A 72,089-nucleotide genomic window follows, 5' to 3' on the forward strand; every position below is an offset into this window, starting at 1 on the left:
TTGTTTAATCATCAATACATGTATTATTTTAATTCTACAGCAGGGATACTGTTATCAGGGCTGATAGAGCAATGTTCTTTAACACACTTCTCAGTAGGTTTGGTATACGGGGGAGAGAGGATGTGCCCCAGCCCTCCCAGCGTTGCTATGCGTTTAATGGCACAGATGCTACAATTATCAGTAGGGACACATGGTACATGAGCAGCTTTTCCCATCAGGACTGCTGTATCTTTAACAGACCAGGAGCAGATCTGAGCACTAGAGCGGCCCCACCATTACGAGCACAATAACTGCAGTATAGAACGGGTTACGAAATAAAGCCAGGACTGGAGAGGCCACATCGTTCAGTGCTAAGCCTGCCTTTTAACAACCAAGTGCATTCTGGGAGTTGTAGTCCTGGTTCATTTCAACTGTAGCCGAATGACCCCTAAAAGCCAAAGGAAAGGACAGGGAGTCGCTGCTAACATGGTGTCATCTGGTACGCATAGCGTGCAAGGCAGAATTTATATACGTTTAAATGTACAGCAGTATTTGTGTATGGAAGAAGGGCCTTTAATTAATCTCAATATTACTTCATATATCTGTTGAAGAAGGGAAATTACCCAGAAACACGTGTGCAGCAAAAACTGTCTGTGCAAACACCTATGATAAAACACATCCACAGGACTGCATCTACCATAATGCTCTGGAGTATCTGGTGGTGACCTGCTGGCAGCGTGCCCCACTTCCTTTGGCCAATTGGACCAATACATCCGAAAACAATGAGGGGTAAAAGGGTGGCCAGGAGTGGGACCCGGAGGGGCTGGTGAGGTGATGGCATCCAGGACAGAAGGCAATGCTTCTGGCAGCAGATCTCGTATACATGTAAATGCACAGCTGCCGAGATGGATGTAGGGGGGCCCTCGCCGCATTTCAGGGGGGTCCGGTGTTCGTTAAAGGGGCGCCTCGGCAGCCCCTCTGAATAGGACTTCTCCCGGCAGAGAAACAGCGGACTCCCACAGGATTATCCGGCAGGCTCCGCGCCACGCCCCCATGCTTCGGGAGCCAGTTCCTCTTTAAGGCCTGCCCCCTCCCTGCAGCGCGGGGCTTGCAGGGCTCCCGGCTGACTGAGACAGGGGCCATCCGAGGCAGGGACGGCCAGGACAGCAGCAGGTAACGATAGAGCGCCGAGCACACCGCCCGAGGGAGGGGAGGCTCTCCCTTTATGCGTAACAAGCTCCCCGACCTTCCTCCAGTGCTTAGCAAAGCCCCCGATCCGCTGCTTAACAAGGTCCCCGACAGCTGCTGGCTGAGGCTCCCCGGACTGCGCCCCCCACCGGGGGAAGAGGGGAGGGTTTTGGGCCAGTGTCCCTCCCTCTTTAACAAGCTTCCCGACCTGCCTCGAGTGCTTAACAGGTGCAGCCTCTGAGACCACAGTACACTGATAGTTACTGGCCCTGCCCCGGACTGTGCCCCGACAGACGCCGGAGTGGCCCCGGCGACGACCCCAGCGGGCCAAACTCACTGAAAAGGGTAATGTATGGAGATTCACTAGCAGCGTAGACTGAGCGACGTGTCTGCAGAGGTTAGATGAGGCCAAGGGTGGCAGTGAAGGGTTGAGAGGAATTGGGTTCGTGCAGAGCCCCTGTGGCGGTGGGTGGGGGTTACCCATCGTCCCTGATATTATTAGCCAGGCACGAGGTACATTTGAGAACTTTGAACCACTGTTTTTTCAAATAACAGTTCTGTAACTCCAGGCGCGTCAAAACTTGGCAGCGAAGTCCTAATTACGCCAAGGAAGCTCCATTTAACGGTAAGCGTAAAAGATGGCTCTAGCTCGGTTTTCTTGCACCGGGGGCATTGCTCGCGGATCTTTCACTCACCTCCCCACGCCCCCTGCACCGACTGCCTCGTGCAGCGGTGTTAGTGCTGGGAGAGGGACCGGCCACTTGCACCAGCCCCCCCCCCCCCCCCCCCCCCCCCCCGCCGCTGCAGAAGCAGTGCATTTATTATTATATTTCACTCACACACAACTGGAGACGCCGAATAACTGGACTCGGAAGTTTTTTTCAAATATTTTAATGCTGCCCCCCCCTCCATTAGTGAAGGAAAAAAAATATCGGGCCACCTTCCCGATTATTCTATTAATGGGCAATGTTTAAATTCGTCTAGACTTATTTGAACACTGCAGTTAATTTCTAACGCTATTTTAAAAATGAAAACCCAAGTGTTTGTATATGTAAACAAGCATTTGCAATGCAGTGGGTCTCACATTTGCTCGAGTTAGAGCTATTAGCGTTGTAAACTCCTAACCTGACTTTTCTTGCCACATAAACTGAAAATTAAAAGTAAAACAGTTTCACACAAGCGAGCCGATTCACAGCGCTGGGGCCGCCATGAGCATCAGCGTGGAGACACACAAAAGGAAAAAGAAGTTCGCATGCAGTCAAACTTATCGGCAAAAGTGCGATTAGCCAAAACGGTAACAAAACCTCCCCAAGGAGGGACAAACGTAAACCATTTACCAATGTCATCAAAGGATTTTTGAAAGGCAAACCCACAAACGAGTGGTAGTGATGGGTGTGAGGTGGGTGTTGTTAAAAGCCCAGATACATACCAACACGCCGGAAAAGCAGCGTTTGCGCGCTCCCATGCTCGACCTGAAAATGCTGTCAAATACATGATGCCAAACATGGTATTCTGGTCAGGTAGGCCTTACTAGTGTGTAAAAGTATCCACACTGTGATTACTAAAAAGCGAGGGGTGGTTGAAGAGTATTTATTTAGAGTCCCTTTCCTTTGGACACCTGCTCCCCGCTTGGATATAAATGACATTACATATTAGTGATATCCCATCGCAGGGAGGTTTGCTGCTGCTCATTTTATTCACCTTAAAACAAAGCCGTGTTATCAGCATAATGCTTGCTTTGGCCAGAGTCTGGCATCACCTCCTCCCCCCCCCCCCCCCCCACCCTGGGGTCACTTGAGGCCCCCATAGTGGGGCCCCACCCTCAGTTTGAACACCCCTGCCTTAAACGGTCGCAACCTAAATTCAGGGTACTACTGAAATTATGCATCAGCAGAAGGACCAAATTATTGTTATAGAGTTGTTGATTATTAGGTTAGTGTTGTGCTCTAAAGAAATGGAAGAATTTGCTCCATTTTCAAGTGGTGATCTATTAAGTTAACAGGAGTTGGGTGTAATTATCAGAGTGAGTTAATTTAAGTGTGAAAAGAGGGGTGAAGCAATAGGGTGGAACGCAAGGAGAGATTAAACAGAACGAGACATTATGATTTCAGGTTAGAAAGGTTTTGGTATTGCATGAATGGTTACTGTTAGACCTGGCATCCTTGGTGGGGGTATTCTTCCCTAACTTTTGGCCTTCAGGCCACCTGCTTTTGCTGACTTGGTTTTTGCTGGTCCTAGGACTCTGTGCGCTTTACCAATGCTAACCAGTGCTAAAGTGCTTGTGCTTGCTCCTTAAAGCATGTTAGATTTGCTTATACCCAACTGACATATTTCATTTACCTGTAAGTTCCTAGTAAAGTGGAACTGCATGTGCCCTGGGCCTGTAAATTAAATGCTACTAGTGACCCTGCAGCACTGATTAACCCTTTCGCTGCTAGACATTTCCCCCACAGTGCTAACCCTTTTTTTGGCTATTTGGGGAAGTTTGCGCTTAGGCCTCCAGAATGTTTTGTCCACATAAGCTATCCGTGTCCAATTTGCATCCATTTTTTTCAACATCCTTAGGATTCTAAAGGTGCCTAGGGTTTGTGGATTCCCCTCTAGGGGACTGAGAACATAGGCAATATATAGCAACATTTTTTGGGGAGAAAAAGAGGGGAAAAAGTGACCCAGATAGATGCTAAAACCGCCAGCTTTCAGGAACATGCAGAGCTGAATCAAAAAACCCAATTTTGTACCACAGTTTTGGGATTTTTCTAAGAGGTAGCCTATTTTCCCTATTTTTTTTAATGCTCTTAACCTATGTCTGTTTTGTTGTGAAAACCAGTGTGAAACCCATGGATGATCCAAAAAGGCTATAGATTCCTGAAAAGTAGACAACATTCCGAATTCAGCAAGGGATCATATGTGAGGATACTTCAAGGTTTCCCCAAGGAAAATAACTGTTGAAATAAAGAAATGTTGAAAATGAATAGGAAAAAACAGGCATTTGTGACATTTTCATCTGTAACTTTTTGTCACAATGGCTGGTTGACAAAAACAATATACCATTATGTCTGCTAGACCTTTTTGGTTGTGGCAATATACCAGGTTTGTAGGTTCTCTAAGAACCCAAGGTACCCACAGCAAACAACTGAGCTGCAGCGTACAATGGTTTTTCAATTGAGTGCAGGGTATAGACCAACTCTTATAGCGAAACAGGCAGAGTGAAAAATGAGTATCAAGGAAATTTATGTGTTTCTGAAATGAGCACAAGATGTAGAAATAACCACTGCTTCTAAACTATATAGCTCGGAATTTGTGGGTACCCGTACTAGCGTATGATTTGGAGGGCATTTTTAAAAATGTCATCTTTCTTATGCACTGGCCTTTCATTTGAAAGGCACAAATGCAGCAACATCCAGTTGGTAATAATAAATGTTCTAATATCCTACGCTCCTACAAATCTTCTAATAAAAAAGGCACCTCACTTGTATGGGTAGACCTAGTGCTCAGGAAACGTCCCAAAACGCAACATGGACGCAGTGCGTTTTCCCACCGAAAACTGACCCTCCTTTTTACAATGTGGGTAGTTCTAGAGTTTGGACCCTAGCTCAGTTAGCACCTGTAGAAACCTAGTCAGCCTATTTATTTTTGAAAACTCAACACCTAGACAAGTCCAGAATGGCGTGACTTGCATAGATCCCAGTAGGGATTTTTTTTTTTTTTTTTTACCCACAGTGCCCTGCAAACCTCAAACTTTGCCTGACATCATGCATTTCCCTTAATTTCTGTGATGGAAATTTCAGGGATCCACAAAATTCCTACCACCCAGCATCACCCCTCACGTGCCCAAAAAAATACTGCCCCACTTGTGTGGCTGGGCCTTGTGCCGCAACAGGAACGGATCAAACCATGGACAATGGGAGCCCTTGTGTGGAGGTTCCTATTGACCACAGTTAGAGCACAAAGTTCCTCACGCTGGCATTAGGCATAGCCACACAGTGGGGCAGAGGTTTTAGCAGTACAGATGGGGTAATGATGGGTAGTAGTAATTTTGTGGATTCCTGCAGTTTCTGGAAGTTTCCATCACAGAAATGTAGGGAAAATGCGTGACTTCGGGCAAAGCTGTATGTTTGCAGGGCATTGTGGGTAAGAAAATGGTGTATGTAAAGCACACCACCCTGGACTCTCCCCAAATGTCTAGTTTTCACATGTTTCTGAGTCTGGTAGGTTTTTCCAAGTGGGTGCCTACCCAAGCCCAAAAAGTACAGCCGTTCATCATTGTGAGTGGGACGGTATTGTGAGTTAGCCAAGCTCTCCTTGCCCATGGCAGTTCAACACCCTAAAGAGCCAAATGTCCTCTTGCTTGCCACTGGGATGAGATGATTAGTGCGCTTGGGGCAGGAGCTGGCCATGCTGGCCAGCCCCTACCCCTCTTTAACTATTGCCTAGCGTGTAGTGGGCTTTATACCTCCCCGGCGGGGGGGGGGGGGGGAGCAGAAGAACTTTGGCCCATTCTGGCCAGCCCCATCCCTCTCTGTTTATTTTTTAATAAAAATAAATATTCTTTGGTGTCTAGTGGGTTTGGAAGTAATTATCCCGTCTGCCTCCCAAGAGGGCAGAAATACTGTGCTCATTTTTTCGGGGAGTGAGGGCATTGCCATGCCTATTCTGGGCAGCCCCCAACCGTAAACGTTTCTTAAAAAAAAAAAATCCCTGGTTTCAGTGGGGCAGGATGGGGGCAGAAGACTAGTCACAATTTATTTGGGATGGGGGCATGGCGATGCATTGTGGGCAGCCCCTACCCCTCTTTAGGCCCCTCCTGGAGGGGGGCAGATCATGGGTTATAACCCCATCTGCCCCCTGTGGGGTCACAGACCGACTATGCCCATGGTTGGTGGATGTTGGGACCTTGCCGTGCCCACTTTGGGCAGCCCTTGTTGCCTTTTTAAAAAAAAAACAAAGTCCCTGGTGCCTAGTAGGCTTTCAGCCCAACTCTTAGGGTAGATTAGAGGCTATTGCCCCAATCTGTCCCCCTGGGGGGCAGAAAAACTGAATTAATTAAAAAAATATACAGGAGGAGCAAATGCCCTTGCTTAACGGGCCGCTAGCCCCTCTCACCTCCACCCCCTCCCCCCAGTGTCTATTGGTGGATCCCTGCTTGGGGATCACCCTCCTGCAGGGATCCACTAGGAAGGTGCCATTGGAAAGGGGAGATTCTTCCCTTTCCAACAATACCTTGCCCATTGAAATCAGTGCTCAGGGGGCTGAGATAGCCCCCAAGCACTGATGGAAATGAAAGTAAATGAGCCAATAGCTTGTTATATTTTTAAATTTTCCCTGTAATTACATCAGCATGCACGGCGCGCCAATCGTCATTTCAGGGAGGGGATATTTTCTGCCTTGGTTGCTGGGGAAACTCTTCCCCAGCAACCAAGGCTGAAAATATGCAAAATAAATCCCTCTGGTGCTGCAGAGGATGAAAGGTAGCCGTCCTCGGCACATAAGCTCCGTGTCTGAGGGCGGCTCTGTTTTGTCCCCATGTAGCCCTTTAAACATGACTCAGGCCTGCCATTGCAGAGCTTGTGTGTGGGGACTTTGAAACTCCCATTTCGACAGTGGCAGCCGGTAATTTTAAGAGGGAGTGGGGGCAGGGTAGGGGGTACTGTAGGAAAGTGCCACTGTTGGCATGGTTACCCCTACCCACTCCCCCACCACTTTTTGCCTAGTGTTGATGCCAACTTTGATTGAAAGTGTGCTGGGACCCTGCTAATGAGGCCCCAGCACCAGTGTTCTTTCCCTAAAACTGTACCTTTCCTTCCACACTTGGCACAGCCCGGGCACACACTTAAGTCCAGTTTTGTGAAAGTTACCCATCCCCACTTCAGATGCACAACTGGTTATAAATACTAGACCTCAGACACCAACATTTCAGTACACTTCTGGACCTGTGAATGCTCTGCCAGGAAGAAGGCCTGCTGACCTGCTTAAAGAACTGCCACTTTGCTGGACTGCTGCTCTGAAGGACTGCTGACCTGCTTTCCTCTTACCTGGGTGAGAAGGAATAGACCTGCATCTCTAGAACCCAGAGTGACTCCAAAGAATAGTTGGCTGGCCTCCTGATCTGAAGCTTCAGGGACACAACAGACCTCCAACAATCTTGCATCTGCACATGGACTGTGCCTTGTATAAGTGTACCCTGCCAAGTGGTGCCACCCTAGTTCTAGATTCTTGGAATTCGGCTTAAGGTGCCCTGCCAGCCTCTGTGGATCCAGTGGAACTGACATGTCTCCTACATGGCACAACCCTGAGCAGAACTAATGCATTGTCACTGCTGATTAGAATGGACCCATCGCAAAGACCTGCATCGCCTCTGCAGCCTCATCAGAACCACTACTGTGCAACATATCCTCGATGCAGGTCCTTACATCCCTTGTTGACTGCATCTTCTATGACGACACCGGCATCGCAGCCCTGCAGCTCCTCAAAACTGATGCTTCGCCCCGACTGCATGCCTCGTCTTTGATGCCAGACTTTGCGTCAGTGGGATCCTGGATGATGACACAATCTCGCATTGCAGCCTTGCTTCGTCTTGGAACTTGACGCATCACTGCAGCTGCGTGGCTCATCTTGGACGTGAATCCTTGCAATGCTCTGCAAACCAGGATTCAAGGCACTCTTTTCAGCAGGCCTAACTTGGGTCTCTGTAGCAGGCTTCCGCACCATCTCCGATGGGCTGAACTTGTGACTTTGTCCTCGTCTGTTGTGGCTAGTTTTCCACAGTTGGCCCTTTGTGCTTTTTGGCACTATTGTCACTAACAACTTTAAAACAGCATATCTCCAGTTCTACTGATTGGATTTTTGTTGTATTGGTCTTCTTTTATTTCGGAAAGAAAGTTCTGTTGTTTGAACTTGGTGTGGAATTCTTTTTGTGTGCTGTTTCAATTTATTACCATTTGAAGTGTTGCACAAATAATTTACTCATTGCCTATGTGGTAATCCTGACTGCTCTCAGCAAAATTATCAGAGGGCTGAGCACAGGTTAATTTAGGTTTGGCTTGTGACTCACCCTGACAAGGATTGTGGTTGCCGCTTGACCTGGGCTCACACCTCAGTCATCAAAAATCCATATTCTTACAGTTACTCAGAAGGAGAGTTTATGATTTCTAGGGAGGGCTATGGTTAGTTTACTGTAGCATAGTAAAGAGTAAGGTTGCAGGCACGTTAAAGTGTAGGATAAACTGAGAGACACCAAGGCAGGCAGAGGAGAGAGTGCAAGGGGAGTTCAAGTAGGAAGTAGAGAGAATAATGTCTTGCTATTAATTTCCATGCAGGGTTATAGAAAGCTAAGGTATGATGCAGTATAAAAAGGGCTGAAAGTTGATTACATGTGAGCATTTGAAATAAGTTGTTCTGTCTTAGGTTGTTCTGTTTAGCTATTGATGGTGTTGATACGGTCTATTCTTTTTACACAGTGAACAGTTTTGGAATTGCTTGAATTCGTACTTTAAAAAAAAAAATGAGGTACATAGTTTATCAGGATAGTGGTTCAATAAGTGTGTCTGAGATTTTGAAGAGTGGACCTATAATTGGGTTTGTGTTGACCATACCGTTGTGTGTGTTTGAGAAAGATGCATGGTATTGAGTTTCAAGGTGGGCGTGGATCTCTTCATTACTATGGGCAGTTTAAGGGATTCTGCTGATTTTTAGCACTTTCTTGATTTTAGTCGATCCTGGGGGTATCTGTCTATAGGCAGGAAACAAGAATGTGTGGATTCTTTGTTGGATCACATTGCGAATAACCTGGTCTTCAGAAAATTAAAATACCCCCATTTGAACCATGTATCTAATCACATCAAGCACATGGGTGAGCAAACCTGAACCCTGCTTGGATTACCCTGCATTCTTTCATCCATCTATCCATCCTTCTTTTTACTTTTCTGTCTAGTCATCCATCATTCCCTTCACATTTCTACCCACCCCTCCTTTCCTGTTTACATCCATGCTTAATGAGTCCACCTGTCAGTATATTCATGTATCTATCCATCCTTTCTCTCCTTCCCACTTGTCCATTCTTCATCCGTACATTCATTTACCTGTTAACCTATCAATCCTTTCATCTATCTATCCTAACCCCTTCCATCCATTGTCTTTCACCTCTTTATCTTACCTGTTGCCTTTTCTCCCTTATTTCCTTCCTACATCCTGTTCTTTCTTTCCTTTTTCTGTCTACGCATCTTTTGTCTCATCATTATTTTTCTTTCTTACCTATTTCAATCATGCTAATTTTTTGGTCAAAGCCTACCAGACCATGCATCTGTCTGGTTTGCTAATGACTTCTTGTGGGCATTCTGAAAGCTTCCCTGGGAACACATTTTACCCATTGCTTACCATTGGCTTTCTAGTTCACATTTGCTTGCTTCATTTGTTTTAGGCCGTCCTGCGTGTCTTTGTTCCTCCTGTGGAGCATTGCCTGTTTACCACCTCTCAGACTAGCTCATTGTATTAATCCATGAGTGCTCACTTTCTGAAAATTAGTTTTTTTTCTTTTTCGTGAGGCACTCCATAAGAATTCATATGTTTTCCGTTATCTCCATTGTATGCTAGTTCAGGAAGAAGTAAACGTGCTGTATTTCTTTGAAAAGGTTTTCTACCTCCTATCTTTCTGCTTGGCTGATTCTACTTATATTTGCCAGTAAATCAGTTGTGCATGCCTTTGAGAAACAAACATCTGTCTATGAGCTTGTTTATTTTGGTCAGTGTTGTTTAGTAATAGCATAACTAAAAATCTATTCTCCTCAATTTCAAGCTCATGCCCTAAGCACTGGAAGTAAGATAGTAGAGAGGGCTGAAACATCCCCAAAATAACCATGCTTGATTTCAGAAATGAATGAGCAATAAATAGACCTTTAAACTTTGTTTTTTTTCTGCCACGTTTGCTGTGCATTCAAAGACGGAGGTCACATGTTAGGCTCTGTCTTCCAGGAAGCTTGGTGTTTACTTTATTTCTCTAACTGCAAAGTGAAAAGATTTATGTGACAATCTTGCTGGGTTTCTGAATGTAAAAAGCTTGTATGATGTTATTATAAAATGTAAATGCCTGTAAAGGAACTGTACAAATATATCAGAATTAAGGAAATCACAAATGAAACACATTTTTCATGTAAATCTGAAGTATGGTGGAAACAAATATTTTAATAGTATCAAAACAATTCAATACACTAGGTGATGCTGATTTCGATACATTATCATTTGTGTGCTGTTTTAGTTTTATCAGTAAAACTATGTTTGTGCAAATGTAATGATCATTTCAGTTGAAAATGTATTCTCTGTAATGGCAGTGCACTACGACACCATGCATACTCCACTCTGATACTGTATGACACTCTACTCTGCCACTCATCTCCATTCTACATCACGCCACTCTGCCACTCCTCCACTCCAATCTACGCCACTCTGTCCCACTTTACTGTATGCTTCCCCCCTACTTTGCCACTCAACACTACCACAGTCTACTTGACCCCATAATGCCCTAGTCCACTGTACGCCACCCCATTCTAGGACACTTGACTCGACTCCATGACACTACTCTACATCACTCTATGAAACCCTACTCACTTTGCCACCCCACGCCATTCTGTGACACTTTATTCCAATATATATCACTCTACTCCACTATATACCACTCTGCGCCTATCCACTGCACGACACTTTACTCCTCCTTATGCCACTCCACTGTTAAGACGCTCTGCTCCATTTTACTCCACTCTACAGCACTCTATTCCACTTTATGGCACTCCACTCTAGGTCACTCTATTCTAATCCTCTCTACAACACTGAGCCAACCACGGCACCAAGACCGCCTTGATCGCTGACACGGATGACATCCGCACCCCACTTGACCTTGAGTTTTGTTCTTTGTGGCCTTCTGGTAGCTGAAAGTATACTGCTGTGGTATATTCAGTGTGTATAATCAAATTTTGAGAGGCTGAGTGATGTTGTTGTTTGTACCTTTTTGAGAAAAGCCAAGATGTGGAAAATGTGTTTAGGTGTCTTCATTATGTAGAACGGTGGTTCCCAACCTTTTGACTTCTGTGGACCCCCACTTTATCATTACTGGGACCCAGGGAACCCCCACTGGATCATTATTAGAATTCGGGGACATCCCCCCACCCCCCCATTGTCATCACTGAAAACTGGGGACCTAATCTATTAATATTATTATTTTTTTAAGCAGTCGCGGACCCCCCAGGGGTTCCCGGACCACAGGTTGGGAACCACTGGTGTAGAAGGTTGATAGGGACATCCTGTCAAATGAATATTCATAGAAATTGTAGCATGAAAGAAACTTCCTAGATCTATCACAACAGTGGCCATTTCTGGCTCTGGGGTCCCAGTTTATCTGTCCAGAAATATATAGGTCCATAGTTTATCCAATCATTGCAGATCGGTGTTTCAGTTTATGAAGCATTGAGCTTAAGGTGAATCCACGTCACCGGTTGTTCTATACCTATTAGGCAGTTATTAGATTTTCCTTTTCCTAGGTCCTTAGAGTTTTCCCTTTTTGAGAAGTATCTGTTATCTGCATAGTTGTAGCAAGTGAGTTTGAAACTGCTGATAAGACTTAGTAGTGCTTTCATGTGATACATGTAATTCCATGTGGAACTTGTATTACGCAGTAAGCATTTGAAGAGAAAGGTGATGTGTGAATCTGGTATGATCTGCTCTTTAGGGAGGAGGAAATCCAGTAGAGGGTGATGCCGTCTGCACAATCTTCAGTCTAAGAAGTAATGTGTTATGGTGTACTGTGTCAGACGTAGCACAAAGAACCAGCAGTATTAATGCAGCTCTGCTATTTTTGTCAACTGTGTTTGTGAGGGTGTCCTAGATTGCAGTTAGGGCAGATTAGTACTACATTATTTGGTCAGGCAAAATGTTCACCCCGTTAGTACCAGTTTAGCACCCAAATACAATAATAAGACACTGAAAGATGACCAATCGACCTCCGTGAAGGGCCTTCCATTACACAGGACATGTTACGTTTTTAGTGACTTTTGATGCATTTGACCTAGAAACAATTTTTTTGTTAAATTATGCAGCAGATGATGGAGTATGTGGCAAGTACATAATTATTGGGCAACAAAGCCCTGCTGCACAATCACATAATTCCAGAGGCCGTGCCTGTATTTGAATATTTACATCTTGGAACAGGGGGAACCCCTTGAGTAAAACGCACCTGTCTTCAAACAGCCAACTGGTGTCTGCCTGTACCCAGTGCCATAAGCCAGGCAAAGACTAGGGAGCAAGTTAAAGACGAGCACTGGCCAGATAAAAAGTCCAGGATTTATGCATTGCCCTTAAGAAAATAACTGGAGAGACCACTCTCTTCTTTGCAAAGCTGCCTCCATTAATAACCTCCCCCGAACCTTCCAAAGCCCCAGAGGTGGAGCCACCCAAGTGTAGACTTTGCGGGGTAGGAGAGAAGGGAAAACAAGGAGAGTGATAAGAGTATTGTATGAAGTGAAATAAAGGATTAAGTGAAGATATAACACATTTCCCTTACTTAACAAAGAAAGGGAGAACATCTCAAACCACCCAAAAATATACAAAATTAGTTCCCTCCACTTTAAACTAAAAGGAACTCGGCTAACGTACACATTTGAACAAAGAAGGAGGCATAAACCAACTTATTTTCTAATAACCAACTAGAAGATTAAGAATTGATTGGTTTAAAACATTCATAACATCATGGTACTCTTCTCTCTTGAAGATCTACAGGCACTGATCCCCCTCTGTTGGATCAGCCGCTTTATCCTGTGTGACTACCCTGCGTCATATCCTCCTAGGTGGCATCCACCCAGCCCATGCTAAATGTCCGCCTGTTCTCAAGACTTACCACAGGACACCACACCTACACGATCTTCATAGCAGCAGAAACTGTTGGATGAATCATTATATGGTGCCCCAGGTCTCCTGATCTGTACTTGGTTCACAAACTTCCCAACATCTGCTCGTCACCTTTTAAGGTTAACATGGAGATTGCAGTATTTGATATGATGGTATTTTATGCTGACCATGATCCATTTTCTGTCACTCAACCTACCGGTTGAATCCTAACTTTGAGGTTGCAAGTTTTGTACAAGGTTGCCTCTCTTTCCAGCAGGCAAATAGGGATGAATATGCTAGTTAGAGTATGAGGCGTGGTGTGGTTAGGTCACAGTGTGTTTTGAAGTGTCACTTTGCCTAGAGTTTTGCTAACCCATGCTGGTTGGAGACATTCTTTTACCACACAATTGATTCTGTCAAACAAACTTATCTCCAAGTCAGTATAAGGCTATCTTTTGGTAACCGGTATCTAAGTTACTTAAGGATTTCTTCATTTGATCAGATCTGAACTGCACACCATTATCAGTCAAACCTCCCGTTGCTAACCTTTCAATTCTAACCTTTGGTGGTCTGACCTGGTCACCATCCTGCTTATCGGGCAAGTTGATGCAAACATGTGCAAAGGATTTCCTTTGGAAGAGGTAGATAACGCCCTCTCTGTTTGGAAATAGGTGTGACTGGCTTGGGAGGGGTAGCCTCTCCAAGCCACTGGTTTGCTTCGAAGTGCACATTTGGTGCCCTCTGTGCCTGTGCATAAACCAGTCAACACCGGTTCAGGGACAATACCCCCCCAACCCCCGTCCCTGCTCTGGCACTAAACTGGACAATGGAAAGGGAAGTGACCACATCCCCTGTCTATCACCACCACAGGGGTGGTGCTCAGAGCTCCTCTAGAGGATCCCTCGTTTCTGCCATCTTGATTCTAAGGTTGGCAGGGAACTCTGGGAGCATCTGAGTGGCCAGGCAGGTGATGTCAGAGCTCCCTCCTGGTTGGTACTTACCTGGTTAGGTGACCAGTCCCCCTTTCAGGGCTATTTAGGGTCTCTCTCTTGGGTGGGTCCTCAGATTCAGCTTGCAAGATTCCAGCAGGACTCCTCTGCAACCTTTACTTTGACTAAGTCGCAGCTCAGTTGTTGATGAGCTTACAGTTTCAGTCCATACACAGACTTGATGTGCCAAATGGCACAGTTGAGTTGGGAAACTCTTAGATCTTCAGCAGGCCTTGGCACATATAAACTGGGAGCTGGTATGGACACTCACTTGCCTTCATGCACAGTTCAACACCCTTAGCCTGGAGAACCATGATAGTGAGTATGGAGGCTGGCATGACCTCCTACAGATCATTACCAACAGGTGGGATGAACGATGTTGGGGCTGTGGATACAAAGGCACTGGCCCTCACACATAAGTGGATACTGTCAGCAAATGCAGGTCTTCATTGGACCAGGCACTGAACTTGTGGTCTCAAAGATCCCCTCCCCCCCCCGCCCCACACACACACTCACACTCACACTCTGACACGGCATATTGCATATGGTTGCAGTGATAACTGGGTTGCTCAACAGTTCCAGACCTACAGTGTTCACTGCCTTTGATAAAGGAAACCCCTAACGGCAGCACTTTTGATAGCTAGGCTTATATTTTGGACTCAATAAGGCAGGTTCTATCACGTTCTTCTGTTCAGGTAGCAGCAGGAGGAAAGTGCTGTGTCCTTAGTCTTGAGGCATACTTCCTGCATCTTTGGGTGAGACTGCCTCTGATAACAGCCTTTATCTGCAAAATTACAGAACTGCTCCATTTGAAAAGGTGAACTTTGAATAACCCTAAGTGGTCTGTTTTATATTCGGACACCAATGGTAGTTAGTCCCAGGCCAACTGGTCACCTAAATTCCTGCTTCTCCTGCCACAGAACAGGAATCATGATGTGGGAGCAATGGGCAGGCAACCCTTCTCTTCCATATGCCCTTGGTCCCAGTCCTTTGTTCAGGCGTGATATTGCTCCTACCACAGGGTGACCTACTGGAATTGCCTCTGCGATGAGAACTCAAACACAAATTCTCTGGTTTGCACTGGCTTTTGCAGGAACGGGGAAGAGGAGAGCAGGGGGAATAGGCAGGTAAGGGGAAGACATCAGCTAGGACTACTTATAAACTCTATATTCTTAGGGCCTACATACATTATAAGGGGGACCTGAAAATGGGTACCTTTTACCTCTCTCACTCAGCAAACTTGGGGGCAATCATGTTGAGACTACATGATTCACACAGTGAAGCTGCTATGGAGTCTACCCAATGGGGTGCAGTAAAGAGGCTTTGAACCTATGAATATCAATCAGCTGCTACCAGCCGTTAGTTGTGTAATAGTCTGGTTATGGACAGTTTTAGATGAATTGGTGTTGCCCAACAGAGTCTAGCAATCTATTGATGAGGAACACCGAAAACAAGTAAAGCGAGCACCTGTATGAGACTTGAGAGCAGTCTTCTGCACAAGAAAACCTATTGAACCATCAGAATGAAAAAGTAAAGAGTAGAAAAGCACACGGCTCCTTTGACTCTGCAGCTTGATTTCCCGGCATATGTGATTGCGTGTGGTATGTATATAGCAGAAACCTAGCCGAAAGGCAGTAGAATACTGCGCAGGCACTGGGTAGCTGGTTTGTGGACTGGTACTGCATCATTATGTGACGCTCTGTAAAAAGGTGAGTCTTTCAATCAATCCTCAATTACAGCAGGTTTGGGGCAGTCATATGGATAAAGGGACGATATTCCAGATCCTAGGTGCATAAATGGAGAAGGCCTGTTGCCATGTTTATTTTTAGGTTAAGCGTTCAACTCGTGTATCCTTTTGGTATACTTTTTATGGCTTAAATTGATTTCATTTGTTGGTTGCAGTGTTCTTTAAACTTCTTGCTTTCCAGTGGTCAGTTCTGCCTTTTTCTCCCTCCTTTTTCTGTTTCAGAGCAGTGACCAACCACTGTATTATTCCACTTTGGTTTCTTTATCTGTTGCTGTGACTGACTATTTTTATTATTTTTTGGTGCTTCCCTTTCACTGTGGGTGTTTTAGGCTGGTAGCTGCCTGCGTTTAATTGCAGCATTCCGCTCCTTCCATTGCCTCCCATGTTTTTGATATTTTGTTTTGGCTTTTTCAGTGCTGTCCTCGTTTACCTTTGGGTCCTAAAATAAGCTTATTTGACAAAATAAACACTGGTTGTGTAGCTCACTGCTCATGAAAGCCACAATATGCCCTTTCTGGTAGAATGTAACTAAACCTAGAAGCATTGATGTGAAACTTGCTTAGCCTCTCATCTCAAGTCCCTCTCTCTCGAGAGCCCACCCTGCAAGCACTCACGACATGACACACAGGGCATTGCTTATCTCCTTTATTGGGTCCATAAAACTTCTCAGACTGCTCTGCTTGTTGAAATGTGAGGCAAGAATGCTTTCAAGACTTTTCATTCAGTTAAAATTAAAATAAAATACTTTTCCAGCCTTATTTTCCAATTTCTGCTCAGATGTTTACACAGCGCAAGGTAGTGCAGTCATCGTGCTTGTGATTTCTGATGTCCGTAATCGCCAGTGACCACCAAAACATGGCAGGAAAAGACAAAATTATGAGACTATCTTGACCAATTTATGTGGCAAGAACAGTCCAGTTCTAAATTTACGATGCCAACAGCTCTAACTCAAGAAAAAGAAAGACCTATTGCATTGCAAATGCTTTTTGGTGTTTCTGTCTACTTCTTCATCTCCAAATTGATGGTGACTTGGCAGCGGTTATGCAGAGAGCCACCAGATGTTGAGCTTATCAGCTGGATAGGTGGGGGATGTTGGTCCTGATGGTTTTGCAAACTATGTAACTCAATGTTTCCCGAACTGTGGGTCACTACCCACTGGAAGGTTGCCAGCTGATTTTTTTTTTTTTTTTTTTGGGGGGGGGGGGGAGGGGGTGGAGGGGTTGCAAAAACTCAAATGTAGTGGTCATTTTAAAGGAAAATTTGTTGTCTGTAAATAAGTGTGCAACCAAATGATGCTTGAGTTACATTAAAATTGGGTTGTGGTTCTAAAAAGTTTGGAAAGCACTGATTTAGGTGGCGCAGTTCATCAAGGGGAGGAGTAGGTGGGGGTAATGTGGTCCTATTTTGTTCAGGTCTGTAATGAGACATGCTGCATCTTGTAACTTGCCTTTACTGGGGGGAGGCATCATTGTGGAGTCTGGGAGACCATAGAGCAGGGCATTGCCATAGTTCAAAGTCACACTTTTTTAATCTCATCTTAGTATCTCCCTGAATCCTACGGTTATCTTGTACCACAACTCACTTGTTCGCTCTATTAGGGTTACGTGTGCGCTATCCAATCTGAAGCCACATCCTTGGACGTTTGATCGGAAACTCCTCTTTGGAGGACGCATTTGTTCACTCGCTGGATAAGGAGGCAACTTTTTGTTTTTTATATATAGCGTAACCTGGGCTCAACCTCCTCCCTTATGGTTTGGGATGCTTTTAAGGCCATTTGTAGGGATCACACCTAGCACACAGTCATCCTTCCGTTGGAAGTAGATTGCTCAATCAGAGGGCAACTTTCATTCTACCCTTACTCACCTACAGCCTCTTATGGTTTACTCTGCAGTTGCCCAAGACTGGTGGGCACTTGCGTCCTTGATGGATCTGTTTGTGTTGGCCCAAGCTTCCTTTCAGAAACATATGCTCGATGGTATTATTAAGAAGCCCCGGGCCAAGCAACTGACTTTTAAACAGCAATGAAATGGGCCCAATACTACTTTCTTTTCAGGTTTGCGACAGAGCGAATGCATCTGTCATTTCTGGGATTAGGAGTTCCTAAAGCAGTACTTGTCACTGATCCAGCCCTTATCCATGACGGGTTTAGTAGTTTCTACCAAAAGCTTAATGATGAGGAAGTAGTATTGCTCAGTTTCTCTGATTATATAATCATCGGACACTTTACTGCACAGCAAACTAGACTGGATGGTCCAATATCTGCTTCTGAAGTAGAAATCACAATTGGCCAGGTGGCACGCGGCAAGGTCTGTGGTCCCAATCGACGTCCATTCGGATTTTATGCTAGATTATTGCACATCTTAGTTCTGGTCCTCTGTGAATTGTTCAGTTCTTTTGAGCTACTGGGGCAGGACCCCTAAGAAAGGGAAAGATCCCTTTCCCTGTGGGACCACTCTAGGGCCACAAGACCTCTTGCTAGCTTCCTGTGGACATTGCAAAGGAATGGTACACACCGAGAAAGGGTGTTTTTAGCCACAAGAAGTGCAAAGAAATAGGGAAAGCCCTGCTCAGGTGCTACATCCAACTATTTTCTACTCCCAGGATATAGATTGCTCTCATGGAAAGTGGATGCTCAGCACTACAATTTGCTCCTTACAGGCAACATCACTCCCAATTTGTTGCCCCCTGGAATTCACATGTAACCTGGCTACTTTGATTTCTTTTCTTGTCAGGATAGAACAACCACCCAGGAAGAATGAGAAAGCTGAATTGCACCCGTTCACCAGTTCAAGGAATTTAGTGCTTTCACTGGGGTCCATTTCTCAAGGTTCTTCGCCTTTTGAGTATTGCACCATGTTCTTTCTTTCTAGTGTCTGTAGTGAACAGTACGTGGCGGTGAGGTAATGGATCAACAAAAAGAGATAATTTTTTGTCTCTCTCTGAATCGGGAGAAAGAGGTTGCCTTTATATTGGGAAATAATAAGCCTTATCTTTGATTTGGGGTGTTTTTAACATTTCTTCTAGTTCAACTAAATGTTATCCTAAAACAGTAGGTTTCCTGGATGTTGGTCGGGGGTAACGAAGGACCATGGGCGAGCCAGTCGCTCTGTTTGCTGGGTGCAAAGGCAAGCTCTTTGGGTAAGATACATGACGGGGACTTGAGTCTGCATGGAAATACCTTGAACCAGAACTGTTTGCGTTTTGGAGGGTGAGGTTTGTAAACAGAAGTACCTGATTGCAGATCAGTATATGCAGAAACATCTCAAGGGTTCCGTGAAGTGTCTACATCCGAAACAATTTTACCTTCCCAAACTGATTACCCTAATTCAAATCTTTGATAAAAAGGAAGGCGTCATTCGAAAATAGTACACATATAAGAATACAAAAGAGCTCTTGAGTATACGCCTCTGTTCTTGATGACATTCAGAATATGTGGGAGCAGCAGCTAGCCTTATGTAGACTACAGAAGGTGCAGAATTATGTAGCTAGTGCAGTTTGATATACCTCAAAGTCTCCACGTGTTGCTAACCCTATGAGCTCTTCCATGTTTGGAGTTTGAGCTCCATGCATCAGTTTCTGGTTGGAATGACTAAGACTAAGTCAGTGAGATGACATGTACCAACCAGACATTTGACAGCTTTAAGGGGCAACTTGGTCGCTGAGAAGTGTGTGTTTTTTTTTTTTTTTAAACATTTGGCAACAATTGAGTGTGAGCTCCATGAACCATTTAGTAGTGTGGATTGGAATACAGGAATGAGCTTCCCCTTGAACCATGTATGATTCCCAGGCTTGCTCAGTTGAAGAACTGTCTAAAGATTCATCAGTTTCAGATGGTATGACGTGGTACAATGCAGTGGCTAGCTCATCAGTACCACAAGCTTTTGACACTTCAAAAACCATTTCTGGTTCCCAGTGTTTTGTTATTTAGAATTGTTTGCACCATCTTACCGAATAGAAGGTGTTTCAATGAAACCGATGCCGCCCTGTTCACACGTTGTTATAACTTTTCCTTGTTTTATAGATGTTTTAATCATATTGCACATTGGCTCCTATGTCTAAAACGCATCTGGTTGGTTGGGTGGATAACCTAGTGAAATAAACTCTCCTTGTTGACATCTGCTATGACTTCAGTCGTCAAATCCTGGCAAGCCCAATTGGCCACTTTCCCTTTAGAAGTTGATAAATTGAGTGCACTTAAATTTTGTAATTGTTACCCCTTGCCACTGCTTAGAAATGGCACAAACTGTTGCTCAATGCAGTACAATCATTTTATTACTGTTATCAATGACAGTGGTTTTATTAGCTGTCCAGGCGCGTGCTGTTATGATGCTCTTCTGGATCTCACACTCGGAGCACAAGATGTAATCTCTTTGACACCAGGGATGGGTCCCACGTATCACCTTCTGTACTAAGCAGCAGGTGATGTGTGGCACCCACCCTTGTAGCCGACTGGGTGGGGAAGGGTGTTTTTAGAGGTGCATTACCCCACCCCTTCACAGTCTGCCAGTATGAGCAATTCTCTACATTTATTAAAGTGTGAACATTGGACCCTGTGTAATCATGAATAGACAGTGTAAGTCTCATGTGTGCTCCTCAATGCACCCTTTTCTTATCCACAGAGTTAACTTCACATACCGCAGCAAGACAACTTCTTGCTGGACAGGTTTTCAGTCTGGCGTTGCCCAAAATGAGCATTACTCTTTAAATAGATTGCTGTATGTAAACATACCACTTTACTACTACATATCTACCACAATTATAGATTTCTTCTACCCATTAGAAAACTAGATCTTCCTACATGGTGCAAACAGCGGTGCTAGAAGAACTTTCAGAGTATGGGCGCTACTCAGTATTACATAACTGATGTCATAGGGGTTGTGAAAAATCAAAATATCTGTGTCTCAAGTGTAGGAAATGAGCTATGCCCATTCAACAGGAGAGCAGTGAATTTTGTGTGTGTAGCTGGTGGTGCATTTTGAAACACACTGCTGCAACAATATTACTAAAGCATGGTGTGGTAGCACACTGCCCTTTACAGATGGCACATTTTTCCATTTAAACGGCCACTACATTTGCATAATCATGTATGCGAGTACATTTGCGTAGCAGGAGCCTAGCTACTAAGTAATGGAGTGGTAAACAGGGGTGAGACCCAGGGATACAACATACAGAAAGGCATGGAAACAAGTGTTCCTTCCATTTGTGCGCTGGTATAGTGTTCTTTGAACAGATTAGTATTCCGTTTCTTCCTGAATTGCAGGAGACTTAGACCGAGTTTGGTGGCAGTGTGGATGCTTTTTGACATCCGGGGACCAAGGACAAAAAAGAGCTGGCTGTGGGTTTTTCTATCTTGCACATTTTTGTCTCCAGTCTTGCAATGTTCCTGCATCTGGTATGGCACTCATTGCCCAACTGAGATCATTATTCTCTGTGCCAGGGCATTTGAGGTGTCATTATAATGGATTTTAGATCGAGTGATTTTCTTTTTTTATTTTTTTAAGAAGAAGATGCAGGGCTGGAGGAGGAGCCAATGTAATTGCTTCATTTTGGAGTTGTGTCTGTGAGGTGAAGCTGTCCAGGTTTGTTAGCCAGGCTTAGATCTATTGTTGGTGAACATGCAGGACCTTACATCACTTCTGGAACTCCCTCTTCTGCTCCTGTGCTGCACTGCTGATCTTCGTTCACTGTTGACCCAGCCCTGCATCCACAGAAGGGTGGATAGTGGCTCCTGCCACCACCAGACACTCTAACTTGAACTGGACTTGGTTCCCTTCCTTTGCAGGTCATCTTCTTTCAGGATCCACCTTTTGGGTTCTTCCATTTTTGTCTGAGTCTTGCACAATCCTTTTCCAAAGTCCTTCTGTTGGGTTTGGGGGAAACCAGGTACATACCTCTTCTCTCCTGGTCCCTGGAGGGCACCCTTGTACGTACCTTTTGGGGTTCCTAGTTCCTCCAGTTCACTTCTTCTGATTCCACATCCTTGGGTGGGGGACTGCCTTTCACATTCCACTTTCTTAGTATATGGATTGGCCCTCCCCTAGGGCCCCCACTGTTTGCTATTGCTTTTACCAATGCCTATTGCTTTCTATGCTATTTACTGACTTGTAATGTGTATATATTAATGTGTTTACTTCCAGTTGGGGTTTTGCCTATACAGTATTTTAGTGTTTGTGTTACTATAATAAAGTGCCTTTATTTTTATAACACTCTGTAGTGCTTTCATGTGTGTAAGTGCTGTGTCACTGTGGTGGTATTGCATAAGCTTTGCATGTCTCCTAAGCTCTAGATAAGTCTTGGCTGCTCATCCACAGCTACCTCTAGAGAGCCCTGGCTTCCTATACACTGTCTACACTTCACTAATAGGGGATACCTGGACCTGGTCTAAGGTGATAACAACATAGGTGCTCACCACCCACCAGGCCAGCTTCCTACAGTTGCTAATAGATTTATATTGCTGCAGAACAGTTGTTTCTGTCAAACACCATTACCTTGGAATCCAGTTCTGCAGAAGAGCACTTATGGATCGAATTCAGAGGTTGCTGGACAAAGCAGTTCTAAGAACAAGTTACTTATCTTCAGTAACCCCTTTTCTGGCAGAAACTCTATGTAAACGCAGTCTCCTCAACTTGTGAATTTCCCCGGGCACCAGTCTGGATCTGGAAACTTTTGCTGTCATTTTCCTTGCACATCAACTAGCAGCATCATACAAGCTCCGTGTCAAATGTTTCTTGCCCCCAGAGGTGATGTTGGCGGGCCCACCATATATGCGCCATCTCCACACACTGACGTCCGTTGTTTGCTGTTCTGTCTGTGCTGTTGGATGTGGAACTTCCGTTAGATGCAGAACCACCATTGGATGGTAGTGTGCAGACCTTCAGATTTGGGATCTTATTAATGGATTGTATGAGACCGTTCCACAGAATGGCGAAGAAGGTGGGTCGGGGAGAGATTTGCAGTTAGTCTAGACGTTATCGAAGGTAAGTAACTTATTCTTCTGACAGAGACTGGATGTCAAGGCAGTAGTACTTCATGAAGGTGGGAAGGGGTGTCCCTGGAGCTGACTGGAAAATGTCTAGAACCAAGAGTAATAACAGCCTTTTCTCTGGTGGGGATGAGTGTGCAAGCCTTTTGTGGGTAGAGAAATTCAGTCTGATTCCTTTCCAGACTCTCCAATACATAGGCTCTTTGTTCTAAACATCATTGGGGGTGGTGTCCCTTTTAGAACTTAGAAAGGTGAAGCTACAGGCTCATGTGAGGGAGCTTTTGGCTAGGTCACTAGTCTCACCGAGGAGTGGCTGGTTGTCCAGGACAACATGGCTTCAAAGGAGGTAATTGATCCAGAAGCACAGTTGCAGCTTTATCCTCTGGAAAACCATCTGTTACAGTACTGGATTCTAGTTTAACAAGACCTTGCACAAGCCCTCCAGTGGTGGCTTCATCCAGAATCTCTTAACAAAGGTTGTCTGTCTCTCCTTCCCAGTCCCAGTGTAATTCTGACACATGCCACTGGTGTGAATTTTGAGGGGCCACATTCAAAAGTGATATGTGGAGGGAGGTAAAGGGCCAAGAATTGATGGGTTCAACTAGCCCTTCTTCATTTCGGCCCTTTCTTGAAAGATCAGTCAGCGTTGGTAAGAAAAGACAACCAGATCTTCGGAGCTTGCTTTTATCAGGAAGGTACACATTTCTTCCCATCTAGCTCTGTTGGTATACATGATTTGTCTCTTGGCGGAGGACAATGTTCTCAAGGTTGGTGCAGTGCATCTTCTGGGGACAGAGCATGGGCAAGCAGACCAGCTGAGCTGGTCCTTCCTGTCTACCATCGCCCTTTGTCCCCAACCCATAGTATTCCACCTGACTATTCAGAGGGTCTGAGCCCCTTGTCTGGACCCGTTTGTCACTGTACAGAAGTTTGGGCAGTGAAAGCATTGGCAGTTATATGGCCCAAGGGTCTGTTGTATTCATTTCCACCAATTCTGCTGATCTCAAACATTCAGCAGAAGATCCAGGAACACCAAGCAGAGGTAGTACTAAAAGTTCCTTACTGGCCTCGAAGTCCCAGGTACTATCTGTTAGTCCACAGGGGCTTCCTTCTGTCAAGCCCTCTCCTCTCAGGTGCACAGTCTTAAGCACAACAACTTTGCTTTGTTTCCGATTACAGGTTTATAACTTGAGAGGATGACATTGCAATCCTTAGGATGTTCTGTAGAGATGGCTGCAGATATTTAATAGTGCACATGGTCAGTCACTGTAAAGGTCTATGCCAGACAATGGCAGTAGTTTTTGAACAGGTAGTTTTCTAACTTTTTTTTTTTTTTTATCACATTACTTATAAGTCCCTGAAAATTCTTTATTTTCTATCTTTTTTTTTGTGTGTTTTTGAGAGAGAGATGGGTTTGTGCTGGGACTGTCTGTATCTACTTTATGCAGGCAGCTGACTGCAACTTGAACTTTTAGGAACTTGTGTGCGTTCTTTAGACACCTTGGTTAGTTTTTCTTAAAAGATCACTATATCTTTCTCCTAATTATTCTTGGGACATACCTTCAGTTTTGAAGTTTCTCTGGCGGGTCTCCTTATGAGCCTTTGGATTTAATTTCGGTCTTTTATGGTTCCTTTTTTGACCGCTATGTGTTCTGGTAGACAAAGAGAGGAACTTGATGCCTTGCTGTGTACTAAACCTTTTCTTTTGGTTCTTTTACTGATAAGCTTATCTTTTTTTTGCCCAATCTTCCTTTTCCAGTCTACGTCTCAGAATATTTGGTTTTACTAGTAGTTACACATTTCCTTGTTTCCTGGGGTGGGGTATAATATATGCTTGATTTCCATGCGGAATTAAGGCTTTATGTGGACAGGACCCCTCCATTTGGAAAGATGGTGTCACAGTTTGTAACCTTTGGCTTGGCAGAGCAAGGATTACACACTTCATCAGCTTTGAGTAGGAACTTAAGCAGACAATTTAATGGCCTTTGATGGTTTATCTTTGGTCTCAACACTACAAGTAAGATCAATCATGGGCATAGCTGATTCCTGGGTAATGTTAAATGGAGCAACCATGAGAGATGTCTGTTGAGCTTTTATGTGGACAATCCCATATATGTTCATGGTACAGTAGTCTCCAGATCAGAGGTGGTGTTTCTGCATACTTTCATGAAATAGTTCCAAGTTTAGTTTTGGATGACAAGTGCTCATTAAATCATGGGGTGAATGTAGTAGTATATATGTTTTTTTCTGGTTTGTTTGGATATGCTTTCATTCAATATGAACTGGGACAAGGAAAACAATTGAGGAAGTGATGATCCAGTTACTTAGTGGTGATCTTTATTACTCTGACCTCTCCGGTCTTCCTCATTTTAATCCAAGATTGCCTTTCCGCCCCTACCTCAGGGTAAGAGATAACAACTAGAAAAAGGTTTATCAGCTTGATGCATACTAAGAATGTTCTGTGGCACAAGAAGGAGGAATAGGCTATATTTATAGTTTCAAGCTTATTTGCTCCTATAGGTAAAGTGTGTCTGCCAGGAGAAACATTTTTCTCTTTCAGTAAGGGCTGAGATAAGGTAGAACTCAGAGTAATGAAGATTACCTGTAAGTAACCAGGACATTTCTCACATAGAAAATGGTGTAACCAGGTGCATGATAAGGTGTAATGAGTGCCCTTCTCATGATCCTAAATAATTAGGAGTTTACATAAAAGTATGACCAATTAGTGCTATATGCCTGCAGTCTAAAAGGTTGATCTTACATTGAATGTGTAACCCTCATTGCATCCATATGATGTGAAATGTTTCCTGAGTTAGTTTCACAGAAATATATGTTCCAAGGAAATGATGCATTTGCTAGATATTTTTCAGAATACAGTTAAGGGCTTTGTGATACAGAGAGCCAGTGGGATTGCCACCCCACCCCCCCAAAAAAAAACCACTGAGTACTATTTGAGTGAGATGTGTTTTGGGTAACAATCAGTCCTATTAGATATCTCGGGTATAATTGAAAGCAGATGCCCTTTAATCACGGAAAGGCACACACAAACTCTAGGAAACCAGGGATCTGCTTTAAAGAGGTGTGTTTTTTTGTTTTTTTTTTTAAATCAAAATCCTATCCTAGTGTATACAATATGAATAGCGCCTATTATGAAAATCGCCAAGATGGTGGCAACAAAATTTGCCAAAAGCTTCAATAACCGATTACACTGTAAAATTGATATCAAAAGTAATTCTTTGTATCAATGTTTATAATCCCACACTAATTTCTTTAGATAACTAAACTAATCTTAGCATTTAAGAATGGGCCTAATTCAGTTGTAAAGGGGTTCACACACCCCCATACCTCGTCTGAACAATAGATCCACTGTTCAGTGAAGTAGCAGCATCTGCTATTCTCATCTGCGCTGACAGGCAGGCTGATAAGCCCAGCACATAAAGGCTAAATGTGCCTCCCGGTAGCCTCAACAAAGGATGGTGATAACTGTTCTCAAGCCTTTGTACAAAGTTCCCCACCTGTCTCTTTACATCCTGTTCTTAGTTTACATAACCTATCTGATCACTGCTGAACCTTTCAGACGAAATAATTGGCAGAAAAAGCCTTGGCATACTTTCCCTTACGTTCTTTGGAACCATGCTGTTTATTATCAGCTTCTGTGAAACCGTGTTTATTATTGAAAACAATCACAGATAATTTGATTCGTACTGAGCATGAATATATTCAGGCACCCTTGACACTGCAGTGTATAATGGCATGAAAAAATAAGCATTCTGTATTTCTATAAATAACATGTATAATTCAAAAAGGGAGGTACATAAGAGGAAAAACATGATAATTATAAAGAGAGGCAGTTAACATCTTGATTCATTAAACTTGTTAATGTTGCTGAGTTGGATTGAAAATAAAGCAAGACTGCTGGTTACCAGCTAGGAAAAAAGAGTTGATAGTAGGAGAATTACTTTTGAGGGCATATCCTTAAGCCTCTGATGCAGGGATATTACTTGCATGTTCATGCGTCCAAAGGGAAGTTCTAATCTAAGTCCTATATTTGTTCATACCCTAGACAAGATCATTTTAAGGTAAAAGGTTTGCTCTCTGTGTTCTCCAATCCGATGAGCCACATATTAAAATGTGAACAGATACATTTTAATACAGGTTTGTTGAATGCTGACAAATCTTTTGTTGGAATAAAATAAAATTGAATATTTGGTCACGGTGGAAGTTGAGTCAGTTCTCGGGGTTCCAGACAGGTTGGCTATGCAATAATTTTTATTACTACTGAGAAGCACCTTTCATTATGAGACCTGGTCTAGCAGATAAGTTGTAGAGTGTGACCCGTGAAGGCAAGTCATGGAGTCCTGGCTTACTAAATTTTTTAATTGTGCGACCTTTAGCAACTCACTTTCTCTCCCTGTCGCCTGTTTCCCGTAACTGTGGAAAACCGGAACTGCTCAGAAATGGGTAGGATGTCAGTAGATGTCAGTACTTCAATAAATGTGTTCGTTTATTTAAACAAACAGCAGTATAAATAAATTAACTAAAGTCTTTTTTTTTTCTTTTTTTTTTTTTTTAAAGGTATTCCAATCTGGTATGTTTAAATCTCCTCCTTTGTATCATTTGTCACCAGGTCCAGCTTAGCACGCGCGACTGAACTGTTCATCTGGACTTAGAACATATGTCTTGTAACTGGGTCTGATCTATTTTATGCTAACTGCAATTTAACTTTCGCTTCAGCTCAACAGACGAGGACAAACAACCAAACAATATTTTATACTACGTCCCAGCTTTAACTACTGAGCAGAATCCAGGCCTAATACAACTTGATCTGTTTTAATTACAATTAAGGCCCCAGTTTACAAGCCATGAGTATTGTTGCCACTCTTCAGGCTGGTCTTCAGCATCTATCTCAGCATCGTGTGGCTTGGCTGTGCGCCGCAGGGCTGGGAACGTCCATTGCTGCTGCGTGGCTCTGGACATCATGGAAGAGAGAAAATGGGGCAAGAGGGAGAGGCAAGCTGGAACAGGTTGGTGTAGTCTCGCAGCTCTTGATTTACCCCATCAAGTCCTGCAAAGGCGTTTCTGTCTCCGAAGCAGAGTGCACTCCGCTGGGACTGAAGAATGGAGCGCTCCGGGATCGACACTGGCTCGTGATAAAAGAAGATGGGCACATGATCACTGCTCGACAGGAGCCTCGCATGGTCTTTATATCTGTCTCAGAAGAAAAAGGCCACTTGGTGCTGCATGCCCCTGACCAGGAAGATCTACTTGTTCCAATCAAGCTGCCTAAATCAAATCCAGTAAAGGATTGCCGGATCTTTGGTAAAGACATCCAGGGCAGAGACTGCGGGGATGAAGTTGCTAACTGGATCACCACCTTCCTAAAGAGCAGTGAACCATATCGTTTGGTTCAGTTTGAGCTCAACATGAAACCGAGGTCCTCAAAAGACACTGCTGATGTTTTCCGATCCACTGATAAGGTAGCATATCCGGACGCCAGCCCAGTCATGCTTCTTTCTGAGACCTCTCTCGAAGATCTGAACACAAAGTTGGATAAAAAAGTGTCCATACACAATTTCAGACCTTGCATTTTGGTTTCCAATTGCAGTGCCTTTCAAGAGGATTCTTGGGATAATATCCTCATTGGAAATGTGCAGCTGAAGAGAATAATGGCCTGCTCGAGGTGCATCCTCACCACTGTGGATCCGTATACAGGAATCTTGGATCGTAAAGAGCCTCTGGACACACTCAAGAGTTACCGGATGTGTGATCCCTCTGAGAAGCCTCTATACAAATCTTCTCCACTGTTTGGACAGTATTATGGTGTTGATAAAACAGGAGTACTTCATGTTGGTGACCCAGTGTTCAAAATGGTCGAATAACCGAAGGTCTCGCAAGTGTAGAGCATGCTTGGGTTCTCACAAAGGCCTTCTAATCAAAACGTAGATTTATAAGCAGCTACCACTGAATTATCACTGGAATGTGACCGCAAGCTTATTGTGAAAGCAGCAATTTTCCATGTATAACAACTGTGACTATGCTTCTCAAACGTGCTTAAAAGTTTTGTAAAGATTTGTAATGATCAACAATTTTTTACTGAAGTCTTGCTTGAGCAGGACACTGTTTCTTGAATAATACTTTCATAAACGTTGCTAATCAAAGAGATTGTAGTCATCTCATTGCATATTTTAAGTTTGTTTTGCTGAATTCTCACCATTTAACCTTCGTGTGTCCAGTTCTATGTTGCATTTTAAGACTCAATTATTATTATTTTGTAATTAATCGTGGGGGACTATTAATGGTGTAATTTCAGAATGCTGATTCTTTTTTTTCATTTGTTTGGAAAGATATTGCATTAAAAATATCGTTTTAATGCAATATTGTTGCTTTTTTAACAGTAGATGTTCCTGTTACTTCCTTTCCTTTTTATGGAAGGAGCTTGGTCCTCTCTTCTCCCTCCCCCCCCCCCCCCATCACACTACATACTTCTCTTATACACATTTATACGTATTTGTATACCTACATATATGTTTGTGTGTGTGTGTGTGTGTATATATATATATATATATATATATTCGATGGCATGTGTAGCTGCAGATACACATGCTGTGCACAGTCCGCCATCTAGTGTTGGGCTCGGAGTGTTACAAGTTGTTTTTCTTCGAAGAAGTCTTTTCGAGTCACGAGACCGAGGGACTCCTCCCATTTCGACTCCATTGCGCATGGGCGTCGACTCCATCTTAGATTGTTTTTTTTCCGCCATCGGGTTCGGACGTGTTCCTTTTCGCTCCGTGTTTCGGGTCGGAAAGTTAGAATCTCGGAAAAAAACGTCGGTATTGTTTGCGTTCGGTATCGGGTTAATTAGAACAAATCGACACCGAATTTTGAAGAGCTCCGGTGGCCCTTCGGGGTTTTTTCGATCCCCCGTCGGGGCCTGGTCGGCCCGGCCACGTGCGACTTCAAGGCTGATGGAACGGACCCCATTCCGCTTCTGCCCAAAATGCCATAACAAGTATCCGTATACGGATCAGCATCTGGTCTGTAACTTGTGCTTGTCCCCCGAGCACAAGGAGGATACTTGTGAAGCCTGTCGAACGTTTCGGTCGAGGAAGACGTTAAGAGACCGAAGAGCCAGAAGACTGCAGATGACGTCCACGCCGACAGGTCAAGAGCGTTTTGGGGAGGAAGAAGAAGCTTTCTCCATCCTCGAGTCGGACTCTGAAGAGCTCGACGCCGAAGAAACGCCAAAAACCGTGAGTAAGACGTCGAAAATCAAGACTCACGAGAAGTCGACAAAAGCCCAAGGGACGCCACCGCCAACAGGCCATGGCTTAACCCGAAAATTAGGTGACCGATCCAAGGCACCGAAAAAGGGCATGCTGGTGTCGAAGTCATCCGACTCCGGTCGAGATACCGCCACACAGCAACCTCGGAGCCGAGACAGCGGCTCCGAGAAGATTCGGCACCGGGACAGCGGCACCGTAGAAGTTCGGCACCGAGACACCACGCCGAAAATAAAGAAGGTTTCTTCGGAGCCTAAAAAGACGTCCGAAAAGGTTTCGGTTCCGCCTCGGAGCCGAAAACTAGTTCCTATACAGAGGAACAAGGATTAACCTCCCAAATGCATAGATTCGGAGAGGAGCTTGAAGCTGTAGAACCTGACTACACACAGAGAAGGCTTCACATTCATGAGGACACAGGGAAGATAACCCCTCTTCCCCCAATTAAAATAAAAAGAAAACTTGCCTTTCAACAAAAGGACAAGCAGCCACAGGCAAAAGTGGCAAGGAAGACAACCCCACCACCGTCTCCACCACCATCAATGCATGCATCACCAGTAACAACTCCACCACTGATGCACTCACCAGCTCATACTACAATGAGTCAGGATGATCCCGATGCATGGGACCTTTACGATGCTCCTGTATCGGACAACAGCCCAGACTCGTACCCTGCAAGGCCGTCACCACCTGAGGACAGTACATCTTACACACAGGTGGTCGCAAGGGCAGCTGCTTTTCACAACGTCACCTTGCATTCAGAACCAATTGAGGATGACTTTTTGTTTAACACCCTATCCTCCACCCATAGCCAATATCAAAGCCTTCCTATGCTCCCAGGAATGCTAAAACATTCGAAACAAATCTTTCAGGACCCAGTTAAAGGCAGAGCCATAACTCCAAGGGTGGAGAAAAAGTACAAGCCACCGCCAACAGATCCAATTTATATTACAACGCAACTAACACCAGACTCAGTAGTTGTCGGGGCAGCTCGTAAGAGAGCGAACTCTCATACCTCAGGGGACGCACCACCTCCAGACAAGGAGAGTCGCAAATTTGATGCTGCGGTCAAAAGAGTTGCAGCACAGGCAGCAAACCAATGGCGTATTGCCAATTCACAGGCACTTTTGGCAAGATATGATAGAGCTCATTGGGATGAGATGCAGCATTTCATAGAACACTTACCCAAAGAGTTCCAAAAAAGGGCGCAACAGGTGGTGGAAGAAGGACAAAGTATCTCAAATAATCAGATACGGTCTTCGATGGATGCAGCAGATACAGCTGCAAGGAGAGTAAACACTGCAATAACAATACGAAGGCACGCATGGTTGCGTACTTCAGGGTTCAAGCCGGAAACTCAACAAGCCGTGCTAAATATGCCATTTAATGAACAGCAGTTGTTTGGGCCGGAAGTCGATACTGCCATTGAGAAACTCAAGAAAGACACATATACAGCCAAAGCCATGGGCGCACTCTACTCCCCGCAGACCAGAGGCACATTTAGGAAAACACCTTTTAGGGGAGGGTTTCGAGGTCAACAGACAGAAACCACAACATCACAAGCAAGGCCTACTTACCAGAGCCAATATCAGCGGGGAGGTTTTCGGGGGCAATATAGAGGGGGCCAATTCCAAAAGAATCGAGGAAAGTTCCAAGGCCCCAAAACTCCTCAAAATAAACAGTGACTTACAAGTCACACAACCCCATCACATAACACCTGTGGGGGGAAGACTAAGCCAATTTTACAAACATTGGGAGGAAATAACAACAGACACTTGGGTCTTAGCAATTATCCAGCATGGTTATTGCATAGAATTTCTCCAATTCCCTCCAAATGTCCCACCGAAAACACACAGTATGTCAAAACAGCATATAGATCTTCTAGGACTAGAAGTTCAAGCATTGCTACAAAAAGATGCAATAGAATTAGTACCAAATCTACAGATAAACACAGGAGTTTACTCACTGTATTTTCTAATACCCAAAAAGGACAAAACTCTGAGACCAATACTGGATCTCAGAACACTAAATACCTACATCAAATCAGACCACTTTCACATGGTCACATTGCAAGACGTAATCCCGCTGCTCAAACAACAAGACTACATGACAACACTAGACCTAAAGGATGCGTATTTCCATATATCAATACATCCTTCACACAGGAAATACCTAAGGTTCGTATTCCAAGGAATACATTACCAATTCAAAGTGTTGCCATTCGGAATAACAACTGCGCCAAGAGTTTTTACAAAATGCCTGGCAGTGGTAACTGCACATATCAGAAGGCAGCAAATACATGTGTTCCCGTACTTAGACGACTGGTTAATCAAAACCAACACGATAAGACAGTGTTCACAACACACAAAATATGTCCTACAAATCCTCCACAAACTAGGTTTCTCCATCAACTATGCAAAGTCACACCTTTTGCCGTGTCAAACACAGCAATACTTAGGAGCGACAATCAACACAGCAAAAGGGATTGCCACTCCAAGTCCACAAAGAGTTTAAAAATTTCACAATGTAATACAGGCCATGTATCCAAAACAAAGGATACAAGTCAAAATGGTAATGAAACTACTAGGCATGATGTCTTCATGCATAGCCATTGTCCTGAACGCAAGATTGCACATGCGGCCCTTACAACAGTGCCTAGCATCGCAATGGTCACAAGCACAGGGTCAGCTTCTAGATCTGGTGTTGATAGACCGCCAAACATACATCTCGCTTCTATGGTGGAACAGTATAAATTTAAACCAAGGGCGGCCTTTCCAAGACCCAGTGCCACAATACGTCATAACAGATGCTTCCATGACAGGGTGGGGAGCACACCTCAATCAACGCAGCATCCAAGGACAATGGGACATACATCAACGGCAGTTCCACATAAATCACTTAGAACTGTTAGCAGTATTTCTAGCGCTGAAAGCATTTCAGCCCATGATAACCCACAAATACATTCTTGTCAAAACAGACAACATGACAACAATGTATTATTTAAACAAACAAGGAGGGACACACTCGACACAGTTGTGTCTCCTGACACAAAAAATATGGCATTGGGCGATTCACAACCACATTCGCCTAATAGCACAATTTATTCCAGGGATTCAGAACCAGTTAGCAGACAATCTCTCTCGAGATCACCAACAAACCCACGAATGGGAAATTCACCCCCAAATACTAAACTCTTACTTTCAAATTTGGGGAACACCTCAAATAGATCTATTTGCAACAAAGGAAAACTCAAAATGCCAAAACTTCGCATCCAGGTACCCACAAGATCAATCCCAAGGCAATGCTCTATGGATGAACTGGTCAGGGATATTTGCGTACGCTTTTCCCCCTCTCCCTCTCCTTCCATATCTAGTAAACAGGTTGAGTCAAAACAAACTCATACTAATAGCACCAACATGGGCAAGGCAACCTTGGTACACAACACTACTAGACCTTTCAGTAGTACCTCATGTCAAATTACCCAACAGACCAGCTCTGTTAACACAACACAAACAACAGATCAGACATCCAAATCCAGCATCTCTGAATCTAGCAATTTGGCTCCTGAAATCCTAGAATTCGGACACTTAGACCTCACACAAGAATGTATGGAGGTCATAAGACAAGCTAGGAAACCTACCACTAGACACTGCTATGCAAATAAGTGGAAAAGATTTGTTTATTACTGCCATAATATTCAAATTCAGCCATTACACGCATCTCCAAAAGATATAGTAGGATATTTACTACATTTACAAAAATGGAATCTAGCTTTCTCTTCCATAAAGATACATCTTACAGCAATATCAGCTTACCTGCAAATTACTCATTCAACTTCATTATTTAGAATACCAGTCATTAAAGCGTTTATGGAAGGCCTAAAGAGCATTATACCACCAAGAACACCACCTGTTCCTTCATGGAACCTGAACATTGTCTTAACAAGACTCATGGGTCCACCTTTTGAGCCCATGCATTCTTGTGAAATGCAATACTTAACGTGGAAAGTTGCATTTTTGATTGCCATCACATCTCTAAGAAGAGTGAGTGAGATCCAAGCGTTTACCATACAAGAACCATTTATTCAAATACACAAGAATAAAGTAGTTCTAAGGACAAATCCAAAATTTTTACCAAAAGTTATCTCACCGTTCCACTTAAATCAAACAGTAGAATTACCAGTGTTCTTCCCACAGCCAGATTCTGTAGCTGAAAGAGCACTACATACATTAGACATCAAAAGAGCACTAATGTACTACATTGACAGAACAAAACTAATTCGAAAAACAAAACAACTATTTATTGCCTTTCAAAAACCTCATACAGGAAATCCAATATCAAAACAAGGCATTGCTAGGTGGATAGTTAAGTGTATTCAAACCTGCTATCTTAAAGCAAAAAGAGAGCTGCGTATTACACCAAAGGCACACTCAACCAGAAAGAAAGGGGCTACCATGGCCTTTCTAGGAAATATTCCAATGAACGAAATATGTAAGACAGCAACATGGTCTACGCCTCATACATTTACCAAGCACTACTGTGTAGATGTGTTAACTGCACAACAAGCCACAGTAGGTCAAGCTGTACTAAGAACATTATTTCAAACTACTTCAACTCCTACAGGCTGAACCACCGCTTTTGGGGAGATAACTGCTTACTAGTCTATGCACAGCATGTGTATCTGCAGCTACAAATGCCATCGAACGGAAAATGTCACTTACCCAGTGTACATCTGTTCGTGGCATTAGTCGCTGCAGATTCACATGCGCCCACCCGCCTCCCCGGGAGCCTGTAGCCGTTTAGAAGTAGATTTTGTAAATTTGTAAATATATTACTTTAACCTTTATTATGTACATACGTATTCACTCCATTGCATGGGCACTATTACTAACATACACAACTCCTACCTCACCCTCTGCGGGGAAAACAATCTAAGATGGAGTCGAAATGGGAGGAGTCCCTCGGTCTCGTGACTCGAAAAGACTTCTTCGAAGAAAAACAACTTGTAACACTCCGAGCCCAACACCAGATGGCGGACTGTGCACAGCATGTGAATCTGCAGCGACTAATGCCACGAACAGATGTACACTGGGTAAGTGACATTTTCCATATATATATATATATATATGTATATCATTGTTCCTTTTCTATTACTTCGTAAATGTATGTTTTCTCCAGATGTTTAAAATCCCAAAAGTTTTCTCTTCCCAATTTTTCTTATTTCAATCTGATTTATTTTTCCCAAAAATGCATATACATGTCACCCTTGAGTCCTACAGCGCTTGAAAGTATAGATAAAATGTAGGGATTACACACAGAACAAGGACTGGTCATATGTAAGCTTTGCAAAAAAAGTAAACCCTTGTTAACAGAAGTACATTGTGATATAGTCGTATATCTGATAGAGATTTCTAGCTGCAGATTCCTCACCTGGGAACTCTCCCCTGGCATCAGACTGGAGCTGGAAGATTTTTTGTGACCAGTACCCCTGTGCGCTGGTAGAGGACGTTGATGGGCTCCGTGTCAGTCATTGGCACTCTGACGTTGCGGTTCGTATATAGGCATCACCCAGGCATGGCAACATCAATTCTTTTCTTTTTGCGACAGCCAGCACTGATCCGAGAGAAGAGCTACCCAACAGTCATTTCTTTGACAGGCCTGTTTTTTTTACTTTACGTCAAATATTTTTGAGGTTTACCTCCTGGTGTGTTGAGGGTGTTGGTACATGAGAGGGGTTTTAAGCCCTACAGAGCCTGTCACCGGCCAATGTCGGTGATGGATCCGCACCTCATCTGCTTGTGGTGCTTGGAGCGTGAGAGCAACTTGAAGTCCTGCTCAGAGTGCCAGTCCATGCATCTGAAGGCTTTGAGGGAACAGTCCCTAAAGGTGGTGGTGGCCTGGAACCAGACTCTGCGCATGTTGAGGTCACAGTTGAGAGGAAGGTCCTGGGACTGGTTGCAGAATCAAAATCATCTTCCAATTCCTCAGGGAGATCACATAACTTAAGGCATGTGAAGAAGAGCAAAAAGTCAAAGTGGTCTTCGACTTCTCCATGTCTGTTCAACAGATCGTAGCCATTCTAGGCCTCGTTCTTCAGAACCTGTGCTTTGGCCAACTCTGCGCCTCCTCGACTCTCCGGTAGCCAGAGGGATCCCTGCCCAATTAAAAGAATTTTATGTTGGCGTGCCTTCGGGTCCCATGGGGTTTGGAGGGGGGCCCATTGGGTTCTGCGCCGGTGGCTTCAACCTCAGCAACAATGGGCCTCCAAGAATCCAGTGCTGGATCCGGCCTGGCACTGGTCATTCCACTGCGACCTTCCTCGGCGGTGGCCCTGATGCAGACGCTCCCAGTGTCCCATGGCAGCGCCATCCCCATTTTGATCCCTGAATGCGGCACAGAGCCGGATGTGTGTCCCCCAACTCTAGCAGGTGCTTTGCTTCCTAGATCGGGTCCTGAGCCTTTTTCCCTTTGGGAGGGCTAGGAGATGTCGCTGGACCCTTTAGAATACCAGCCCTACGAGGAAGAATTGGACTGGCATGAGGATCTGGGTAAAGACAGTGGACTGGATACTTCTCCATATACTGTATACTTTCTCCCTCTAGTATGGCTACAGAGGAGGGAACTTCGTTTGAAAGGTGGTGCGGAGGGCACCTGAGGTCCTGGACCTTCCACTACCCTCTGTGGCAGTCAAAACTAACATCTTGACAAATGCTACAACCAAGAGTCTCCACCTCCAAACCCCTTGACCTGTTTAATAAAGCACTTGGGGACATCCTTTTGGGTACCTAGTACAAACCCAGCACAGGGGGTCCTGTGAATGGGACGGTTGCCCACCACCCACTTCTTGGGACCCAAGCTTTCTCATGCAACACCTTACACACGAGAGATTGGTGGTCCAAGTCTCAGCTTGCCAAGACGCTTCCCCCTACTGCTACCACAGTTAGGGAATCCAAGAGGCTGTATTAATTTGGGAAGAAGATGGTTTCTTCTGTCAGCCTAGCATTGCGGTCCGTGAACACAGCGTGCCTTTTGGGCTGTTATTTCTACATTGTGGGACACAGTTGCACAAGTGCTGCCACAGGTCCTAGAGGTGCCCGGGCCATACTCCTTCAGGCTGTTGCCGATGGAAGAGAGGCAGCCAAGTTCACAATGACACTACTGATTCGCTAAGCAGAGCGGTTTCCACGACCATGGCCCTGATGGGCCACACCTGCTTGAGAATGTCTGGCTTTTCGATGGATGTCCAAGCTTCCCTTATGGACATGCTCTTCTATGGCACCCGTCTCTTCAAAGACGAGGCAGATTTGGTGCATAAGCACTTTAAGGACTCAAGCTACAGCCAAGTCCTTGGGCTTTGCAGTGGTCGCTCCATTTCCCCTTCAATCTGCCTTCAGTACCTTTCATGGCTACGGAAGGGGCCTCCAGCCACACCAGTTCCTGCCCAGTCACCGTCCCTCGTATGCGGCCAAGTCTCTGCATGGACAAGGGCGTGGTATCCACTGGCCTTGTGGGCCAGGTGGCCAGCGGTCTTGTAAGTCCCCTCCCCACCCCCCACTGGCAGTCCATAACTTTGGAGAGGTTGGTTTTGCATATCGTCCGGAGGGGCTATTCCCTCCATGCCACCATCACATGACTGGATGACGGAGGATTATTTGTCCCTTCTCTGCAAGGAAGTCACTGCTTTCTTGGGCAAGGGAGCCACAGAGAGGGTTCTATTGCCAGAAGTAGGCTGTGGTGGTTATTCCTGTTATTTTCCCAAAAAGGACAAGAGTCTTTGCCCTATTATTATTTTTTTAGACCTACAAGCCCTCAGTCTCTTCCTCAAGAAGAAGTTCAAAATGCTCACATTGGCTCAGGTCTTCCCTTCCCTGGACCCAGGAGACTGGATGGTCAGCATTGGACTTGCAGGCCACTTATTTCCACATTCCCGTCCTGCCCGCAGACATTACCTGCGGTTCATGATGAGCCATGAGCACTTTTAGTGTCAGGCCCCTTTGGCCTTACCAATGCCCCACGGGTGTTCAAGGTGATAGCGGTGGTGGCATCCCATCTACGGAGATCAGGGTGTCATTCTTCCTCATATTGATGACTGGCTGTTACAGGCGGGCCCGCCCCCACAGTGTCATCTCACAGACCACGGTGCACCTTCTGCATTCGCTGGGGTTCACTATAAACATGCATAAGTCACACCTGACTCCCTCTCAGATGCTCCCTTTCATCAGACCTGTTCTGGACAAGGTGTAGTTTCAGGCTTATTGGGTCGGACTAGATCACTGCCTAGAAAAAGTGCAATGATTGAGTCCCTACAAGCTTCCATGTGGCACAAGCTTGTTTGGAATGGCTGATCAAGCTGCTTGGGCGCAGAGGCCACTGGCAGAGTTTGTTTCTGCTTGTGCGGCTCATAGACATAGAGAGGACATAGAGGATATACCTCCTTTGGTTGAGGTCTTTTCTCTGTGTTTGAAACCTGCTGTCCTTTTATCCCAGTTGGACATATTATGAGGACTTTAAAAAAAAGTGTAGTTTCAGGCTTATCGACCTGAGCAGCGATTCCTGGATATTCAGGCTATGATACAGATCTTTCAGCCTCTATCCTGGATTTCGGTGAGACTGACTCTGAGGCTGTTGGGACTCGTGGCCTCCTGCTGGTGACGACACATGCCAGATGGCATATGTAGGCTCTGCAGTGGGACCTGAAGCTCCAGTGGGTGCAGCATCAAGGGAATCTCTCCGACTTGGCCCAAATCTCAGAGGGAACTGGGAAAGATAAGGAGTGGTGGTTAACGAACCGTAATTGGGTCAGAGGCAGATTCCTCTCCTTTCCACAACCAGGTCTGACAGAAGTGACAGATGCGTAACTCCTGGGATGGGGCGGCCATCTGGGAGAGGTGGAGATCAGAGGACTCTGGTGGCGTATCTCGGGTGGTTTAACACCTGTCGGGCTCTCTGAACGCCAGAGCTGGCTAACTCAATCGCACATGCCTAGCAGATCACAAATGGCATCTCTATCCAGGGGTGGAGCAAGGTCTCGTTGGACAGTGGGGAGAGCCTTGGTTAGATCTGTTCGCCTCCACCGAGAACGCGCAGTCAGCAGATTTGCGCACTGGAATTTTCAAGACAGCTCTTGCTTGGAGATGGGTTTTCTTCCCTAGTGGAAGTCAGGCCTCCTGTATGCTTTTCTGCCCATACCACTCCTGCCTAGAGTTCTCAAGAAGATTAGTTATGACTGGCCCAAGTAATCCATGTGGCTCCAGATTGGGCACAGAGAATCTAGTATACTGAGCTGCTGAGCATGTCCATTGATCCTCTGATCAGACTGCCCCTTCGGGAAGATCTTCTCACAGAGGAGTAAAACCTGTCCTCTTTCTGCCTTCTTGCATGGAGATTGAGCAACAGCAGTTGACAGCTTTTTACCTTCCTCCCAAAGTCTGTAACGTTATAGAAACATCATCATGGCAGCCAGTCGTCTCTCCACCAAAACGGTATATGCCTGTCGTTGGAAAACAATTGTGGCTTTTGATCCCCTTTCTCCCCCACTCTGAGGTTCTACTTTTCATTCTTCCCCTTGCCCAAGAGGGCTTTGCTTTGGGCCTCCCAAGGGCTATTTATCTGCCGTTTCTCCCTTTTTTTTTTTTTTTTTTTTTTTTGTGGTTGCCTGATCAAACATCCTTGTTTAAATCTCTTATGTTTCTTAGGTTACTCAAAGGACTCTTCGCCCCCCCCCCCCCCCCCCTTTCATTATGCATGAATGGGATCTTAATTTGGTACTGACCTTTTGGATGTCCGCTCATTTCGAGCCTCTACACAATTGTCCCCTCAGGCTTCTCACTTTGAAAACCGCCCTCCCTGTGGCAATTACATCAGCTCGCAGAGTGAGTGAGCTGCAGGCCTCATCATCCAAGCTACCTTACCTCTCTATCTTATCTGACAAAGTGGCGCTTCGCACAAAGGCCTCTTTTCTGCCAAAAAATGTCCATGACCTTTTATGTAGGCCAATGTATCATCCTGCCTACTTTTTATGCACCCCCACATCCTTCTAAGAAAGTGGAGAGACTCCACCGCCTGGACCCAAAAGGATTGTTGGTGTGCTATCTTAATCGTACCTGTAAGTTCCGGATGGATGACCAACTCTTCGTGGGGTATGTGGGTGCAAAGAAAGGTCTAGGGGTTTAGAAGAGAACCATCTCTCACTGGATCGTGCTCTGCATCAGGATCTGCTACGCACTGGCCAAAAAGCAACCTCATAAAGGTTTGCAAGCTCATTCCACCAGAGCTAAAGCTGTGAATGTGTTAGCTTGGGAGCTCTGATACTGTGCATCGGCCAGGTAGCAATGTGGCCATCTCTGCACATGTTCACCAAACATTACTGCCTGGTCAGTGAGGTCTGTAGGGATGAGCACTTTACCCATTCAGTCCTACAGGAGTTCCTTGTTTGAAATTGGTTCTCAGACCTTCCTACGGGGATGGTATTGCTTGAGTATCTATTGAAAGGTAAGGCATCTGTAGCTAGAAGTCTCTATCAGGTGAACAAGTTACTTAAGTTTGGTAACGCCTTACCTGGTAGAGACTATACTTAGCTGCATATTCCTTACGGACCCACCCATCCTCCCCACTGTGCGAACGTATTTCTAGGGGCAGGGACTTACCTTTGTCGCATAGGCTCTCATTATCCTAATGAGACTACTGGATTCGGGTGGCAGAATCACTGTGGGGGACTTAGTCTGAGCCCACTACAGGTGACACCCGTCAGCCTAATCCGGGTTTTGCTCCGGCTAACTAGCAGTGCCTCATTTCCACCCAAGAGCAGGGATGATTGGGCAGCGAAGCGCATGACCCAATCGATTCCTTGGGGAAATCGTAGTCACTCAGATTGCATCCGTTTCTCTCAGTTACATTAGTCTCACACATACAAGGACAATCAGAGACAGTATTTCAATAAGGTTTTATTGAAGCAACTACATCTTAGATAATAAAGCATGTACTGCAATAACTAGGATGATAAAGCATGACAGGATTAAAATTGTGACAAGGAGGGGGAAGCATAAAAATAATGCCATCATATTCTCACTAGAATCGTTACAAATGGCTCCTACCTAGGCTATGTTAGAGCACAGCATGTTAAGCTCTAATTCTGCCCTTCGGGTTCCCCTGGGAAGACCTCATCCCTCATAAATGAGCAAGAGGCCTGTAGTCTACATAAGCAGCTACAGCAAAGCACTCAGCATAGTGTCGTGGTCATCTGGCTGGAATCGCCCTCTAACGTACATGGGTCAAAGTAGTGTTTTTATAATAAAACAGCTGATGTTCCAAGAAAGGATCCCTACGTAAAGAGTGTATGTTTCTATGAACACTAGAGACAAAGCGTTACTATGTTTGCTGGCAACCTATCTTACTGCAGCCTTGAGAAAAGCACAGAGTGAAACAAATGTCTTGTTTAAGAACGCAGTGCTGGCCTAGGCAAAGAACAGCTAGATAGAGAAAATAAAACAAGACCACAAATGTGACTATTGTTAAAATAATAAAAGAAGCTGAATAAAATATACCTAGGTTAAAGTGCACAGCGGCAGGCCTAGTTTGCTAAAATAACGTGTATGAAGCTATAACTATAGCTATAACTAAAATTGCTACACGAGACCTTTTAGGGCCCTAGTTTTGACACACCATCTGGTGTGGAAAGTTGTGAAAAGAAACTGACTTTGGAGTGACTCAGTGGTTCCTAAATAAGAACCGCAACGTCATTTTTGGTACTCATGATGCAGACGACTGATGCGGAGCTGATAGATGCCACCTACAGGCCCGCAGGGGTACTGCTCCCGATAAACCTTCTGGATCCAGCCTGACGCCTGGGGAGAATTCATGTGTAAGGAATCTGCAGCGAGATATAGTCTCTACCAGATAAGGCATTACCAAATATAAGTAACTTGTCCTTCTAGATGGTAGAGGGGCTTTAGAGTTAGAGAATCATGGAACAAGACCTGGTTCTACCATAATACATGTTTTTATCTTCGAACATCAGCTCTTCTATAACTGGGAATGATTGGAAAACTGCAATTGTATGCACTTCCATTAATTCCAGAACGGTGTGCCTATGTTAACAATGCTATTGGGCAGCAGGTTTCTAAATGTATCAGTAATAGGGAAGACTTGCAGAATGGCGCCAAAATCCCTGGAAGGACATTTCTGACTGCACTGTAAACAATGAAGGGATAAATGTAATGACACATTTTGTCTTGGTTACGCACTCATTTCATGACCAAACAGGATGATCAAGATAATAAAGCACATGCACTTTAAAGTAATTAAAATAATTTTCTGATGTGATTACTGAAATACCTGAATTCTCATCTCCATTCTAGATCAAGGCTAAGCCCAATTGCATACGAATCCCAGTTAGGATTACCTGTAGGTGGCATTTGCATGACAGGAGTGATGTGGTATTCTGACCTACTGTTATGTTGAACACAAAGGGCTCCCCCTTGATCCATTGCTGCATTTGTCGGTTCCAGACAATCACCCAAAGCCCCCCTACCCATCCAATCATGTGTAGACACACAAACACATCTACGCATACACAACCATTCGTACACCTCACATTCATGATGTTTTCTGACATGGGAGAGGGGGGTTTCATTTTGTACCAGACTTATTTTTATTAAGGAGGACCAGGATACTGCTTCCACATCCACGCTAATGAGGCCTCTACGTGAGCCGGGATCATCTACCATGAGCCACCGGGCAAGTTATAACCTGGGTAGGGGACTCCGTTGCATATGGGTACACTTGTTTGCCCTGCCACAGCATTGTTGAGCACTCTAGCGAACAGTATGCGGCAACTGAGACAATAGTCTGAGTGTACACGAAAACCTTCCTGGCCAGTAATGATGAAATCAGCTGTACAGCCGCACTGTCGTGACAGGGACTTCTGACAGTACAGGCACTCATCACTTTACTCTTTTTCATCAATCATTGAGGATCGGAGCCTGCAATTCTTAGGTAAAACCTGTGCAGGCCGCTAGACTCATTTTTATGTATTGCCTGCACAGCGCTTGCATTCTACTTGTGAAATATTTAGTATTCAATATATATCTTTAAAGGGTTTAAATCCCACCCTTGCTTTTCATTGGTTCTTGTGCTTGCCATTTACTTTTCCTCTGTTTCTATTTAATTGGCTGTAGCATATTTCCTGCATTTACCAATGCTTGTGTTTTTGCTTATCAGTGTCCCAAGGTCCAAGTACTGTTTTCATCCACTTTGGTGGAACTTCTTTTAAACGTGTCAGCAACCCTGCTGTCACTACAAAATCTACATCCTTGCTTTGAAGCAACGGTGCTGCCTGAGTGCCGTGGACTCAGCATGCTGTGTTGGTCTCAGAGGAGTCCTCGTGATAGCAGTTCTCCCTGCTTTTGTGGGAAGACAATACTCCCATCGCAACACCACCCCCCCCCCCCCCCCCCCCCTCCCCCAGGGCAATGCGCACTCAGCAGGGAGACCTATTCTAGTGCTCCCTGTTGTTAGCTAGGCCCTGCCACGCTGCCAGGAACCAAGTCTCTCACTGTTCCGATATCCGCAGTGCCAGCAAATGGCTGCTAATCTCCTTACTAATTGGGCAACAGCTTTGAGATGAGGCTTCAGAATTGAAAGAAATGCTGGGCAGTCCTAGGATTTTAACAGGTGAGTTTGTCTACAGCAGCCAGTAATCCAGTGCTTAATTTGTGCTTGTTGTTGCCGGTGCTGAGCACCGGCACTTATTTTTGAGGGCAGGGGCTTATACTTCTGCCTCAAGCATTTGCTGCGAGCAAAAGACACATAAGGGAAAGACGGAGGAAGGGAAAAACAAAAAAGCGTCACAAACGGAGAAAGTAGAAAGCTGCAAGAGTGAGCTGAAGGGGCAGGGAGTGGCTTTAAATGGATTGAGGAAGCCCGAGATGGCTTCAGGATTCCGTGTTCACACATTTAATTGCAGCAGCCGCGTGTTTAAGAGGCGGGAGCCCGACTATGAAACTGTTCTTTTTTTAAATCCAGGATGGGGGAAATAGCGTGGAACTTTGATGTTTTTCTTTCTGCTATCGCTGCTTGTAATGCAAGTACCCCAAGTGCATGCACTATGTTCGAGAGAAGAAAGATGGAGGTCGCTCGGCCTTGAAAAAGACGTTTTTTGGGGGGCGGGGGGTCACATATTTAAACAAAGAAAGCTGTTACACTTAAGAATCTTAAAAGCTCACATTTTCATTTCAGGAAATACATCTGTGCGCCAGGAAATGCAGCTTTAAATATGTACAGATTAGAAAATGGACTCGGCTTTCACTACCTCCGTGCTTCAGTTTAAGGTGCAGCGGATGAGTTTCTTAATTCCTGATTAGCAGCCATCCTGCTTTCAGGCATGGATGGCTGCTAATAATTCAGCAGCAATCCAACAAAATACCAGAAATTTACTCTTTCCACCGCTTCCTGGCGGCGGTCACGGATTATGACTCGCCAGCAATTCTCCCGCAGGAGTATGCTGCTGTGCCAGTCCCGGGCAAGGCTGTGAGGACCAGCCAAACCAGCTTTAGGGGGCACTAGCAGGCTACGCCGGGCTCGCGCGCACACGAGCGTGGCTCCTGCAAGCAGACAGGTCGGGGATGTATGCGCTGTGGCTACGGCCTCATGGCAATGAAATCTGACTTTGTCGCATACACTATTCCATTATTTGAATGTTCGCAAAAAAAAATAAAAAAAATCTGTACGTGAATATAACACCCAGCCCAAGACTACTACATTAAACCATGATAAAGTCCAACTGGGCGCCCACTCTAAGGGGCATATTTATACTCCGTTTGCGCCAAATTTGCGTCGTTTTTTTCGACGCAAAACTAACGCCATATTTATACTTTGGCGTTAGACGCGTCTAGCACCAAAGTATGGGCAAATAGCGTCATTTTTTTGCGTGAACGCCTTCCTTGCGTTAATGAGATGCAAGGAAGGCGTTCCCGTCTAAAAAAATGACGGTGACGCAAATGCGTCGTATTTATACTCCCGGGCAAAAATCACGCCCGGGAGTGGGCGGGGCAAAAAACCCCAGCATTTGCGCCACTTTTTAACGCCTGCTCAGGGCAGGCGTTAAGGGGCCTGTGGGCTCAAAATGAGCCCACAGGTGCCCTCCCCTGCCCCCAGGGACCCCCCCTGCCACCCTTGCCCACCCCAGGAGGACCCCCAAGGATGGAGGGACCCATCCCAGGGACATTCAGGTAAGTATAATTTTTTTTTTTTTAATTTTTTTTGGGTGGCATAGGGGGGCCTTATTTGTGCCCCCCTACATGCCACTATGCCCAATGACCATGCCCAGGGGACAGAAGTCCCCTGGGCATGGCCATTGGGCAAGGGGGCATGACTCCTGTCTTTACTAAGACAGGAGTCATTTAAATGGCGTCTGGGCGTCGTTAAAAATGGCACAAATCGGGTTGAGGCGATTTTTTTGCCTCAACCTAACTTGCCCCATTTTAAGACGCCCTAACGCCATTTTTCCCAATGCCGGCGCTGCCTGGTCTACGTGGTTTTTTTCCACGCACACCAGGCAGCGCCGGTCTGCTTGCGCCGGCTAACGCCATTCCATAAATACGGCGCCCGCATGGCGCTTCAGAATGGCGTTAGACGGCGCTAAATTTTTTGACGCTAAACTGCGTTAGCGCAGTTTAGCGTCAAAAAGTATAAATATGGGCCACAATTTACCAGAACTGACCAGGGCACATGTTGCATTATATAAAAACTCCCATCTCTCATGGTTACTCGATCGTATGTCCGTTCCTTTTTACACTAATATAGAGGTGAATTAATTTAGTTTTATATCATGCAGCACTGGGGGAGATGGCTGATCCCTTAGCTGGCTTAGCAAATAAAATGGCAATAACTATTCAGGTTCACGCGGTCTGCTTATAGGATGGTCACAACAAAGCAACCAGATTGCAAAAGTCTAAACCAGTCTACCAAACGCACACTGGCTGGACCGCCGATATCAGGCTTTGCATGGGGATGAGATGAGATATGCGCTTCCTGAGTAACCCTTAAACATCTCTCCTGAAGACACCCCACCCCATTCATAATTTAGTTATTAAAACTATGCAATGTTACAAACTTTAAGGTGTCCCTGAATCCACATGCCCATTAGTTAATTGGCGCTGTTCTGGGTAAACAACGAAGACCTCGTCTGGAAAAATACTCGGCTATATATGGCAGAGAAGGTAGGAGTACAAACCCACAGCTGAGGCGAGGCACTGCCATATCAATGGGAAAACCAGACAGCATAATTACAAAGGGTCTCTATGGGCAATTTACTCATTAAACTACAGCGAACCACCTCTGATTGCAAACTAAGGGGCAGCAAATGTTTACGGTAGAGTTTAACCATCAATATCTAATGCTGTTTTCTAAAGCAGATAACTGCATTCCTTACCTGACAATTTTAACAGCAACAAAACCCAAAATGCATGCAACAAATCCTCAGTTTGAAAGAGGGATTTTAATATGTGCCCATCCCATTACCAGAGAACTGCAGGACACTGCGGCAGAACAGCCATGTACAAACACAGCTACGTTTCAATGCCCATTCATGATATTAGCGTTTCAGTGTAGTTTCCAGATATTCATGTGTTTGTTTAATAGTCATGTATTTTTTTTTCCACTTTATTAACGATACCAGCATGTCATGTATTTTACGAGTGGCTAATACACTGGTCCGCTTTTATTAAGGCGCACGTCTTTGCGTCACATTATGACCCTGCGTTTTAATATCTAATCACAATGTTAGCGCATCGCTCTTACTGCAAGCAGCCAGCGAGCCAGCCTCATTTAGGACACAGCACGGCTTTGCCTCATTTTGTAACTTTGCAAGTCTTTAACCTTTAGTGATTGTTCACGTTCTGATTACATGTTCATAGCGAGCGGTTTATATACTGGATCGTTTTTGGGCTTTCGCTGGTGACACAAAGCTTGAGGCTTTAAACACATCATACACTGAAATAAGACTGCTAGATACAGGTGGCACTGTGCTTGTGAAATCTATTATTAAAATATACCTTAAAGGGGGCTTACACCAGGCCCTCTTGCTTTTGATTGGCTCCTGTGCTTGCTACTTACTTTTCCTCCATTTCTATTAGCTGTAGCATATTATTTCCTGATCTTCCTCATGTGAGTGCTCTTAGTGTCCCGAGGCCCAAGTACTATTTATATCCACTTTTGGGGAACCCTTTATTTTTTGGCTGCACAGCGCTTGCACTGTGCTTGTTTTGTTTGTCTTCCTCTCTTTATGTAATCTCCTTGTTGCTGAAACACGTTGGCGTTCTAGTGTGCTCTTTCTCCAGTGTGTACCTTGTTCTCCTGTTTCTATAACTTCTATTTATTATTACACAAGGCTTGGAAGACATCAATCTCCAAGCCTCGCTTTCAGCCCCTAGACCCGCCCTCCCCAAATCATTTGCTATACCTGCTTGTTTAGCCTTCGTGCACTCTTTCACAGCAAGTGTTTATTTTATTCAGGTTACTGGTACCAGTCCAATCTATGTTTGTCACTTGTCAGCTGCAATTTTGTCACAAGGGCAAGGTAATTTTGAATTCTTTAAGCAATGCATGTTATGTGATCTTATGATGGAAAGGTTTTGGAAATTTATACATATATATATTTTTTTTTGCATCTGTGTACCTAAACGTTTGGTGATGTTTTAGTACACAATTCTCTTTCTTTCACATTAGTTGCTTTTGGTCACGTTTTATTAAAAAAAAAAAAATAATAATTTAACCTATTCTTATTTCTACATTTACTCCTCAGCGCCAATAACGAACCGACCGCAGTGAGATATCTTGGCTTAGCCCGCGCTGTCCATATGTCGTTACTAATGTGCAACAACTACGTCTGACAGGTTTAGCTAATCTAAAGTGACCTAACTCCATTCTTCGCCTCTTTCGCAACTGAAACACGACCTTCCCGCCCTGCACAAAAATGCACCGCTGACACGTCACATGTGCTCATGGCTTCCAATGTCTGTCTTGTAAGCGCTCTGTGAAGCAGTCCCATCAGATCAATGTTATTCAGATCAACTTGGAGCTTCCCGATGCGGAGGGTAACCAACCCGGATCTTAAAACACCACACATGTACTAAATGGTGAAATCCAAGTAGGGAATGAGCGCGTCCTTGCTAAATGTCTGCAGGAACGCCTCCCTAGGATACATTAAATCTGTCTGAGTGGTCGAAGTAAATGTTATCTTTGCAATGACTGGTCTGAGTAAAGGCCTTTTTTTTTAACTAGAGGGACAACACAAAAGAGCATACAACTGTTGCAGAATTATTTATTCAATTGTTTGTCTTGTGTATTATAAAAATGTATTCTGCTGCACAACACTTACATACCTTTCATCTACTCTGACACTGTTCACCCTGCACACTCACCCACCATTTACTCTGCCCAGTCACCTTGACATTGCACTGACAGATACTGCTCACCCACCACTCACACATTACTGACTCTGCACTCACACACCATTGACATACCTGTAGGAAAGTACTCTCTTTTTGGCATGGTTACCCCCACTTTATGCCTGTTGTCAGTAGGTTTTGTCTGTGTGCACTGGGATCCTGTTAACCAGGACCCCATTGACTATGCTCTCTCCCTTCAAATTTGGTTGCTTGGACCACCCACACACATCCCGCATTTGCCATACTGGTGCCCCTTTGTAAGTCCCTAGTATATGGTACCCAGGGCATTGGAGCACCAGGGGTCACCCATGGCCTGCAGCATGTATTATGCCACCCATGGGAGCCCATGTAAAATGTGCCTGCAGGCCTGCCATTCCAGCCTGCGTGAAAAGGTGCATGCGCCTTTTCACTTCAGGTCACTGTAAGTCACCGCTATGGTAGGCCCTCCTAGCTTAGAGGGCAGGGTGCAGGTACTTGTGTGTGAGGGCACCCCTGCATGAGCAGAAGTGCCCCCATGAACTCCAGCTCAATTTTCCTGGATTCTGTGAGTGCGGGGACACCATATTACGTGTGTATTTGACATAGGTCACTACCGATGTCCAGCTACATAATGGCAACTCCGAACCTGGGCATGTTTGGTATCAAACATGTCAGAATCATACCCCAACACTGTTGCCAGTATTGGTTGTATGATTCCAAACACCATGGGGGCTCCTTAGAGGACCCCCAGCATTGCTCCTACCAGTTTGCAGCGTTTTTCCGGGCAACCCGCGATCCTGCCATTCTACAGACCGGTTTCTGCCCTCCAGCAGCTTAACCAGCTCAAGCCCAGGAAAGCAGAGCAAACGATATCCTTTGGGAGAGGAAGGCAACACCCTCTACCTTTAGAAATGGGTGTTAAATGGCTTAGGAGGGGGTAGCCTCCCCAAGCCACTGGTACGCTTTGAAGGGCACATTTGGTGTCTTCCTTGCATAAACCAGTCTGCACCAGTTCAGGGACCTCCAGTCCCTCCTCTGGTGCAAAACTGGACAATGCAAAGGGAGTTAATCACTCCTCTGTCCATCACCACCCCAGGGGTGGTGCCCAGAGCTCCTCCAGGTGGCCGCTTGATTCTGCCAGCTTGAAACCAAGATGTGCAGAGGCCTCTGGGAGCATCTGGGTGACAAGGTTAGGCAGGTGACGTCACAGCCCCCTCTTGATAGGTGGTCACCCTGCTTGGTGACCAATCCCCCTTTCTGGGCTATTTAGGGTCTCCCTCTTGGGTGGGGTCCTCCGATTTGAAATGCAAGACTCCGGCAGGACTCCTCTGCAATGTTTACTTCAACTTCTGGCCACTGGAACCGCAACTGGACTTCACAGGAACGTACAATCTGTAGTTACAGTGATGAGACTGCAACATTGTTCTGCGGCTCCTTCTAGCAACTACACATTTCCCCGGGTGTGCATCCTCTGAGGGCAACGAGTCTTCAGCCTGCACAAGAAGCAAGAAGGAATCTTACTTGGAGTGAAGGAGTCACTCCCCTGCATCCGCAGGCACCAACTGCAACTACGACTGGCTGCATGGATCTTCTCCCATCCTGAGATGCGTGGATCCTGGATCCCAGGTGGTGGTCTGGAGTGGTCCCCTCTGCCATCTAACTTTGGAGATGGTAGGTCCTTGCCTTTCAACGCAGGACAGTACCCCCTGGCACTGCGTCTCTTGCAGCTACCAAGGCTTGTTGGCATCTCCTCCAAGGGATCTTTAGGCTCCATGTAGCCCCAGCCCCCAGCACTCTTCTTTACAATGCACAGCCCTCTATGTGCTTCTCCGGCGACGTGGGACTCCTTTCCAAGTGTGCTGCATGGGCCTCACCGTGACTCCTGTGCTTGCTGCCTATGGGTCATCTGTGGGTACTGCCTCCCTGTCTTCTGACTCTCCTGGTTGCTGAGGATCACTCTGATCTCCCTTCCATGAGTTTGGTACCCCTGGACCTTGATGGTCCCCGGCAGCTCCACTTTTCTTCATTCGCGACAATTGCCTATACCGAGGCTTGTTGGTGGTCTTCTCACACCACAGACTCACTGCAATTCTTCATCCAGCATGGGACGTTGACTGCATTATTCAGGAACTCTTCAGCTGTTCCAGTGCTGCATTGCTGACCGTCTTCGTCTCACCGTCGACCAGATCCTGCATCCACAGACAGGTGGGTAGTGGCTCGCGCCACGACCGGACTCTCCAACGTGAACTGGACTTGTTCCCCTTTTATTTTTTTTATTTTTTTCAGGTCTCCTTCTTCCATGCCCCACCTCTGGTTTCTTGCAGTCTTGTCTGGGTCTGCAATATCCTTCTCTGAAGTCCTTTTGGTAGGTTGGGGACCAAACCAGTTACTTACCTCTTTCCTCCTGGTCGTTGGGTAGCACTCTGGTACTTACCTTTGGAGTTTCCTAGTTCCTCCAACTCCCCTCTACCAATTCCACTTCCTTGGATGGGGACCCGACTTTTGCATTCTGCTTACTTAGTATATGATTTGGTTCACCCCTCCCAAACCAACGGCCTTCAGCGTTGCCTATTGCTTTTCACTGTTTTCTATTGCTTTTTTTGCCAATCTTTGATTGGTACTGTACATATAATATCATGTTACTTAACTCCTATTGGAGTATTGCCATATCTAGTGTTTTAGTGTTTGTGTTACCATAATAAAGTACTTTTATTTTTGTAACACTGTGTGTTTTTTTTTCACGTGTGTAAGTGCTATGTGACTACAGTGGTATTGCATAAGCTTTCCATGTCTCTTAGATAAGTCTTGGCTGCTCATCCCCAGCTACCTCTAGATAGCTTGACTTCCTAGACACTGACTACACCTCAATGATAGGGGATACCTGGACCTGGTATAAGGTGATAATAGCATAGGTACTCACGACACACTAGGCCAGCTTCGTACAATACCTCCCACCCAACAATCACATTCCTCACACCCTCGTTGCACCCTGAACTCAAATCGCTCATCCTGCACTTATACTACTAACATACCGCTCACCCTATACTTGCACCCCTCTTACTTTGTACAGGGTATCATCTCTCACCCTGTATACACACACACACACAATTCTCATTCTGCACTGAACAAACATCAATCAGCATGCACTGTGGCACTTTCACCCTGCACTTAAACATTTATCAACCTTCAGTCATGTGCCACTCACCATGCACAGAGCACTCACACGATTCTTCCTGCACTCATACACTGCTCCCACACTGCTTAACTTATCACTAATCCCATAGGCAAACCCTAATGCATCTACCAATGCTTGCTATCTAGATTCTAAGACTTTTTATCACTGTATATTCACTACTTTCTACAGCTCAGGTAGCTTATTTTCCATTTCTTGGGCATTAAATAATGTATGACATTGCAGCAGTTGACCACCATAACTTCTTCATCTTATGTTTAACAGGCATCTGGTGTATGCTGTACTGTGTTTGCTACCATTCTTACTAGGTTTGTCTAGAACAGTCTGGCACCCATACAGGGTATGTGGCCCAATACACGCAGGAGAGAATCAAGGGGCACCTAACTCACAGGTGGTGGTCACCCTATTAGTGTCTATGACCATTTCTCCATCTCCCAAATAGACAGCGTGTAGCAGGTTATCAAGATCTATGGAGATGCTTTTAGTAGTTGAGTATTCTCTACCATGCCAATGCAATGTACAGTTGTTACATGTTGTATTCCAGGTTTTACAAAAAAAAAAATCTCTCTAAGCCAGTTGTACTTCATAACTGAACACCAACACTTTTGTAAATCCTCCCACCAAGGTACACCACAACAGATTCAGTCCTATTAATTGGAATGATAAACAACAAGCACCACAGCAAAACAGTAAAGTGTTTCTAGGTCCAGCAGTATCAAAGGCGTGGGATTACTACCGCTCAACTTGTGCTAATAGGATAGTGGGAGCCCTCAACATCCAATTACTTCCACGCAAGCTACAAGTCCTCCCCTCACAGTGCTAACCTCCAAATATAAACCAGGCCGCTTGGTGTAATTCATTTTATCCTTGTATTTTTTAATTTCTTTTTTAATTGTTTAGGTCCAAAAACCCAGAAATCCTAAACCTGTATCCTAAAACACAATAAACAAATGAGTTTTACTACATTTTTAATGAGGGCCATAGCCCTTTTTAAGGAAACCTATATATTTTTTTGTTTTACCTTTAGTCTCATTCGCTCCTAAACCCTAACAAACCCTGCACACCGAGCCTATTCCAACCCTCTACCATCCCATACATAATTACACCTACTCTTATACTAACCCTGAACACTCAAAACACCTCTGCATGTCTGTGTACACCCACCCACCCACATATATAAAAAAACAAAAAATAAAGTTAAGTATTGAAACAAGATAACATTTAAAACGGAAAAGAAACACTGAAATTCACAAGTTATAATTTATTGAGCTCACTTTAATGCATGGCTCTCCGTTAACTGCATATAGCCTCACTTATAGGATCACTCATGTCAGGTTAAATGACATAGTTTTGTTAAATGACATAATTGATGACATCATGGATAACACCATAGTGCTAGATAGCATGGAAATAGCATAAGACCTGGAGATAAATGTTGCTGTGCATATTCTTAGTTATATGGTGCACCATTTATAAATCACTAAAGTTTGGGGTGCAAGGCTTGAGTGTACCTGATGTTGGTTTCAGACATATGTTTCAAAGTAGTTTGTGGCTTAAATCTAAAGCCGGTTCCGAAAAATCTGTGAGAAAGCCCACACCTTCTGTTCACAATAGATTATCCACCAGTGGTTATCCAGACATGTAACTTTGTTAAATAGTTGTAATACAGTACTATAGACAAATTTAATGTAACAATGACTTTTACAAGGTGTGAATGATGATTTCCTCAACGTTGCTGAAGATTGAGGCATTGCACATCTCTGAATAGAGGCTTTGAATGGTGACCCAAGTACTAGAGTTGGCCAGCGCAGCAGGGGTGTAGGAGGGCCTGGCCTTCTAATATAGGATGAAAACTAGTGCTGCCGTTGTCACACCCCAAATGGTAAATAGTCTTCAGGTGTTTTTAAAATTTGTTTTTTCACATCAGTTAATGCTCCTTACTGCTTGTTTCCACAGTTGCACTGCAGCCCTACAGATGGGCTCCGCACTAGATGGACACCCCGTGTGTTTCCTTCAAGTCACCAAAATGCCCTACAGATGTAGAATAATAATCATGTTACCGTCTTGGGAAATTTTTATTTTCATCTAACAGTCCCTTATTTGAAGACATTAACCCGCCTCCTTGAATTAATGTCCAACCTTGGTTTTCCCCAGCAAGTTTGTTCTCCTACCCATATTGGGGGGGAGGGGTCCCACTCTCTATGGTATTTTCACCAACAATGGGAATCTGACTATTGATTGTGTTATTCCCCCTTAGCTGGGCAGACCATCAGGCTATCATATTCACTGCCCTCTTTCCACGTCAAGGGTAAGCCTGGCTTCATTCAAATTTATCACTTGCAGAAATTTGAACAAGAATACACCTGACAGCCTGGAAAAGGCGCTGAATCACTCCTGAGCAAGACTTGTTGGCTCCTCTGTTCTGCAGAAGGCTTCCAAGCCTGGGTCACCAGTTCTCTGGATAGCATAGCCCCTCTTAAGGTCAAAATGGTCACTAGAAGTAAACCATTGGCGCCCTGGTGGCCAGAAGAACTTAAGGATCTTAGACAGGAATGCTGCAGATAAATAGTGGAAATTGAAGTCTACTCCAAGCCCTGGGGAAAAAGAGAAGCATAAAGCCGTTTTGCTGCTTTATACACACACCATCAAATTGGCCAAAGTATTATTTTTTTTTAAACAGAAAATTAGAGCTGCCAACAACTCTTTCAATCTACTCTTTAAAGTAGTAAAAAGACTGCCCACCCCCAATCCCAGGGCACATTGAATCCACCTGAAGACTTCTGTGACAGAGTGGCACTATATTTCTGGGACAACATTTTGAATATTTACTCTGACTTCAATTTACATGGGGAAAGTGAGTCCCTCCCTAAAAACGCCACCTCGTGCCTTCAGCTTAATCAGCTCACTGCATTTCCCTTTTGTTCCTTCCAGCAAAGCAAATACTTATTGTTGAGTGTTAAATCTGGATCTCCGTCTCATCCTTGTTTACCTAAAATTCTTCACGTGGCCCCAGATCCAATCGTTGACTTTTTGCAGAATGTGTTTACCCTCACACTGTATATGGGAATCTTTCCCACCCCTTGGAAGCTATTGATTGTTACTCCACTACTTAAAAAACCTTGGCCCATATTTATATTTTTTAGGGCCGCATTTGCGTCATTTTGTGATGCAAAAGCAGCGCAAACTTACAATATACAATTGTATTTTGCGTCAAAAAGTGGCGCAAATGCGGCACTAAAAAATTATAAATATGGGCCCTAATGTGGATCCGAAAGATACAAAAAAACCTCTGTCCTATTGCTCTGCTACCAACACCGGCCAAGATACTTAAAAAGTTTGTTAACCAGGAATTTGTTAAGTTGATTGAGAGTCACAATATTCTTGACCACTTGCAAAACGGTTTCAAGAGTGGCCACAGTACAGAGTCTGTTCTTGTTGTGGCTGCTGATAGCACCTGCCGCCAGAATGAACAGGGTGGGTGATACTTGATCTATCAGCAGCATCCAACACTGTCTCTCTGGTGCGGATGATCCAACGTCTGCAGCAAGTCAGTATTGGTGGGACTGTGCTAAAGCTCCTCCACTCTTTCCTAATCAACAGAGTACAAATTGTCAGCTGTGGGCGGTTTCAAGATGGAAGCCTTTAGCCTTCCCTGTGGGACTACCCCAAAGTTCTTCCTTGAGTCCGACTCTTCTTAATGTGTATGCTCTCTGTAAGGAAATGCCTCCTTGGCATGGTTACCCCCTGACTTTTTGCCTATGCTGATGCTATGTTTTGAATTGAAAGTGTGCTGAGGCCTGCTAACCAGGCCCCAGCACCAGTGTTCTTTCCCTAACCTGTACTTTTGATTCCACAATTGGCACACCCTGGCATCCAGATAAGTCCCTTGTAACTGGTACCTCTGGTACCAAGGGCCCTGATGCCAGGGAAGGTCTCTAAGGGCTGCAGCATGTATTATGCCACCCTAGAGACCCCTCACTCAGCACAGACACACTGCTTACAAGCCTGTGTGTGCTAGTGAGAACAAAATGAGTAAGTCGACATGGCACTCCCCTCAGGGTGCCATGCTAGCCTCTCACTGCCTATGCAGTATAGGTAAGACACCCCTCTAGCAGGCCTTACAGCCCTAAGGCAGGGTGCACTATACCATAGGTGAGGGTACCAGTGCATGAGCACTGTACCCCTACAGTGTCTAAGCAAAACCTTAGACATTGTAAGTGCAGGGTAGCCATAAGAGTATATGGTCTGGGAGTCTGTTTTACACGAACTCCACAGCACCATAATGGCTACACTGAAAACTGGGCACAATAAATGCACACTGATGCCAGTGTACATTTTATTGTAAAATACACCACAGAGGGCACCTTAGAGGTGCCCCCTGAAACCTAACCGACTATCTGTGTAGGCTGACTGGTTCCAGCAGCCTGCCACACTAGAGACATGTTGCTGGCCCCATGGGGAGAGTGCCTTTTTTCACTCTGAGGCCAGTAACAAAGCCTGCACTGGGTGGAGATGCTAACACCTCCCCCAGGCAGGAGCTGTAACACCTGGCGGTGAGCCTCAAAGGCTCACCCCTTTGTCACAGCCCAGCAGGACATTCCAGCTAGTGGAGTTGCCCGCCCCCTCCGGCCACGGCCCCCACTTTTGGCGGCAAGGCCGGAGGAAACAAAGAAAACAACAAGGAGGAGTCACTGGCCAGTCAGGACAGCCCCTAAGGTGTCCTGAGCTGAAGTGACTCTAACTTTTAGAAATCCTCCATCTTGCAGATGGAGGATTCCCCCAATAGGATTAGGGATGTGACCCCCTCCCCTTGGGAGGAGGCACAAAGAGGGTGTACTCACCCTCAGGGCTAGTAGCCATTGGCTACTAACCCCCCAGACCTAAACACGCCCTTAAATTTAGTATTTAAGGGCTTTCCCTGAACCTAGAAATTAGATTCCTGCAACTACAAGAAGAAGGACTGCAAAGCTGAACACCCCTGCAGAGAAAGACCAGAAGACACCAACTGCCTTGGCCCCAGAACTCACCGGCCTGTCTCCTGCCTTCCAAAGAACCCTGCTCCAGCGACGCTTTCCAAGGGACCAGCGACCTCTGAATCCTCTGAGGACAGCCCCGCTTCGAAGAAGACAAGAAACTCCCGAGGACAGCGGCACTGCTCCAAAAGAACTGCAACTTTGTTACAAGGAGCAGATTTAAAGACCCCTGCAACTCCCCGCAAGAAGCGTGAGACTTGCAACACTGCACCCGGCGACCCCGACTCGACTGGTGGAGAACAAACAGCTCAGGGAGGACCCTCCGGCGACTCTACGACTGTGAGTAACCAAAGTTGTCCCCCCTGAGCCCCCACAGCGACGCCTGCAGAGGGAATCCCCAGGCTCCCCCTGACCGCGACTGTCTGAACTCCATTTCCCGACGCCTGGAAAAGACCCTGCACCCGCAGCCCCCAGCGCCTAAAGAAACGGAACTTCTGTGCAGGAGTGACCCCCAGGAGGCCCTCTCCCTTGCCTAGGTGGTGGCTACCCCGAGGAGCCCCCCCCTTGCCTGCCTGCACCGCTGAAGAGACCTCTTGGTCTCCCATTGAAAACTGAAGGAAACCCGACGCTTGTTCCCACACTGCACCCGGCTGCCCCCGCGCTGCTGAGGGTGTACTTTCTGTGCTAACTTGTGTCCCCCCCGGTGCCCTACAAAACCCCCCTGGTCTGCCCTCCGAAGACGCGGGTACTTACCTGCAAGCAGACCGGGACCGGGGCACCCCCTTCTCTCCATTGAAGCCTATGTGTTTTGGGCACCTCTTTGACCTTTGCACCTGACCGGCCCTGAGCTGCTGGTGTGATAACTTTGGGGTTGCTCTGAACCCCCAACGGTGGGCTACCTTGGACCAAAAACTGAAACCTGTAAGTGTCTTACTTACCTGTTAAAACTAACAATAACTTACCTCCCCCAGGAACTGTGAAAATTGCACTGTGTCCACTTTTAAAACAGCTTATTGTGTTTTATGTGAAAAGTATACATGCTAAAGTAATGATTTAAAGTTCCTAGAGTACTTACCTGCAATACCTTTCAAGCAAGCTATTACATGTAAAATTTGAACCTGTGGTTCTTAAAATAAACTAAGAAAAGATATTTTTCTATAACAAAACCTATTGGCTGGATTTGTCTCTGAGTGTGTGTACCTCATTTATTGTCTATGTGTATGTACAACAAATGCTTAACACTACTCCTTGGATAAGCCTACTGCTCGACCACACTACCACAAAATAGAGCAATAGTATTATCTCTTTTTACCACTATTTTACCTCTAAGGGGAACCCTTGGACTCTGTGCATGCTATTCCTTACTTTGAAATAGCACATACAGAGCCAACTTCCTACATTGGTGGCAGCGGTGGGATACAAGACTTTGCATTTGCTGGACTACTCAGCCAATACCTGATCACACGACAAATTCCAAAATTGTCATTAGAAATTGATTTTTGCAATTTGAACTATTTTTCTAAATTCTTTAAAGTCCTGCTAGGGCCTTGTGTTAGTCCCTGTTAGCATTTCTTTTAGAGTTTAAAAGTTTGTAAAAGTTTGAATTAGATTCTAGAACTAGGTTTAGATTCTTAAAAAGCATTCCAACTTTTAGAAGAATAATGTCTAGTACAGATATGAATGTGGTGGAACTCGACACCACACTTTACCTCCATCTCCAGATGAAAGAGCTAAGGTCACTCTGTACAATAAGAAAAATAACAATGGGCTCCAGACCTACCAAACTACAGCTCCAGGAGCTGTTGGCAGAGTATGATAGAGCCAACCCCTCTGTGGATGGCAACACAGAGGATAATGATAGTGACTTGGAGGGTGATTCCCCCCCACCAGTCCTATCTAGGGAGAACAGGGCTTCTCAAGCCCTGACTCCAACAATAATAGTCAGAGAGACTGACTCCCTCACAGGAGGGACCAGCACCTCTGAAGTCACTGAGGATAACTCCAGTGAAGAGGACATCCAGTTAGCCAGGATGGCCAAAAGATTGGCTTTGGAAAGACAGATCCTAGCCATAGAAAGGGAAAGACAAGAGATGGGCCTAGGACCCATCAATGGTGGCAGCAACATAACTAGGGTCAGAGATTCTCCTGACATGTTGAAAATCCCCAAAGGGATTGTAACTAAATATGAAGATGGTGATGACATCACCAAATGGTTCACAGCTTTTGAGAGGGCTTGTGAAACCAGAAAAGTGAACAAATCTCACTGGGGTGCTCTCCTTTGGGAAATGTTCACAGGAAAGTGTAGGGATAGACTCCTCACACTCTCTAAAAAAGATGCAGAATCTTATGACCTCATGAAGGGTACCCTGATTGAGGGCTTTGGATTCTCCACTGAGGAGTATAGGATTAGATTCAGGGGGGCTCAAAAATCCTCGAGCCAGACCTGGGTTGACTTTGTAGACTACTCAGTAAAAACACTAGATGGTTGGATTCAAGGCAATGGTGTAAGTGATTATGATGGGCTGTACAATTTATTTGTGAAAGAACACCTATTGAGTAATTGCTTCAATGACAAACTGCATCAGCATCTGGTGGACCTAGGACCAATTTCTCCCCAAGAATTGGGAAAGAAGGCGGACCATTGGGTCAAGACTAGGGCGTCCAAAACTTCCACAGGGGGTGACCAAAAGAAAGGGGTCACAAAACCTCCCCAGGGGAAGGGTGGTGAGACAACCAAAAACAAAAATAGTAAAGAGTCTTCTACAGGCCCCCAAAAACCTGCACAGGAGGGTGGGCCCAGAGCCTCTTCACAAAACAATTCTGGGTACAAGGGTAAAAACTTTGATCCCAAAAAGGCCTGGTGTCGTAGCTGTAGTCAGTCTGGACACCAAACTGGAGACAAGGCCTGTCCCAAGAAAGATACCACTTATAACTCCCATCCAGCTAAAACTGGAATGGCCAGTCTCCAAGTGGGATCAACAGTGTGCCCAGAGCAAATCAGGTGTCACACTGAAGCTACATTAGTCTCTGAGGGTGGGGTGGATTTAGCCACACTGGCTGCTTGGCCCCCTAACATGCAAAAATACAGGCAGCAGCTCTTAATTAATGGGACAAGTGTAGAGGGCCTGAGGGATACAGGTGCCAGTGTCACCATGGTGACAGAGAAACTGGTTTCCCCTGGCCAATACCTGACTGGACAAACCTATCCAGTCACCAATGCTGACAATCAAACTAAAGTGCATCCCATGGCAATGGTAACTTTAGAGTGGGGAGGGGTCAATGGCCTGAAACAGGTGGTGGTCTCCTCGAATATCCCAGTAGACTGTTTGCTTGGAAATGACCTGGAGTCCTCAGCATGGGATGAGGTAGAACTGAAAACCCATGCAGCCATGCTGGGTATCCCTGAACTGGTGTTTGTCAAGACTAGGGCACAGTGCAAGGCACAGGGTGAAAAAGTAGAGCTGGAGTCTGGAAGAATGGCCCAGCCTACCAAGAGAAAAGGAAAGTCAGTTGGGAAACCAACTGCAACACAACACCAAAAAGAGAACCTCTCTTCTCAGGAAGAAGTTCTGCCCTCTGAGGGAACTGAGCCTATGGAGCTGGAGCCTTATCAGGTTGAGCTCTTAGGCCCAGGGGGACCCTCAAGGGAAGAGTTGTGTAAGGGACAAGAAACCTGTCCCTCTCTTGAAGGCCTAAGGCAGCAAGCTTCTTCAGGGACCAAACCACAGCAAAGGCCTCCCTCTCAATGGCACTCCAACGCTGCTCCCTGGGGAGTAACCTCCTGCTAATGAAAGCAACAGGCTGGTCAAGGCCATCATCATTTGTTTGGGACAAAACTGCCCCTATCCCACGTTCAGAGGCATCTGTTTGCACAATGAATTGCTTGGAGTAATCTGGAGCTTTTAGAACTGGTGCTGTGCACATTGCTTGCTTCAGGGTGTCAAAGGCCTGTTGGCATTCTACAGTCCAGTTTACTTTCTTGGGCATTTTCTTGGAGGTCAATTCTGTGAGGGCTGTCACTATTGATCCATATCCCTTCACAAACCTCCTATAGTACCCAGTCAAGCCAAGGAATGCCCTGACTTGAGTCTGGGTTTTTGGAGCTACCCAGTCCAGAATAGTCTGGATCTTGGGTTGGAGTGGCTGAACTTGGCCTCCACCTACAAGGTGTCCCAAGTAAACCACAGTTCCCTGCCCTATCTGGCATTTGGATGCCTTGATAGAGAGGCCTGCAGATTGCAGAGCCTTCAAAACCTTCTTCAGGTGGACCAGGTGATCCTGCCAGGTGGAGATGAAGACAGCAATATCATCAAGATAAGCTGCACTACAGGATTCCAACCCAGCAAGGACTTGATTCACCAACCTTTGGAAGGTGGCAGGGGCATTCTTTAAACCAAAGGGCATGACAGTGAACTGATAATGCCCATCAGGTGTGGAGAATGCTGTCTTTTCTTTTGCTCCAGGGGCCATTTTGATTTGCCAGTACCCTGCTGTTAAGTCAAAGGTACTTAAGAATTTGGCAGCCCCTAATTTGTCTATTAGCTCATCAGCTCTAGGAATGGGATGGGCATCTGTCTTGGTGACAGAGTTGAGACCTCTGTAGTCCACACAAAACCTCATCTCTCTCTTTCCATCTTTGGTGTGAGGTTTGGGGACTAAGACCACTGGGCTAGCCCAGGGGCTGTCAGAGTGCTCTATTACTCCCAATTCCAGCATCTTGTGGACTTCCACCTTGATGCTTTCCTTAACTTGATCAGACTGTCTAAATATTTTGTTTTTGACAGGCATGCTGTCTCCTGTGTCCACATCATGGGTACACAGGTGTGTCTGACCAGGGGTTAGGGAAAAGAGTTCAGCAAACTGTTGTAGGACCTTCCTACAGTCAGCTTGCTGTTGGCTAGAGAGGGTGTCTGAGTAGATCACTCCATCCACTGAGCCATCTTTAGGGTCTGATGAGAGGAGATCAGGGAGAGGCTCACTCTCAGCTTCCTGGTCCTCATCTGTTACCATCAACAGATTTACATCAGCCCTGTCATGGAAGAGCTTAAGGCGGTTCACATGGATCACCCTCTTGGGGCTCCTGCTTGTGCCCAGGTCCACCAGGTAGGTGACATGACTCTTCCTCTCTAGTACTGGGTAAGGGCCACTCCATTTGTCCTGGAGTGCCCTGGGAGCCACAGGCTCCCGAACCCAGACTTTCTGCCCTGGTTGGAATTCAACCAGTGCAGCCTTTTGGTCATACCACAACTTCTGGAGTTGTTGGCTGGCCTCAAGGTTTTTACTTGCCTTTTCCATGTACTCTGCCATTCTTGAGCGAAGGCCAAGTACATAGTCCACTATGTCTTGTTTAGGCTCATGAAGAGGTCTCTCCCAGCCTTCTTTAACAAGAGCAAGTGGTCCCCTTACAGGGTGACCAAACAGAAGTTCAAAGGGGGAGAACCCTACTCCCTTCTGAGGCACCTCCCTGTAGGCGAAAAGCAGACATGGCAAGAGGACATCCCATCTCCTTTTGAGTTTTTCTGGGAGCCCCATGATCATGCCCTTTAATGTCTTGTTGAATCTCTCAACAAGGCCATTAGTTTGTGGATGATATTGTGTAGTGAATTTATAAGTCACTCCACACTCATTCCACATGTGTTTTAGGTAAGCTGACATGAAGTTGGTACCTCTGTCAGAAACCACCTCCTTAGGGAAACCCACTCTGGTAAAGATACCAATGAGGGCCTTGGCTACTGCAGGGGCAGTAGTCGACCTAAGGGGAATAGCTTCAGGATACCTAGTAGCATGATCCACTACTACTAGGATGTACATATTTCCTGAGGCTGTGGGAGGTTCTAGTGGACCAACTATGTCCACACCCACTCTTTCAAAGGGGACCCCCACCACTGGAAGTGGAATGAGGGGGGTCTTTGGGTGCCCACCTGTCTTACCACTGGCTTGACAGGTGGGGCAGGAGAGGCAAAACTCCTTAACCTTCTGGGACATATTGGGCCAGTAGAAGTGGTTGACTAACCTCTCCCACGTCTTGGTTTGTCCCAAATGCCCAGCAAGGGGAATATCATGGGCTAAGGTCAGAATAAACTCTCTGAAACTCTGAGGCACTACCACTCTTCTAGTGGCACCAGGTTTGGGATCTCTGGCCTCAGTGTACAGGAGTCCATCTTCCCAATAGACCCTATGTGTTCCATTTTTCTTGCCTTTAGACTCTTCAGCAGCTTGCTGCCTAAGGCCTTCAAGAGAGGGACAGGTTTCTTGTCCCTTACACTACTCTTCCCTTGAGGGTCCCCCTGGGCCTAAGAGCTCAACCTGATAAGGCTCCAGCTCCATAGGCTCAGTTCCCTCAGAGGGCAGAACTTCTTCCTGAGAAGAGAGGTTCTCTTTTTGGTGTTGTGTTGCAGTTGGTTTCCCAACTGACTTTTCTTTTCTCTTGGTAGGCTGGGCCATTCTTCCAGACTCCAGCTCTACTTTTTCACCCTGTGCCTTGCACTGTGCCCTAGTCTTGACACACACCAGTTCAGGGATACCCAGCATGGCTGCATGGGTTTTCAGTTCTACCTCAGCCCATGCGGAGGACTCCAGGTCATTTCCAAGCAAACAGTCTACTGGGATATTCGAGGAGACCACCACCTGTTTCAGGCCATTGACCCCTCCCCACTCTAAAGTTACCATTGCCATGGGATGCACTTTAGTTTGATTGTCAGCATTGGTGACTGGATAGGTTTGTCCAGTCAGGTATTGGCCAGGGGAAACCAGTTTCTCTGTCACCATGGTGACACTGGCACCTGTATCCCTCAGGCCCTCTACACTTGTCCCATTAATTAAGAGCTGCTGCCTGTATTTTTGCATGTTAGGGGGCCAGGCAGCCAGTGTGGCTAAATCCACCCCACCCTCAGAGACTAATGTAGCTTCAGTGTGACACCTGATTTGCTCTGGGCACACTGTTGATCCCACTTGGAGACTGTCCATTCCAGTTTTAGCTGGATGGGAGTTAGAAGTGGTATCTTTCTTGGGACAGGCCTTGTCTCCAGTTTGGTGTCCAGACTGACTACAGCTACGACACCAGGCCTTTTTGGGATCAAAGTTTTTACCCTTGTACCCAGAATTGTTTTGTGAAGAGGCTCTGGGCCCACCCTCCTGTGCAGGTTTTTGGGGGCCTGTAGAAGACTCTTTACTATTTTTGTTTTTGGTTGTCTCACCACCCTTCCCCTGGGGAGGTTTTGTGACCCTTTTCTTTTGGTCACCCCCTGTGGAAGTTTTGGACACCCTAGTCTTGACCCAATGGTCCGCCTTCTTTCCCAATTCTTGGGGAGAAATTGGTCCTAGGTCCACCAGATGCTGATGCAGTTTGTCATTGAAGCAATTACTCAATAGGTGTTCTTTCACAAATAAATTGTACAGCCCATCATAATCACTTACACCATTGCCTTGAATCCAACCATCTAGTGTTTTTACTGAGTAGTCTACAAAGTCAACCCAGGTCTGGCTCGAGGATTTTTGAGCCCCCCTGAATCTAATCCTATACTCCTCAGTGGAGAACCCAAAGCCCTCAATCAGGGTACCCTTCATGAGGTCATAAGATTCTGCATCTTTTTTAGAGAGTGTGAGGAGTCTATCCCTACACTTTCCTGTGAACATTTCCCAAAGGAGAGCACCCCAGTGAGATTTGTTCACTTTTCTGGTTTCACAAGCCCTCTCAAAAGCTGTGAACCATTTGGTGATGTCCTCACCATCTTCATATTTAGTTACAATCCCTTTGGGGATTTTCAACATGTCAGGAGAATCTCTGACCCTAGTTATGTTGCTGCCACCATTGATGGGTCCTAGGCCCATCTCTTGTCTTTCCCTTTCTATGGCTAGGATCTGTCTTTCCAAAGCCAATCTTTTGGCCATCCTGGCTAACTGGATGTCCTCTTCACTGGAGTTATCCTCAGTGACTTCAGAGGTGCTGGTCCCTCCTGTGAGGGAGTCAGTCTCTCTGACTATTATTGTTGGAGTCAGGGCTTGAGAAGCCCTGTTCTCCCTAGATAGGACTGGTGGGGGGGAATCACCCTCCAAGTCACTATCATTATCCTCTGTGTTGCCATCCACAGAGGGGTTGGCTCTATCATACTCTGCCAACAGCTCCTGGAGCTGTAGTTTGGTAGGTCTGGAGCCCATTGTTATTTTTCTTATTGTACAGAGTGACCTTAGCTCTTTCATCTGGAGATGGAGGTAAGGTGTGGTGTCGAGTTCCACCACATTCATATCTGTACTAGACATTATTCTTCTAAAAGTTGGAATGCTTTTTAAGAATCTAAACCTAGTTCTAGAATCTAATTCAAAATTTTACAAACTTTTAAACTCTAAAAGAAATGCTAACAGGGACTAACACAAGGCCCTAGCAGGACTTTAAAGAATTTAGAAAAATAGTTCAAATTGCAAAAATCAATTTCTAATGACAATTTTGGAATTTGTCGTGTGATCAGGTATTGGCTGAGTAGTCCAGCAAATGCAAAGTCTTGTACCCCACCGCTGATCCACCAATGTAGGAAGTTGGCTCTGTATGTGCTATTTCAAAGTAAGGAATAGCATGCACAGAGTCCAAGGGTTCCCCTTAGAGGTAAAATAGTGGTAAAAAGAGATAATACTAATGCTCTATTTTGTGGTAGTGTGGTCGAGCAGTAGGCTTATCCAAGGAGTAGTTTTAAGCATTTGTTGTACATACACATAGACAATAAATGAGGTACACACACTCAGAGACAAATCCAGCCAATAGGTTTTGTTATAGAAAAATATCTTTTCTTAGTTTATTTTAAGAACCACAGGTTCAAATTTTACATGTAATAGCTTGCTTGAAAGGTATTGCAGGTAAGTACTCTAGGAACTTTAAATCATTACTTTAGCATGTATACTTTTCACATAAAACACAATAAGCTGTTTTAAAAGTGGACACAGTGCAATTTTCACAGTTCCTGGGGGAGGTAAGTTATTGTTAGTTTTAACAGGTAAGTAAGACACTTACAGGTTTCAGTTTTTGGTCCAAGGTAGCCCACCGTTGGGGGTTCAGAGCAACCTCAAAGTTATCACACCAGCAGCTCAGGGCCGGTCAGGTGCAAAGGTCAAAGAGGTGCCCAAAACACATAGGCTTCAATGGAGAGAAGGGGGTGCCCCGGTCCCGGTCTGCTTGCAGGTAAGTACCCGCGTCTTCGGAGGGCAGACCAGGGGGGTTTTGTAGGGCACCGGGGGGGACACAAGTTAGCACAGAAAGTACACCCTCAGCAGCGCGGGGGCGGCCGGGTGCAGTGTGGGAACAAGCGTCGGGTTTCCTTGGACCAAAAACTGAAACCTGTAAGTGTCTTACTTACCTGTTAAAACTAACAATAACTTACCTCCCCCAGGAACTGTGAAAATTGCACTAAGTGTCCACTTTTAAAACAGCTTATTGTGTTTTATGTGAAAAGTATACATGCTAAAGTAATGATTTAAAGTTCCTAGAGTACTTACCTGCAATACCTTTCAAGCAAGCTATTACATGTAAAATTTGAACCTGTGGTTCTTAAAATAAACTAAGAAAATATATTTTTCTATAACAAAACCTATTGGCTGGATTTGTCTCTGAGTGTGTGTACCTCATTTATTGTCTATGTGTATGTACAACAAATGCTTAACACTACTCCTTGGATAAGCCTACTGCTCGACCACACTACCACAAAATAGAGCATTAGTAGTATCTCTTTTTACCACTATTTTACCTCTAAGGGGAACCCTTGGACTCTGTGCATGCTATTCCTTACTTTGAAATAGCACATACAGAGCCAACTTCCTACACTCTCCCACTGGCTGAATTGGTGCATTCTTTTGGGTTCCAGGTGCTGTAATATGCAGGTGACACCCAGATCATCATGACTATTTCTGACGACCTGATGTCTGTGACTGAGAAGTTCAATAATTTTATGTCCAGCATTAGTAGGTGGATGAAAGAGAATGACCTAAAACTAAATGCTGGAGCCGACTTGGCCAAATATCTGGTAGCTGGGGGGGATTGTGGATCTCTTCCCACTCTCGACAAGTCAACTAAAAACCTAGGTGTCTTAATTAACAATGCCTTGAACTATTAAACTCATGTCAGCTGCACTACCAGGACCTGCTTCCTCATCATTAGGACCCTAAGAAAGATCTTCCATTATATTCCTGCGGAACTGTGCCAATCAGTCATCGCACATGTCGCCTCACGATTGAACTATTGCAATTCACTGTACCTTAGCATCAATGCTTCCTGCCTTAATAAACCTCGAGTTGTGCAGAACGTGGCTGTCCAACTTATCCTTAACATTCCTGTGCACCTTCCAGTCAGAGATGGGATTTGTTCCATTCACTGGCTTACAGTTTGAAAGAGGATTATCTTCAAGGCTGTCTGTATGGGTTTCCTAACCCGGCTTCAGAAAGGTTCCAGCCTACTCAATTCTCTCTTCTATTGGTACATCCCTAGCAGGCTTCTCAGCTCCTCCTTACGTAAGAAGGTGTTGGTTCCCAGATTTCGGAAGGCTAGATGAAGAGGCCGCTCCATCTTGGTGGCTGCTGCCAAATTGTTGAATACTCTGCCTGTTCATATTTTGAAACCGACTCATTTGTTGTATTAAAAAAATATTCGGCAAACATGATCTTTCTCCTCCCATATTCCTTAGCCAACTCCGGGGCAATTTTAGACTGCTTCATGGTGCCTTCTTACAGCGCTTTAACACCTTCGGGCATAGTGCACTGTATACATTTTTTTCTCATTTCATTTTCATTTCACACAGGTCATGCAATAATAGGAAACAATTTTCCGTTAACTAGCTTGGGGTGCCTTTTCAATTGCTCCTAACAACACACTTTTCAGACTGATTCCACACTCAATAATTTACTTCCTATTTATTTGACAATATACCATCATACTGCACCCTCCAGCAAACTTTGGGGCATATTTACAAGAAAGTGACACATTGGTCCTGATGTGCCACTGTACTTGCATCCCCCTGCGCCCTCCTAACGACACCATGGTTGTGCTGTATTTACAATACGGCACACCATGGTGGTGGTTACCACAACAGCGTCAACATTTTTGGTGCTTTGCTGCACTAGCACCAAAAATGTTGACGCTAGTGCAGCAAAGCACAGGGAGGCCCATAGGCCAATACAGGAGCGTAACTTTAACGCCTACCTTAGGCAGGCGTTAAAAATGATGGGGAAAAATGGTGCAGGGAAAGCTTGTAAATATCACAGCACCATTTTTTCGGGCCTCCCTGTGGGGGAACATCGCCCTTGCATAAATTGTCTGGTGCAGGCATAACGTGGCACAGGGGGTTACAAAGTGGCGCAATGCATGCATTAAATATGGTGTGGGGGAATGGCCTCTTTAACGCTGCCCTAGCGTTAAAAAAAAAAAAAAAAAAAAAAGGAAGCTAGCGCGGCGCAAGATGGCGGTAGGGGCATGCCCCTTTGTTTAACATTTCATTTGACCTTTCATCTCTGGTATACACAGAAATACCATACTGGAAATATTTGACATTATCACTTAGGTCCTTGAATATGTTGTGCATTACTCTGGAAAACCAAGGAAGAAGATGCCAAACTAACCAGCATTTTCAGAATCAATATAGGTCTGAAATGGGTATGGAAGCATTCTAGACTCCAGAAACAGCTGTGTCTTGTTGGAAGCTGAAATAAAATCCAGAGTCAAGAATACCACAGCTCCCAACACAATGTAACCTTGTTACAAATGAAAAGGATGTGCATTCACCTAGGCATTACTATTTTATCATTTAAGGCAAATTCACATCTTTAAACAGCTTCCAACTTTCTGAGCTAAAGTAAGAGAGAAAATTAATTTTAATGCTTCTGCTTTCTCTATTATTAATTTGGTACAAATTTGATCTAGATGGTTCCCTACTAAAAAAAAGAAATAATTGGAAATTGTTAGTTACTAGGCGTGGGCATAACTTATGTATTTTTGTGTCGCATAATCATGCTGAGTCACCTAAAAATTTCACAAGATTATGGAGAATTGTGCGAGAAGAGTAATTCTGCATTTAGCAATATTTTCTTACCTCCAAAATGTCCCCTCGTGTCAAAAATGGACATGAAGATGCATTTCACACTAAGAAATATCACTAAATGCAAGAGAACACAAACATAGTATAAATAGCTGCTTGCGCTTGCTAAATATGCTCTTGGGATAGGATTTTCCCCCAATTTACTTCTGGCATTTAGCACTATTTACTTAGCGCAAAAGCCAAAACAACAGCTTAAGCAGCTAATTGTGCCCACAATATTTGTTGTTTTTATGCTAACTCCTCCTCCCCCACTTCCATTGCTCTTAATTGTGAGTGGGCATAATTATCTGTAATTTCACGTCAAAGAGTAACATGGATTTACTCAGATTACTCTAGTGTAATTCAAATGACTCCCAGGTTTATTAATTGCCTTTCCTGCTCTGTCTCATTCCCGCAAGTAGTTCAACTTCGAACTGTAGCTTTCTTTGTTGCAGCTGTCCAAAAACAAGGTCTTCCTTTTCCAACAAACTCGATATCCACCTGCCTCTCTGTCTAAAGTACCTTTGGCCTAATGGACCCACACAAGATTATCTTGCTTCTATTTAAAAAAAAACACATAGTACAACATCTGGGACTACCTATGCCCTCACTCTGTGTTAATGTTTAACAGATAACTATACTTCCAGACACCGTCTGCCATTACAAACAATTCTTTCGCCAAGAATATTATTACAGCCCTGGGTGGTGAGTTCTCGTCCTACACCCTTGCATTACCAAGACCTGGCTATGAAATTACACTTGCAGTTGTTTTTCATCATCCTGCACATTTACAACCCCAGTTTTGCCAGAGGTGGGCAAAATTGTGTTTACACTGGCGTAATTTCATGTAATTTCCAGTATTTTGTTTTGTTTGTTATGCGAAATGTCTGAGATTACGCCACTACACCCAGTGGTGTAACAAAATGTAAGCTCCCCCTGCAAAGTACCTATAAGGAGCCCTCTTCCCCTTGGACCCAGTTAGGTGGAAGTGTACTGTGCTGAGGACCCCTTGGACCTCGCCACTTCCACCCCCCCCCACCGCGGGGGCCTTTGTTATGCCACTTACTACACCATGTCCTATAACTGAGATGTTTGAGCAAAAACGCCGGGGCCCTGGAACAATGAGAATGAACAGAATGTGAGCAGCTGTTGCTTGCGTCTAGCATGTCATGTTGTCCTGTGTTCAAAATAGATGCAAAGATGTATTCGTGCAACATGCTGGATCGTATTCTTTCTTGGCATTTCATGTATTTTTTACCGCAAAGGAAATAATGCAATTTTCACCCAGTCCTAGTTTTCTCCTTTATATGATGCAAACTCTTCCTAATGGCCACACTATATTTGTAATCCTAGCTATACATGCGTTCCACCCACATTGGTAACACAAACTTAGTCACTCTGATGTCCTAGGTATCGAATGCTATATCACCATTTTCCCTTCACAAACCCCTTTCATCCCATGCATAAATTGTTTTTATTCTTGGTTGTTACGACAGACTCATGAAATATGTGGTCCGCCATCAGCCCTAAAATGCACTCCGTTCTGCTGTTTTGAGATACACATTCTAAAAGTCTCATCCCAAAAAAAACAAGATCAGAAGTGGTGGCTGAAGTAGGTGCTGATTTCCTTATGTAAAAGAGGTGTAAGGATCTTTCATTTCTACCACAGAACACGGATCATCTCTGTTCTGAAGAAACACAGAAGTAGTATACATCTGTTGTATGGTGATCAATAACAACTTCAGCAATGACAAACGTAAACAAGCAACAACACAATATCAAAATGCCTCCTTTCCTAAAAATGAAAATAAGAAGGTATTTAATAACTTCGTGACTAGGGGCCATATGTACGAAAGCTTTTTTCCATAGACACAGAATGGGTAAAATCCTTTGGTACATCTGGCCCTAGATTCCCAAAGTGTCCTAAAATACATGTATCACCTTCACCAGCAAGAAATAGAAATCACAGGTGACAGTCTTTTCGTGGAGTTCAAATACATGTGGTGTCTTGTCAGGAGGCAAAATAAAAGAAGTACATCATATTTGCATTGGCACCTTCTTCACACACTGCCATTTTGATACTATGTTTGAAGGTACTTTTAGACCTGGCATCCTTGGGGTGGTTTCTCCCTAGCATTTTGCCTTCAGGCCTCCTGTTTTTTTCTGGCCTTAGGAATCTGCACACTTTACAACTACTAACCATGCTAAAGTGCTAGTGCTCTCTGATCAAAACTTGATAACACTGGCTTATACCCCCTTGGCATATTCGGTTTGCTGTAGGTCTCTAGTAAATTGCACTACATGTGCCCAGGGTCTGCAAATTAAATGCTACTAGTGGGCCAGCAGCACTGATTGCGTCATTCACTTATGTAGCCCTTTAAACATGTCTCATGCCTGTCATTGTAGAGACTGTGTGCAGTTTTAACATGCCACATTAACCTGGCCCAAACCTTCTTTTTTAGAACATATGTCACCCCTAAGGTAGGCCCTAGACAGCCCCAAGGGCATGATACAGTGTATTGAAAAGCTTGGGCACATATTTCTAAGTTTTACATGTCCTGGTAATGAAATAAATAGCTTTTCACTACTGCAAGGCCCATCTCCCCCATAGGATAACATCGGAGTTGCTTTAAAACATTTTATTATCCCAAATGGGAAGAGATGATTGTTTCATGTTTGGTGTCTCTGGAATCCTAATTTAATATCCTAATGTACGGTGCAGTCAGATTTTAAATTACAATTCTGAATATGCTGCTTTCAGAAGGATGGCATTTTTTTGCCACAGCCATTTGGTACTGCAGCCTGTCTGTGGTCACATGACTGGATGAAGTTGGCAGTTGGGCTTTATGTATTCCTGTAAGCCAACCACACAATGGGAGTGTAGGTGTGGCAGGATGGGAGGGAGAAGCTAGTCCCAGCCACACTGACACCTGTGTCTTGTCTCTACGCAAGGGGCTGCATACACCCCTATAGCTAGTCTAGAGCCAGTAAAGGCAGGGCATCTGTGCACTTCAAAGGCATAGAAGCGTCTCTCCACTTCAATGGTACAACAATGTTTAAAGAAGGACCTTGGACACCACTATGTCAGTACACTTTTCGACCTGTTGATACTCTGCCAAGAAGGACTGCTGTGCTTCTACAAGGACTGCTGCTCTGAAGCAACTGCTGCCCTGCTGGGCTGACCTGCAGCCCTCTTTCCTGGGGATGAAGGACTGGACCTGCAACTTCATCTTGACCCCAGGGCCCCAGAGTCACTCAAAGGGCTAGTATGCTAGCCTCCTGATCTGAGCTTCAGACACATAAAAGGATCCCCAAAAGAGCCTAAACTGGTCTTCAGTGAGTTCCTGACCCACAGGTGGTACTTCTCAGGTCTGGACCCTTAGTGTGGCATATGGCTCTCAGGCTCTTGAAATCAAGC

General features: G+C 45.0%; 1 protein-coding gene across 5 annotated transcripts; it reads left to right on the plus strand.

Moving 5' to 3' along the window:
* The first annotated feature begins 817 nt into the window (after nucleotides 1-817).
* On the plus strand, nucleotides 818-28,913 carry LOC138264533 (mitochondrial amidoxime reducing component 2-like). 5 transcript variants are annotated; one of them, XM_069212570.1, is made up of 2 exons: nucleotides 818-1,152; nucleotides 27,329-28,913. In XM_069212570.1, exon 2 carries the CDS (start codon nucleotides 27,616-27,618, stop codon nucleotides 28,630-28,632), a length of 1,017 nt encoding a protein of 338 aa, XP_069068671.1. In that variant the 5' UTR covers nucleotides 818-1,152; nucleotides 27,329-27,615; the 3' UTR covers nucleotides 28,633-28,913. The 5 variants fall into 5 exon arrangements, with proteins under 5 accessions (XP_069068671.1, XP_069068654.1, XP_069068687.1 ...); XM_069212553.1 differs by having other exon boundaries at nucleotides 27,381-28,913; XM_069212586.1 differs by having other exon boundaries at nucleotides 27,488-28,913.
* Nucleotides 28,914-72,089: the final 43,176 nt, after the last annotated feature.

This window comes from Pleurodeles waltl, chromosome 1_1, assembly GCF_031143425.1.
Source record: "Pleurodeles waltl isolate 20211129_DDA chromosome 1_1, aPleWal1.hap1.20221129, whole genome shotgun sequence".
NCBI classification, from domain to species: Eukaryota; Metazoa; Chordata; class Amphibia; order Caudata; family Salamandridae; genus Pleurodeles; species Pleurodeles waltl.

What these genes read in the sequence shown, in the direction of transcription:
- LOC138264533 (XM_069212570.1), top strand. Translation starts at nt 27,616, where the DNA reads ATGAGTATTGTTGCCACTCTTCAGGCTGGTCTTCAGCATCTATCTCAG.